This window comes from Strongylocentrotus purpuratus, unplaced genomic scaffold, assembly GCF_000002235.5.
Source record: "Strongylocentrotus purpuratus isolate Spur 01 unplaced genomic scaffold, Spur_5.0 spur5_scaffold_8, whole genome shotgun sequence".
Taxonomy (NCBI): Eukaryota; Metazoa; Echinodermata; class Echinoidea; order Camarodonta; family Strongylocentrotidae; genus Strongylocentrotus; species Strongylocentrotus purpuratus.
In genome coordinates, this window is record NW_022145614.1 from 10378330 (window position 1) to 10430387 (window position 52058).

Here is a 52058-nt window from a genome sequence, read left to right on the forward strand (position 1 = left end):
CAGTAGTGGGATAGAGTTGTTAACATTTTAAACCGTCACTATTCAATATTGATTTACATTTCAACAGAGGGCAGACATGAAGTGAAAATAGTGCAACCTCTCCAGGTTGCAGCCGCCCCCTCCCCAATAAAAAAAAAGGAAAAAGTAAGGAAAGAAAACTCGTAACAAAAGGCACAGAAAGGGTTTCACGTTTGTTAGAGTGTTTTTGTAGCGTTGGGGTCCCAAATAAGGTTATGGACTATGGAGACAGCATCTGTTGTACCAATAATCCCTAAATGATAGAAAAGAAGGCTTAAACGGGCATAAGTGTGCCAACACCTGCAGAAGAGATACTCTAAACAGACATTAAGACGCATGTTGCCCTAAATACCACAGGTGACTGACATGACATGGAAACGTGTTTAAATTAGGCCGAGAACACGGTGCAGAACAGGAAGAGAGAGAAAGAGAGAGGGGGAGGGAGAGAGAGAGAGCCTTAGAAGATGAGAGGGGGAGAGGGAGAGGGAGAGGAAGAGAGAGAGAGAGAGAGAGAGAGAGAGAGAGAGAGAGAGAGAAAGGGAGAGGGGAGGGAGGCGTAATGAGAGAAAGAACGAGAGAGAGAAACCCTGGCCAAATGAGAGAAAGGGAGAGACAGAGATAGTAAGGGGAAAGAGGGACGGTAGGAGTATGGAAATGCATGTGTGAGAAAGTGAGTGAGAGAGAGGGGGCGAGAGAGAGGAAGATAGAGAGGAGGAGAGATTGCGATAGGGAAAGAGAGAGAGAGAGAGAGAGAGAGAGAGAGAGAGAGAGAGGGGAGAGAGAGACGGGTTGTATGCGAGGGACAGAGCAGGCTTTGTGGAATCGTGCCATTAACTGTTATTGAGGGACACACATAAAGTACAAAATTACATTTATCAAGATTATTGTTTAAAATGAAAAATGTGGACAAATGTGAATAACATAAACCAGTTCTCTGATTATCATTCTATGTTGGTAATATCAAAATGAAGCCACAAATAGTATATAGGAGTGCCAATGTGAGAGAATGAAAATTGGTAAAGGAAAATCGAATATTATGTTACCATCTAATGTAGATAACAAGGCGATAATATACACCAGGCAGAGAGCATTAAAAATACAATACTAACATCATCGAAACTCATGAGGAAAAAAAAGAAAGTATTTTTGCAAAGATTGAGATAGAAAAGAAGATGAAAGTAAGAAGATGAAGAAGTAGTGGTAATTGGATTGATAGATAGAAAGATTAAAAAAAAGAACCATACGTTGATTAATGATGCAAGATATTTACGGAAACATTCTATTGACACAGATGGAAGGAAGGGGGAGATTGAGAAGAGAAGGAGAGAGAGAGAGAGAGAGAGAGAGAGAGAGAGAGGGAGTGTGTGTGTGTGTGTGTGCATGTGTGTGTGTGTGTGTTTGAAAGAGATTATATAATAGAGAGCGAGAGAGAGACATAGAGGGGAAAGTGAGCTTGTGAGCTTGTGAGCTAGAAAGAAAGGAGAGAGAGAGAGAGAGAGAGAGAGAAAGGGGAAGAGAGAGGGGAGGAGAGAGAGATAGAGAGAGAGAGAGAGAGAGAGAGTGTGTGTTTGTGTGTGTCTGTGTGTGTGTGTGTTTGAAATAGATTATAATAGAGAGAGAGAGAGACATAGAGGGGAAAGTGAGCTTGTGAGCTTGTGAGCTAGAAAGAGAGAACATTATTATGTGCAACCGTAAAACAAAAGAGACAAAATAATGGAGAGAGTGAGACGAAAACAAACTTACAGAAAGACACGGATAGACATCAATATTTAGACAGATGGGGATGGATTTGGAAACTCGAAATTGAAAAGGGGAAAATGAGACGGGGAAGGATTACAGCTGTTCCTGTGTTTTCGTTTCGGCTGTGTAAAGAGAAAATACCTTTTATTCCTCCAAATTGGTGAAACGCGAGAGGGGAATATCGATATCAGTTTATTTCGGACAGGTGCAGAAAAATAGAGAGCACCAACTTGTTGAAACAGGTATATTTTCGCCCCGTTCATTATTTATTTCCAAAGATGTCACTTGGGAGAACTGTAGATTATGAGACAGTACAGATATGATTATAATAATAGAATAATTATGACGACGATGATGAAAATGATATTAACAATAATATCAATGCTAACAATAATAGCAATAATGTTAAGAGAGGAAGAGAGAAAGAAAGAGAGAGAGAGAGAGAGTAAGAGAGAGAGAGATAGAGAGAGAGAGAGTGAGAGAGCGTCAAGGAACCTCACATTTTGAGGTAAACAGCTTTTTAAGCAAAATCAAAGAGAAGTCTCTTGAAAACCAATAAACTAATGAAAAGCCATGGGGAAAACAATCTGAAATAGGAATCTTTTTTATTTTGTATCTGTCTCTCTTGTGAAAATGAAGAGGCTACTCTATATTCGTTCAGCCCCCTCAGACCCAAATTCAGAAATCATCGTCAATGCAGGCTGAAGTGTTATCAGGAATTGTTTTCATCCCACGACCCATTTAATGTGCATAATATATCAGGGGTCATAATGAACAGAAAAGGGCTTTCAAGTATGTCGCCAGCCATTCTGGAATCGAGAAATGCTATTATATATTCAGTTTAGCCGCGAATGATTGCATAACTTAGTTTCATCCTATTTCAAAATGTAGACTTCATTTCCGTCACGTTCTGCATTAAAATAAAAACACACGACCAAATGCCACAAGGATGACATGAAATGTAATCCATCTCAACTCAATTTTCTAACAAAATTCAACAGACAAGGAAAGGTTGCCAAAGAATAATAATATTGGAAATGAAGGATGAAAATGATCCGAAGCCCCAAGCACATTGCGCCATGGTTTTGACAACATAATCAAAATAATGGGTTTGTTTACTTGATGAAACGTCATACCATAAAAGACGACGATGTGTTCACATAAAATGCGTTGTATTAGAATGTCGATTAATCGTCGAGATGTAGGAGGGGCGAGGGGGGGGGGGGGGGGGGGGGAGGGGGAGGCAAGGCATTGAGCGCAAATTCATGGGATAGCAGTTCATTCCGAAATAATGGGGATGGGGTGCAGCCACCAATACGCACTGAAGCACCAATATTGGTTCTGTTTGGATGGGCTAAAATATTGAATAGATTTCGTTTTTTTTAATTCTTTTATTTCTTTGTTTTAATCAGATAATGATTATGACATCGAATCGGTGCCACATCAAGCCTGCAAAGTAATTGGTGCAGTGACGTCCGTGGCACAGGTTATTAATTTGAACATGCTGTTCAGTTAACCAAATTTACGTACGAATGATGTAATACTTTTTCCCTTTTTATAATTTTTTATGCAATTTTCCTTAAACAAACTGAAATATAGAAGAAGAAAAAACGAGAAAAAAAAACGAGAATCTTTGGGTTTTTCGAAAATTAAATCTAAATATCGTAAAAATCTTTGGAATTTAATTAAATCTGTATTTCCCCTTTAATCGTTTTTCCCTGAAAACAATGAATAAACTACCATGTGTTATTCCAACTAGCTTTGCCGCGTTAACTTTCAAAACGCCATGACAAACAACTATCTCAAGTTCCAAAAATGATCAGAATATGACAGAACTAGGTTAGTATTCCTATATTTCCCAATTGTTTAAACCTTTTCTACGGATACAACGATCAGGATGCTTAAATCAATACAGATTTTGAGGATCCACGTTTGACGTGAACTCTTCTACAAAATGGGTAGTCAAAGGCAAAGCTACCTGTACAAAGTCAGTGGTAGACTCCCCCACTGTACCACCCCCCCCCCCCCCACACACACTCCCCACTTTTCTACACGGTCAATTTGAGAGTCTTATTTGATTGTAACACTTTTTTTTAGGGAGGCTTGTTTACTTGTCAAATTTTGGACACATACTTGTGCCCCCACAATGATAATTATAATGAAAACTGGGTCCGCCATTTTCGCCACCATACTTCTCTTCCATTTTCAGACTTGATGGCTATTTTTTTAACGTCAATGTTTGCCGCCGCAAAGTACTTTTTCTTCGAGTCCTCTTTCCCCGATTCTATTTCATTTTGACCGAGCAATTTATTGTGTGCAATCACGACATCCGAGAACCGCTTCGATCCTTTAGTTTTCAATCAGGCTATATGGATTGGGGTACGTACGAGATCTAGTTCATAATGTGGCGTTACTCGTGTAGCGATAACGATCACCGCGACCTGAGCAGCCCGACCGAAAGGAAATCGATACGAATAAAGGACGTCGGCCGATTGCTCGGCGTTAGGGTTCTGAAGGAGGGTGAAGTGAAGGAAAACTGGGGCCGTTTCTCGAAACTGTCGAATAAGTCTAACATCTTGGACATCCCATTGAAATGTGTGTTATATACACCCTAAAAACTGAAATGTTAAATCACCATTTAAAAGGGCTGAGGAGTGACCACTCTTTCAAAATGGTAGATTAACACTTTGAACATGCTGGATCTAACATTATAAAGGTTGAATCTAGCAGGTTAAAAGAAACAATCTGACATTTTGAAAGAGTGGTCACTCCTCGGCCCTTTTAAATTGACATTTAACATTTCAGTTTTTAGAGTGTAGAATTAACCGCGTTTTTGTGGGATGTCCACGAACTTAGACATAATTTATGGAGGTTTCGAGAAACTGGGCCCAGGAAGATAGGAAGGGAGGGGTAGATAGTTAAAATGAGGAACTTTATTTTCATTAACTGTAGCACACCCTGATGATCATCAATTTATGAGTTATCAATTTATGATATGGATTGTTATGGTGGCCCTGAAGGGACATCGCGAATAGACTAAATCGTGAAAAATATGCGATAAAATTCACGATATCGTCAATTTTATCGCATATTTTTCACGAAGAAATTCACGAAATTGACGATATCGTGAACTTTATCGTGAACTTTTCACGATGAAATTGACGATATCGTGAATTTTATCGTGAAAAGTTCACGATATAAAGTTCACGATATCGTCAATTTTATCGTGTACTCTATCGTGTACTCTATCGTGTACTCTCCTGACGGGCGCTTCGTAAACAAAACCAGCCCTAGCTGGGGGAGACAGAGAGAAGGAAAAAAGGGAAAGGGAAAGAGAAGATAAAAGGAAAGAAAGAATAATAAGAAGAAAAGAGGGAAACGGGGGGGGGGGCGAAGGGCTCTTGCCTCCTCCTCACTCCCCCCCCCCCCCGCCAAAAAATAAATAAGGAGAGAGAGAAGGGAAAGGGAAAGGGAAAGAAAATATAAAAGGAAAGAAAGAAGAGGAAGAAGGAAAGAGGGAAACGGGGGAAGGGCGAAAGGCTCTTACCTCCCCCACCCCCCCGCCAAAAAAATAAATAAGAGAGAGAGAGAGAGAGAGAGAAGGGAAAGGGAAAGAAAGAAGAGGAATAAGAGGGAAACAGGGGAAGGGCGAAGGGCTCTTGCCTCCTCCCCCCCCCCCCGCCAAAAATAAATAAGAGAGAGAAGGGAAAGGGAAAGAAATTATAAAAGGAAAGAAAGAAGAGGAAGAAGAAGAAAAGAGGGAAACGGGGGCGAAGGGCTCTTGCATCCCCCCGCCCAAAAAATAAATAAGAGAGAGAGAGAGAGAGAAGGGAAAGGGAAAGAGAATAAAAAAGGAAAGGAAGAAGAATAAGAAGAAAAGAGGGGCTCTTGCCTCCTCCCCCTATCCCGCGCCAACAAATAAATAGGAGAGAGAGAGAGAGATAGAGAGAAGGGAAAGGGAAAGGGAAAGAAAATATAAAAGGAAAAAAAGAAGAAGAAGACGGAAAGAGGGAAACGGGGGAAGGGCGAAAGGCTCTTACCTCCCCCTCCCCCTCCCGCCATAAAGGGAAAGAGAAGGGAGAGGGAAAGAAAATATAAAAGGAAAGAAAGAAGAGGAAAAAGAATAAGAAAAGAGGGAAACAGGGGCGAAGGGCTCTTGCCTCCTTTCTTTTCTTTCTTTTCCTTTCTTTCCTATTCTCCCTCTTTTTCGTTTTTCTCTTTCTTTCTTCTCTTTCCCTTTCCTTCTCTCTCTCTCTCTCTTATTTATTTTTTGGCGGGGGGCGGGGGGACGAGGCAAAAGCCCTTTGCCCCCGTTTCCCTCTTTTCTTCTTCTCTTCTTTCTTTCCTTTTATCTTCTCTTTCCCTTTCCCTTTCCCTTCTCTCTCTCTCTCTCTCTCTGATTTATTTTTTGGCGGGGGGAGGGGGGGGGCAAGAGTCCTTCGCCCTTCCCCCGTTTTCCTCTTTTCTTCTTCTTCCTCTTCTTTCTTTCCTTTTATCTTCTCTTTCCCTTTCCCTTTCCCTTCTCTCTCTCTCTCTGATTTATTTTTTGGCGGGGAGGGGGGGGGGGGGTGAGGAGGAGGCAAGAGCCCTTCGCCCCCCCCCCCCGTTTCCCTCTTTTCTTCTTATTATTCTTTCTTTCCTTTTATCTTCTCTTTCCCTTTCCCTTTTTTCCTTCTCTCTGTCTCCCCCAGCTAGGGCTGGTTTTGTTTACGAAGCGCCCGTCAGGAGAGTACACGATAGAGTACACGATAGAGTACACGATAAAATTGACGATATCGTGAACTTTATATCGTGAACTTTTCACGATAAAATTCACGATATCGTCAATTTCATCGTGAAAAGTTCACGATAAAGTTCACGATATCGTCAATTTCGTGAATTTCTTCGTGAAAAATATGCGATAAAATTGACGATATCGTGAATTTTATCGCATATTTTTCACGATTTAGTCTATTCGCGATGTCCCTTCAGGGCCACCATAGATTGTGCTATAGAATCAGGCATGGCGTACGTCCATATATTGAGGGGGGGGGGTGGTGCACTAATTTTACTTAAAAGGCTGGATGAATTGCGAGAGGGGGGGGGGTGAAGAAGTGGTCATAATCTCCCCTCCTCCTTGAATCGACGCAACTGGCCTAGATCTTTACCCCACTACCCTCTTTTCCTCATCGTTCTATTCATCTTAATGTATAAGTGGTGTTTCCGTTTGAAAGAAGGGTAAAAAAAATGACAGAGAGAGAGAGAGAGAGAGAGAGGGAGAGATATTAATGTTGCAAACATCCGATCTTATTAATATTATCCGATCTTTAATGTTGTCAATCATGAAGTTCTATTCTTCTCTCGAGCAGATGTTATATAGAAGAAGACAGATGCCATAAAGATTGCTAAAGGCTACAAATGACGTCATTCATCGGTTGCCAGAAGTGTGGATGACCCTTATTAGTTCTCATCTTTCTAATATTATAGAGGAACATTTCTCATAGTATAATTATCATGTATATGGCATTCATGCTGAATGTTTAAAGACATATTTTCGAGCAAGAAAATTATAATGAGACAACTGTCCGACATTGGGATACTTGGTAGTCCATTGGCAGATTCAAGGTTTAACTATTGGGGCCCCTGGGAAAGAAAAAAACAATTCGTTGAGCTAATTTCAGAAGAGGCAGGTGAATCAAAATCGTGTTTATAGCATAACTATTCACAAAAATGTGTCGGGTATTTTTAAAATGCTATTTTGGGCTTTCTCCTCCTGACAATACTGGATCAACTCCTGAAAATAATAAAATAATGTCAAGCATTCTAGTATTTCTTGTTAAGACTATGTATCTTTATTTTCTCAAAGCTAGCTGCAGATTTAAAAGAAAAACTTAAATGAGATCATTGCTTGGGATTGGCGCTCTTTGAGACTGTAGAACCGAACTTAAAGGATGAAACCTTCACCAGTTAAGATGAGCATGTTTGTTTTTCTTTATGTGGCTGCAGTGGGTGCATTTGCGACGGGGTCAGCCAAAGCAACAAGAACAAAAAGAGACAAGAAAGGATTGGAATAGGTGTAATTACAGACTTTACAGAATTACAAACTGTCAAAGACAAACTGTCAAAATGAATGTCTAAAAGAATAAACATAAAGTCGGGTTTGTGTATGCGGGCGGGGGGGGGGCACTTCTTGCATGGCATAGCCTGTCCTTTCACAGAATCTTTTAATGCCAGAGGTTACCGCTAAAGGAAAAACATAATATGAACAATATGAAAAAAGTAAACATACACCAGGAGCAAGGCAGAATTGAGGGTGAAATTGCGTAAAGACTTGATTTGATTACAGGTAAAAGTAGAGCTACCCCAGTTTTCGGTTCATTGCTCGGGAAAGGCACCTGCAGTATTGTTGTTGCCATAGTGAGAGCTTTGAAATGCAGCTGGAAAATGATTCGTGTAGGTTTATTACAGGACAGACGGCTTTACAAGCACTCTGTCAACAGATTAAAGCTATTTAATGGCTATCAGACTATAAAATATTTACAATCATAAAAAAACTACATCAGCAAACAACTTTAGGAGACATAAAATTGAATAGAAAAGTAGTTCCAGTAAAAATGATTTTCATAAATAGATAAGTACTGTTGTGAGCAAGTATCACATTTATTTTAAACATTTATTTTCAAGTTTGCAAATCGTCCTTTTAAATAAATATTACATGACAAATGGATAACGAGAAGTAACATAATAATGTACATGCTTTTTATTTTCTCAATATGCCACGATCGTACCATGGACATACTATGTAGTATGTTCATGGTCCTACCTGATGGTACTAGTTGTGAAATTTTGATTTTTCTTTTCAGAGAAAAGATGGAGGGAAAATAAAGGGGTAAGATTGGTGAGCAGAGATCGAGGAAGAGGAGGGAGAGAAACAGAGAGAGAGAGAGAGAGAGAGAGAGACAGAGGCAGAGAGAGGGATACAGAGAGATATAGACAGACAGAGACAGAAATAACTATATTAAAAACATAATTATGAAGACGCGATATTACGATTCCTTTATTGCCGAGATCATCATTGTGCAACAAATTAACGTTCTTGTTTCCACAAAACCAGATGAGTTATTATGTAATATTGTCACGATATGTTTCTTAAAATTCAGCTTTTAACCTTCTACCCTACTAGAAAAATATATAGCACATTTCTTTGTTGAATTCCCTTTACAGCAGCCAATATGACATACAATTATATGATCCTATATACTTTTAACAGCTCGGGAAGTGCGCGTTGCCATCTCACGAGGCCCATTAACATATTATTAATTAAGTTGAAGTGAACAATTATCTTACCATTTGCAAAGATAACAGTTGGTTGCCATGGCAAATACAAAGACGACTCTTAAATGAGCGTAATCAAGTATCGACTATAATGCATCCACACAACTGTACTCTTTTGCTCTACTGATCGTCATTGAGAGATAATTTTGTCTCACAAATAAGAAGAGAAGAGAGGGTCGGAGAAGGGGAGAGGGATAGGGAGGGATGGAGAGAGAGAGAGAGAGAGAGAGAGAGAGAGAGAGAGAGCGCGCGCATGGGGTTGGGATTGTTCGCATAGATGGGAGACAGAGACTGAGAGTGGGGTGAGAAAGACTAAATAAATGGGGGCAGGGTGAGACTATAGAGAGAGGGGGGGGGGGTGGGATGTCTTTTAAAAAGCATCTGCGTATAACCTGGAGAATGGTGAAAATAAAGATGTTTGGATCAATAGGCATGTGCATGTGAAAATTGGCAATACATGATAAAGTTAGACCGATGAGCATTGTGAGAAAGATAATTGCAGACAAAAGAAACCCCAGAGTGCTTTGTAGCCGTATAGTTTAAGGCCTGACTAAGTTGTTGAAACTTTAACCACCATCTCCTATGTAGCATCTTGAAGTTCTTATCTCAATCGCAGTGGGATTATTCTATAGGTTTACTCTCAAGATGGCGCTCTCCAGGTTCATTTTCTAGGTAGGATTGAAAGTTGACCATCCCCAAGAAAAATAATAATAATAATTTTTTTTTAAATGGCCTTACTCCATAGGTCTTGGCAAGGTCCATTGTAGGCCGTCATGTCGAGGAAAAGTCATACATACATGTAGAGGTATCGTGGTCGAGTGGATACGTCGCCGGAATGTCGATCGCAAGGTCCGCGGTTCGAGTCCCGCCGCGGCACTAATGTCCTTTGGCAAGACATTGATCTACATTTGCCACACTCAACCCAGGTGATGTAAATGGGTACCGGGCAGGAATTAATTCCTTGAAATGAAATGCTGGAGCGCTGTATAAACGGCAGCTAGGCTAAAGCCGGGGAAATAATAAATGTGCCTCGGAATAGAATTATCTAGATAGACGGCGCTATAGAAATGCCTATTATTGTTATTATTATTATTATTATACAGATACGAATCCTCAAGCAGTCCTGTCCTCAAGTGAACTGATATGCATCTTATAACCAAAATTACACGAGATGATAAAAAGAAAAACTAGACGGGAGTAGAATCTACAAATGTTCCTACCAGTTTGGTTATCTAATAACCACTTGAACAAGTAAAGGCATCGTCTCCACTTTAATATATCTTCAACACGCCACCCCCTAAAACAGCAAGACTTGACGACTTGAAATCTATTCCGAATTAAACAAAAAAATGAAAGCATATAGGGTCTATATTCAAATGTATACTTATATTTTATTTAAAAACAATTGAAAGTTACAAAAGCACCAAAGCCTATACGTGTCCTAGTCAGTGGCGGATCCAGGGGGGTAAAAAGGGGGCACGTGCCCCCCGGCCAAAAAAAAAATGTGTTAAAATCAGCCCTAAATTCGCCCAAAATTTACTGAAAAACAGGGGCGTGCCCCCCTGCCAATCTCTTTCCCACCGTGTGCCCCCCCGGCAAGAAATTCCTGGATCCGCCCCTGCTAGTAACACCACCCCTGACCCCTCCCCTGACCACTCCACTCTGTCCTCTTTCCTGAGATGAGTAAAGAAGAATCCCTGATTTTCTACTTTGGAGGGGTGGGGCCGGGTGACACACTGACGCTTTCCTTTTTGCTCTTTTTCCGATTCGTTTGTAGATCTATATGGCTAATTTTTTTAGTTAGTCCTTCTTCCTTCTTCAAATCTATATTACGCTTTCTTTTGTTACTCGTCTATATACCTACCAAACTTCCATAATTCTTCAACCATCGTGTTTTTTTTTTTTTTTTTTTTGTGGGGGGTCGGGGGGGGGGGGGGTGGTCAGATCGAGTTTCGAGGTATGATGAGATGTAGTGCCCTCCATATTCATTCTAATTCCAAGTTTATTGTTAGTATATTAGTAGATCTGGGTGTGAGGAAGTATCATAATCACACTAACAAACACTTATAGATCTTAGGGAGGATAAGGATTTGAACGTGTTACTCATTCATTCAGCGGCCACGATTTTACCAGGGACGTCGACGTGCGGCGTTTGAGGGCGACTTGAATCACTTCCGTTCTTTTGTTTACCGCTGTGCAGTGTGCACTACATTTGTAAATGCTTTCAAGAAAGGTGAGAAATTTATCCATTTAACCGAGATTAAAGTCTAAAAAACACATTCATATGTTTTGTTTGTTGTACAATTATCATGTAAACAATATTCGATTTTCGAATTTCATTGTAAATATTGAGGAAATCGTCCGAATATATTCGAATTTACTGTTTTCAGTCCCACATGCTCCCAAATTTGTTGTGATTTTCAATACATCACAGCATTGCAATGATTTCGAGTCGAGTGCGTATTGGATTGCGGATGATAAGTTGTGAAAGCTTTGCTCAAATAAATTTGATATAGATCTAAGCATGCCTATATAAATCATTTGATTTGATCTGAATTTAAGTTCACGTAGAAAACTTAACTTAAAGTCTAGATTTAAATAAGTCTAACATTTATACCCATTTGAAATTCATTTTGTTGCAAAATTTTCAGTCCATTTTCCTGTTTTATTCAAACATGTAAGGGTAATCTCGGTATTTATTCACTTCTGGTTGTTTGCCTTTATAAATAGTGAGGCAAAGCAATACAAATAATCGAAGTCTAATTGTTTGTGACCTCTTTCCAAGCTGTTAATGACGTATATTAGCCAAGCTAGCTAGCTAGACTCTTTTGATTGGCGGCTCAAATGTGCAGGTATTCTGCAGTTCTGTTTTTGTCTAGATCCTATTTTCATTTCTCTAAAGTTAGAATTTAGAGTAAGTCATTTGTTACTGTTAGACTAGCGCTAGCCCGACCAGACTCGCTAAAGCACAACCAATGTCCATATTTATTCAGACAATCAAGGTCTTGATGCATTGATCTGTGATCGTACATGGACCATCCATAACTTTCCTAGGGATGGCTAATGTGATTAAATGGAATAAAGTGTTGTTTTTTGTAATTCATTGTCTTATGATTCCTCTTACATGCAGGTTTTACTGAAGATCTTTAGAAGGTGACAAAGCTTTGATGGTGGCATCTTAATACCCCTTTTTCAGCTGCCGTGATACAACGATCATCATTCTAAGATACCATGCCTCGACCAGTGAGGCAGAATGCCGGTTCCCCTGGCAAGAATGCTGTGACCTGTCCCATATGTGGACGGCACTGCAGCCCCTCGACCATCAATGCCCATCTAGACAAGTGCTTGTCATCCAAGGATGATTCTTCCCCGCCAAGGAAGAGATCGAAGCAGGACTCCTACGCGGAAAGTGAAAATGACGTTGAGACTGAACCGGTACACCAGCCGGGCCAGCTCAATGCAGAGTGGGCCGCGATTCTAAAGAATCAAACCAAGGAGGAGAAGAAAACCCCCAAATCTGAAAAGAAGAAGAAGGAGAAGAAAAAGTCAAAGAAGGATTCCACTCAATCGAGTAGTGGAGATGGACTGAGCACTCCCAAAAAGACCAAGTCTGAAAAGGGGGCCAAATCAGAGAAAAGTAGTGCCAAGAAGGAGAAACGGGAGAAGTCGGTCAAAGGAGAGAAGAAAAAGAAACGCAAAAGGAAACACAAAGATAAGGGTGATGACGACGATGTGTTTGACTTTGATGCTGATGAGATGGAGGGGGCAAAAAAGAAAGTATCGTCGACGGACGGCACCCCTAACAAAGCAACAACTCCTTCCAAGAAAACAACTCTGAACGATAAAAACGCCACTCCTACTCATAAAAAATCCCCTGCTTCACATCAGTCACCTAAAAAGTCATCCATTAAGTCCCCCTTTGTCAGTTTATCGCCAAAACAAGCTAGCCAGTCTTTCTGGGCACGGCAGAATGCACAATCAATGAGTCCAAACTATCAAGCAATGAAATTCAGTGCCCAAACGCCACCGGGCATTGGAAAAGCAACAATCCAGACGCCACCAACGGCAAAGACAAATGCCCAGTCACCGACACCGCAGAGCACAAAGCCCACATTTGGGGCGACGCCCTCTCAGCCACGCCCTGATTTTCGTCCCCTTGCTGAAAGAATGCGGCCTTATACTATGGACACTCTCATAGGTCAGAACAAGGCCCTTGGTGCTACAGGGACACTTCGTCGCCTCCTGGACGTTGGTAACATTCCTTCCATGATCTTCTGGGGACCGCCTGGGTGTGGAAAAGTAAGTGTGGATCTTACTCTAATATAAATTACGGGTAGTTGACATTTTCCTGGAATTAAAATTAGCTATCATGCCTTATGTGACATATATCTCAGCATTGTTGCAGAATTTTCAGTAATTATTCACACTTCTATTTCTATAAGAACTTTGCAATACATTTCATCTCTTGATTATTAAAGTTCCTGATTCTCTTTGGGCAATCTGGCACATTTTCTGGGAAAGACTTTAGGGTACAGGTTAGCATTGCAATTGGGTTTATGGTTAGGGAATTGGTCTAGTGTTAGGTCCAGGGTACTGAAAGGAATCTGGATGGTTTAGGAAATTGACCTTGGAGCAGTTGTTGCCGCAGCTTGTGTTTTAAAGCCCTCCCTCTTTTAAAATCAGTATCAAGACAGTTGTAGTTAATCTTAGTTTCTTAAATAATGATGATCCAATCAAGGCACATGTACAAATGTCCATCTTTCTTTTCATGTTGCAGACTTCACTGGCCAATGTCATAGCGAGACAGGCCAAGGTGAGAAACACTCATCGTTTCATCACGTTCTCGGCGACGACGAGCAACGTGTCGGACGTCAAATCTGCCGTGGAGATTGCACGGAATGAACAACGCATGTACAGGAGGAAGACAATTCTTTTCATCGATGAGATCCATCGATTCAATAAAACTCAACAGGTTAGATAACTTTCAAATTATCATTTTATGATTCCCATAAAACTGATCGTCTAAGAGTTCAGCTGGAGTTTTGGTAATGAAGTTGTATTTTGGTGAAAGATGTCCAATTTTGGACCAGCAAAATGGAATCAATGTAAATAATGCATACCGGTAATGTAGATTTCTGTTCTGACTGTTGAAAACGTTTGGTTCAGAAATAAATGATTTGCATATAAACAGGAATACAAATTTGAAAAAACATAATTTTTTGGGGAAAAAGCATAACTAGCATTGAGCATTAGCAGTTAACAGATACAGCCAATCATGTGTTCAATGTAAAATATAACTTTAATGTACATGATAGTGCTGTGATCTGACACATGTTTCCAGTGACATTATTTCTAGGGTTGAAGTTGAATAATATTTAATATTATTCAACTTCAACAAATTTTGTTGATTTTAGATATTCTTGGAGAAATTATCACAAGGCCATACATCATGATATCATTTTCATATATGTTTGTTGTGTATATTTGGCAGTATGAAACAACTGCAACTTTTTTTATCTTCCATGTTATCCAAAGAATATAATTTATCAACTAGATTTATTATGCTAAATATATTACTCATTGCGTTTGTCTCGCAAGGTGGTCAATAAGGAATCAAACGAATATCACTAGCGATATTATTTTCGATAGATTTATTATCATAACATGTTGAGCTTTGCATGACGGTATCTAAAGTGACCACTCTTCCTTACCCTCAATAGGACACATTTTTGCTGCACGTTGAAAACGGCACCATCATCCTGATCGGAGCAACGACCGAGAACCCCTCGTTCCGGGTGAACAGCGCCCTCCTGAGTCGATGTCGTGTAGTGGTGCTTGAGAAGCTCAGTCCCGAGAGCATCATGCTGATCTTAGAGAGGGCGCTAAAGGAAGGTCAGGTCGGCATTGTTGAGGATCCCCTGGTAGCAGACGCCATGCCAAACTCCGATAAGGAGTGAGTAGACGATGCATTTCTCCTCTTTATCAGTTAAAGCCCCACTGTACTACCTGTAGCTACTTGCTCCCTCTATATAGAAAACAATGCCTAATCGGTGATCATTGGTCCCCATGATCCTCTTTTTCTTATGTTAATTGAGAGCCGAGTCGATGAGATAACCACCTGCTAGTGACCACCCTGGGTGGTCTAATCCCTCCTAGCCAAACTAGTACAGACGGCTGTTAGTTTCAGTAGTTTCAGTTCAATTATCAATCAGCAAACTTTGGGACATTGATCATTATTACAGGTAATTACTAGAAATACATCTCTCGAAGAGTCTTCAGGTGAGGGAAATGTAAGATAATGACTTTTCTTTATGGGGCTATTTCTGGAAAATGCAGAGCATTTATCTAAGACCTGTTGGTCATAAAAGTGAAGCCCATCTCTTGTGATCGTTAACACCTGTTAATGGGTAAGTGCTTTGTCCACACACCATTACAGCACTTCATGACGCTCCTCGTATTTACTCGCCTCACCTACCATCCCAGTATAGCTTCCTGAGTGAGCTGCCAAAGGAATTACCCAACCAAGTACCAAATGCCTGAATGGTGCCAAATTTTCCTTGAGAGCCCACTACTATGCGTTAAATGTTTATTGTCACCCTTTAACCATTCTTTACTATGTATCTTGTAACACTGTTTCATAGGAGCACCACCATTTCTATTGAGAGAGAAGCGCTATGCCTTCTTGCCAACCTGTGCGACGGTGACGCACGCTCAGCACTCAACTCCCTTCAGATGGTCCTGGACGTGGCCAAGGGGTCAACAGGAGGTCAACAGGCTGATGCTTCCAAGGTTCTAAGGTCAAGTGTCATCACCATCGACCAGATCAGAGACAGCTTGCAGAGGTCACATATCAGTTATGACAAATCAGGTGAGTGGATTCTTTTGATATCGGAAAAGCCCTTACTACATACGTGAATAGAAAAGATTTGCACTTCCGCTAATCTGGTATTACTGGTTACTAATTACTGGTATCATTTGATCTTATGGGTAATCATGCAGGTATGAAAAGCACTCCATAGAAATTATTTATATATCTCCAATTATCTAAATACCTCTGAAACTAGTACTTAGCTTAGAAATAAACCATATGTATCTACTTGGACAATGTGTTAGAATTCTTATACAAAAATCAACCCCTCCATCCCATAAGCAGAAGACTATCTGATGGAAAGTAAGTTTTTAAAATTTACCACAGGTTACTTTGCCACCAGCCAGGATTAGTGACATAGTGTAACAAGGGTCTAGCTGTTGTGGGGGACACCAAGGTCATAGGGGGAAGGGGCAGTGCACCAATCTCCCTTGTTAAATAAAATAGGAATTAACGAGGCCACCGATTAGGGTGGGTTAAGAAGGTGTCCTATCACCATCTTTTCATGTACTTTTCCATATGTCCCTTTACTTTTCTCTCCTTTGTCTTTCTTTTCGCACCTTTTAATTAAGTAGGGGCACCCCCGCACCCCCACCCCATCCTTACTTGTTGCTATCCAACTGTTGTTAATCAATGTGATCACTAAATCTCTTTCTCCTATCTGTAGGTGAGGAACACTACAACTGTGCCTCTGCCCTTCAGAAGTCCATACGAGCCTCTGATGCCAACGCTGCGGTCTACTGGCTGGGGCGCATGCTTGTCGGAGGCGAAGACCCCCTCTACATTGCCAGGAGGCTCGTGGTCTGTGCCAGTGAAGATATTGGTAAGAAGTGATTCCTTTAGTTTTAAAAACAACATTGTCACTATTATGTGTGACAAGTTCACAAGCACATATTGGCCCCTTCAACTGCACCTTGCAGTCAAATAAATGTCCTACCCTGCGTGGGTCTTCGAACACGAACCTGGCTTGCTGCTCACGGGGTCGGCAAAAAAAAAACAAAAACAACATTGCAGCAGTGTACACGTGTTATCAGACTGTATGCCTGGACGTGTACACGACTACCTAATTGCATGCTTATGCGCGGACTTATATTCCATATTGCTAGTATCTGCTTAATTGATTTCCTGAGAAGGAGATTCTGTTCAGAAAAAAGTCAACCGTTTTTTTAAAAATCTGTTCAAGAACTTTGAATGTGCATGTAGCTGAAACTGATGAAGTCAATCTCTGCTTTTTCCAATTGATAAATGTACTTTACAGTACAAGTATCTGCCTTATCTCAGAGAGAAGTAGAAGTAATGTCTTCATTATGTAGATTCACTGTTTGTGCCACACACAGCACGATAGGGGTTAAAGATTTGGCTAACGGACGTACTTTCCATGGTATACTCTTCCTTTTTTCTTCCTGACAGGTATGGCTGATTCCCAAGCTCTCGTCCAGGCTACATCAACATATCAAGCCTGTCAAACTATTGGCATGCCAGAATGCGAGGTAAGAACATGTACCATCTGCACCTTTTACAAGCCCTTTGCTTTATTTCAAGGCAGCACTATAACACCAGCCAGCAAGTTGTCTATTAAAGGGATCAGGTAACTTTGCCTCAGATTCTGAAACAATATCCTGGATTTAGCTCATGCTGCAATAATAATTATAAACCTTTAGGTCAGTCAGGAAACCCATGAATGTTATACCGTATTTGCCGGCGTAAAGGCCGCACCCCCGCATAGGCCGCACCCCCAACTTTGACATTTTGTAGAGAAAAAAAAAAAAAAAAAAAAGGGGGAAAAAAAAAAAAAAAGGAAAAAAAAAAAAAACGGACCAAAGAAAATAATTTTAATTTTCCCGTAGAACTCTATTTTTCCTACAAACTAATACCAAAATTATCAATCATTTTATAAATTTACAGGAAGTTTACCTAAAAAATGATCGTAATTTAGCAAATCTTCATCGATTTTAAGGCAGATTAGCACATTCATGGGACACTAGAGGGCGCTTCGCATGCATACAGAAACCTCAATGGCCAACCTATCGCAGGGTGGAAGCATGGTGTAAGGATTTTTTTTTTTTTTTTATGTTATCCGGTCTTCCCCCCTATCGTACCGTCAAATGGAGAAAATAAACAAGCTTTTGTACTGTTATTAGAGATCTACCGAGGTTAGTTTGTCGCTTTAATTAATTAGATGGTCTCAATTATAATTCAGAATTATCTTACTGAAAAGTTAACAACACCGATGATTGCGCGCTGTGCATCTCCGAAGGTGCGTTGGATTTGTTAGCAACTCTCGGCCCCGTAGCTCCCCGACACAGAGTGTGTGAGTAAGGTATGATTTTGGTTATGTACTAACCAAAATCATACCTTACTCACACACTCTGTGGTGGGGAGCTACGGGGCTGAGAGTTGCTAACAAATCCAACGCACCTTCGGAGATTCACAGCGCGCAATCATCGGTGTTCTTAAGGACATTTTTACAACTTTACAAGTACGAGTTTCTGGTCAGTTTCCTTATTTCTTTGGTTGCACAACGATTAAAAAGATAACTTCTTCAAATTTGCTGCTGACGTGGTTCAGAAAAGATTTTGTCCGATGTGTTTCAAGTCAATTTTGTTAATACATTTTGTTGTATGAAGTTGCCTACAAATAATGGACGTGATGTTTTGACCGCTGAATTTTGTTGTTGTTGCGTATACGCCGCACCCCGACTTTTTGATTTTTTCTCACCCGAAAATACTGCGGCCTTTACGCCGGCAAATACGGTAAGCAGATCACCTGTCTGATTATCAAGATATTTATGATTGGAAACAGTCTATTGAGAATAATGAGTATAGTAAAACCAGTCACTCAAAGATTTTTATTTTTTTGAGGCACTTGATGATCATTTTGAGGAGCAATTTTTTTAGGGATCAAATGTTACACCATATCACAGACACTGATAACACGTAGGGCCATGCATCTCATATTTAACATTGTTAAACGATGCCTTGAAAGTTGGTAGAGCATTTGCCTGTGGCTGTCAGAACATAGATCATGGCTTTGGACATAGCCTGCAGATGCAGATGACTGGAACCTTTATTATATGTACCGGTACACATGAAAAAGGGTGAAACTCCAGTGAATTATAACACATCCACTTCCAAACACAGGGAAGAGAAACATTACATTGTTGCGATTATGTTTGTTTTCTTCCCTCCTCCAGGCAAAGTAGATGACAAATGAAACAAATACTGCCTAACATACCATCTGTCTGTAAATACCACACTTTCTGTGTCCCTCGAATAGTGTCTCTCATAGAAAAATGTACTGAAGGAACCTGTACATAAGGACCACCTGCGTATGAAGACCACTCTCATTTCTCCCTTGAGCAGTTTTTATTTACAAATCTCATTGTTATTGATAAAAGCTTCGTCATCATCATCATCATCATCATCATCAACATCATCGTAATCTACATTAGGATCTTTATCATTTTTCTTTTTTATTGTTCTCTAAATTTTCTCTTCTTTTTTGGTTTGTTATAGCTGAACCTTGCCCACTGTGCGATCTACCTTTCAAGGGCGCCCAAGTCGCGCCAGGTGGCCACCGTCTACGCCCGCGTCAAGGACTGCCTCAAGAACCACCAGGGCCCCACCCCTCCCATACCCCTCCACCTGCAGACCCCCGCCACCAAGTACCAGCTGGTTCGTAACACCCTGGGTGGGTGGGGCAAGGGGCGGGTCATGGCAGGGGGGTACGAGGGGCACATGCCAGAGAGCTTAGCAGGACTCGATTTCTTCTCCATGTCAACGTAGAAGCTACGGAGAAGTACTTTTTTAGCGGCGGACGCGCAGGGATGCCATTGACATGTGGTGCTAGAGTTGAGGGAGGTATATGATAGGGTTAAATAAGAGTAGGTTCAGGGCCCCAATTCACAAAACTTGTCATCAGTGACAAATGACAGTTTTTGTTATAAGCTACTGAAATTCTTGCTTCTGATTGGTTTATCAGCAGATTTGTCACTGATTTTTGTCATTTGTCATTGAAAAAAGGCTTTGTGAAACCGGTCCCAGGACATGTTCTATGGAAATTAAGCATGACTACAAGCTTCTTCAAGTTTCTGATTGGAATGTATTTTTGACAATTTTTTTTTTTAAAGGATAGGTGATAATGAATTTTGGCCATTAAGTCATCTACTGAGAGCCAGGAGGGCAGTGACTAATATCTTTTCGCACAGGGTCGATACTCATCTGGCTTTCAGCAGAAGATAATAATTCTTTGCTTTAGATTAGGGGTGTACCAAGCAAGTATTGATAAGAAATAATAATCTGGCTCTTTTAATACTGCATCAAACGGCATGCAAATACTTGTGCTTCAGCATGAGCGTCTGCTCAAGGCAAATAAATCATGTCTTTTTGTGCTTTCCTATTTTAGGAATTGGATTAAAAACTTGTTGACTTCCAAACATGTTGCTTCTCATCCAAAATATCGCACAGCTAGAGATTAAAAAAACAAAAACATGACTGAAATGGTATGTTTGAGTTGGACTTGTGGGCCCTACCCATTAATGTAGAAAGGTCACATATCCATGGATACATTCTGTTATATTGGTAAAAGGGAGGGAGATAATTAATGCTATTCTGGTTATCGGTAGCTGATGTAAAATACCTGAATGGCCTGGTTATAAACCAGGGAATAGTAGGTATAATAGTATCTGTTTGGAGCCAGAAGGATACTCTCTCTCTCTCTCTCTCTCTCTGTTAAGTATATGAGTTAATGCCCGTATGGCTCCAAACAAAAAGATACACACAAAGCCATTCAATTTAAGAAAGGAGACATTGGATAAAAGTGATCCTGGTGGAATTATCCTTGGCATTTCAGGACAAAATTGTCAATAAAACAAAGTGAATTGTTTATACTTTGTTGACTCTAGAAAAAAATGGATATTGAATTATTGGATGAAATACAGCTACACAATTGTCATGAATATTGAGAGAAATATTAATGTTCATTGTGTTCTGGAAAAACAAGTGATCTGGGGGATAAATTATTCACGTTATTTTAGTGCAGAATTTCAGAAATATATGTAATGAATATTGTAATGAGGGGAAAATGATATTCAGGTCACTGAACTTACACCAATATGACGAAAATACAGAGTGAAATTATTAATATCATCATTACTGTTATACCAGTATATATTTTTTGTTGTTGAAGATTGGGCATTGGATTAATTTGAAGTCATCTTAGAGAAAATGTTCTGATTATTTCATGGCAGAACTGATGAGAATAGAGTGTAATGTTGTTTATATTTTGTACATGATGTAGATATATACGATAGCTAGCTTCCCGAAACCTTCCATGCATTTTTCCACCAATCAGTAACCGGCTTTATAGCAAGTATGTCTTCGTGCCAAATATAGCCATATTTTTTGTTGTCTTCTGCTGAACATAGGCTCCGAGTTTTTTAGAAGTATTTGAAAATGTGTAGATGAATTATAATCAATTATAGTGCCAATTTTACTTGTTCCGAATGAACTTTCCCATTTTTGTCTCAAAATGTGAGGCTTTTTTATGATTTTCGCAGCTGAAGAGCTTTCTTTTTAAATGTACATGTTTGTTGATGTCATTGATGAAAGATTGAAGTTTTTTGGTACAGGATAAAGGACCATTGTTGTAATAATTAGAAATATGCTAATTTCCTACCTTTGTATCAAAATATAGTGATGTGCTTTCCTCCTTAGTTATTTATTTCCACCTCAAAGATTATACCGTAAGTCAGTAAATTTTGTTAAACTTTTCCAAACATTGATTGAAAATCCTGATTCGCGCAAAAGGTACCGTTGTGTCAGCTAACTCATATACAGTTTGTAAACCGAAGAGACTGATCATAAAGTATTTCACCCAATAACTGCCTACAAGCACTTTTTTAATACTCAGAACTGCCATTGTTGAGTTGTACGGACTACGGAACAACATTGTGCTTTCGGCTTTGTTCTTTCTCGAAATAGGTCGTCGGGCTATCCAAAGAATTATGAAAAAGGAATCTCAATCCTGTAGTAAATTGATAGCTGTAGTGTATTTTGATAGCATTTGTATCAATTTATACTAAGATTCAATATGTATCAATGCTGGAATATCTCTTTCGAAACCAGTGTTATGTCTGAAAACTTTCATGAGTAAATTGACTTGGATGTAGGAAGTGGGATCTGGTATTGTGGTACATGTATATACAGTTAACAACAGGAATATTCTTACCCCTTGTAAATTTGATGTTTTTTTGTTGTAATACTGCTATGGTGGGTCTGCTTTTCTGACCAACTGGAACCAGTCTGGCCAAACTCTTTGTAAAGATAGCTCTGGTTATGCTGTATAACTTATTCAATTACAAGAGATATGATAATGGGTCAGATAATAATAATAATAACATAATAAAATAGTGGGATTGAAATTTTTGTAATGATGAATGAAAGTAAGTTTATAACAATAACAAAAAGAAATGAAGCTCGAGTACATCAAAAATCAGTTTATTTATACAACATAATTTCACTTAATTTGATATATATTTGAAATTTCAAGGTGATTATTACATCAAGGCATGACAATTGAAGGAAAGCATACTTTGCAATATATGTGACTAATAAACAATCCTGATAGCTGTGCTTTTAATGTAAAAGAAGACAGCATTTTTTAGAAAAGAGAATGAAATATTTCATTCTAAGTTAAAAGCTTACAAGTAAAGTGAATTTTTTTATTATAGATGTGACAGCAATGCAGCATAATATTCTGTACCATTTTAAACATCATTCCTTTTTAAAATGTTCTTTCATCGAAACGGGCGAACCTAAACGAAAACGAGATTTGCCCCTGATAAATATGTCATAACGTGTACATAATAACCCATGCAAGTGAAAAAGCTCTCGATTGCCAACCGCAGTGCTTCATTATTGTAGAATTGTTGCATATTACATAGAGAAATACCACTTACCTGCATGAACAGACATAAATCTTGTTTTCTGAATGTATTTTTACATGCTATGTATAGTGACTCAACTGTAATCTTTTCTATGTGATAGGATAGCTCATGGAATTAAAATACGATGAATCCATATTTGTAAGATGTTTGTTCTTGTGTTGTCTTATGTAGAAGTCTGCAGACATTTATAAATATCGATAGGCTTTAAAACATTCATTTCTGTAAAGAAAATGTCCATGACACATTTTGTTTTCTTCTATCATTTAACCTAACCATGCTTCTATGTCTAAAAGCATTTTCCTATTCAAGGATATTTCATAACGTGACCATGCTCCCCCCCCCCCCAAGCAAAAAGAGCCCTATTCTATTCTAGTTTTGGTCTTGGGGGGGGGGGGGGGTTCCTTCACAAACTATAACTTCAGTTTACACCTTAGGGTAATAATCATGAATAAATTACAATAAATGGTATTTCGCTTTCATTCATTATATTTAGGATATCAAAAATATTTAAAAATTGTACAGAATTGGACCAAATTTTGTAATTATTCAGAAATATACAAGCTAAAGTACTGAAAATGTATACAAATTCACACAGATAATATCAAGGAGTACATGAAGTTGCAATATGCGCAACATGAATGGACGGTAATGAAAAAAAAAGATTTAAGTGCACAAATCAGTGAATAATCACACAATTGAATACGTTCGTGAATACACCTAAACAGTTAGGGTACAGTATATATCGTTTCATATTTTTATGAGCCTTACGAGTGCCTACCAGCAATGGATAAGAAACACAAGCATATGTTTCAAATGTAAATCAAATGGATCGCAACGCTCCAGTGTACTTTATACATATCATAGAATACACAACTTAGTTTAGAATACCTCTTAATCTTTTATCTCTATGTCCTTGCCACCTTGCCACATGAGAAGAACAAAGCTTTTGTGGTACTACATGTATAATTGCTACACTGTAATTATTAGAACACTAAAACAGGTGCGACTTGTGAGAAACAAGAACAATTGTCACATACAACCTATCCATTTACACCAAGTACTGCTCAATGCTTTCATGTCCCACGCGTGGCATTCAACATACAAAAAATCTAGTGCTCCAAAGTACAAACATAGTGTTTGGCTCCAAGACGATGGTACCCATATGTGAAAGGTTCTGAAGGGTAGTGCTGCATATATACAGGTGCAACTTCTTGGTTTTCACAATCTACCATCATCTACATTTCTATTTCCAAACTTTGATTTTAAATAGATACCACCATCTGCAAACTAAAACTAAAACCCCTTAACCGTTGGCATCCATGAGTTTTTCAAACACTGGTCTAAAAATGAGCTGTCTACTTGCTTTCATCCAAATTGAATTTCCATGATTTAACTTTGATTACAACAATAAAATTCATGAGGTAATAAGAAGTGAATTGAATTCTGAAGAAGTAGCCTGGTACACATGTTCCCTTTGGCGATTAACACATCCAAATTTGAAAAAAAAGTTTATCAATACACGTATGCAGTAGCTACCCAAATCCTAACACTTTCATGTGTGCATAAGTTATATATCTTATTATTCCTACACTAAATACAAGTACTTATAAAGCATTATATAGTGGTTAAAAAAGCATTGCATATTAAATAACCCCACACACGTGAAAACACTGCACTACAGTTCAAACTAGAGCAAGCTAAACCCTTTCCATAATAATTAATTATCGATCACACGCACATTATATGAAAATAGATGATTTCTGCATAAGTTTCTGAACACCACAAACATTATATGTGACAAATTATTGCATGAGTACATACATGTATTATAATTTACAAGCTTTCTGTCAAATAGATGTATATAAAACAAAATTTGACACATGATTCTATCAAGCATAATAAATACTCATAAATTCTTGACAAATGTTATCCTGGAAAACATGTATATATCACATGAAAATGACTTTTTGAATAATCCCCTCAAAATCGAACTAAGAAGTGCCAGAACTTTTCATCAGACACATACTGAAGCTTTGCAATAATTCTAAAGTTCGAAACAGTCCAGTCAAGTTCTTCCTGCTTCTGGTAACCATGTAAACCAGTACTACTTGTTGATGGTCGAGTGGTCGGCGACTAAACAGGCTCACCCCCCCCCCCCAGGCAACTCGGGTGAGAAGGGTGCGTAGACCCCCAGCAGGATTAAACAATAAGACCTGTCAATGCAGGGATCCGTTCATGGAGGAACCAACAACAGACATCCATCCATTCCCCTAGGGTAATGGTTGGTGGTATGTCAGGGCAGGCTTGCCGTAACAAAAAAACATTACACTAGCGAAATTATGGTATCCAATCCAATCCAAATATATTTGATATAGCCCCTTTTCCTTGCAGTTACAACGCGCTGCACACACGCTCCACAATCTTTGGGCCACTTAAAAACAAAAGTTAGACATTTCTCAGAGATCAGTCAAGTGGGGGACTAAAAGAAAGCTCTAAGATTGGTCTAAATAAGGCGGCTAAAGACAAGAAGAAGTGGAGGGAGGAATTGTCATCACAACGGGAAAGTCGACCCAGCGGAAGAGGGAAAATGCTGACTTTCATTAATGACGATGATGATGATGAAGACTAGATCCACACACTTCAGAAGGACGACATCAAACTCATAAAAAAATAATATAAAACTCCTTGCTTATGATATTTTTAAAACCACAGTCTATGATGATCTATAAATCTTTGGCATAAAATTTAACAAATGAAGGAATGACACAACACATGAAGCACACATTTTCCATCCACTAAAATGCTACATGCTCTTATCTTAGGGTATATATCTGAAGGTTGATAGGAGGTGGCATAAAAATAAGGACTCTCCCACGTACATGCCTAACGTTCATATACAGAACTCTACGATTGGCAGTTGCTCAGTGTACTAAGAACAAGACTATACTAGAATGCTACATTTCAGAGAAGGAGTGGGTCCATGTATCTCTTGGAGGGAAAACACAGCGAACTAATGTAAAATACACAAAAGGAATGCTCTGACATTGATAAATATACAGTGAAAATGTGATTAATTTCATAATACTGAAATCAAAATGAGAATAATCATATGAATGATGTTGATAAACCTGATGCGTGATGCTAAATAATGGAATGCTAATTAGAGGAATCATGGCAAGTGTGTGTATTCTCTTGCTTAATTTTCTAAATCACAATATAACGATAGAAATTTGAATTATTAGGTGTTTTTTGTTTGTTTTTTTGCAACAGATGCCCACATCCCTACTTTCAGATTATCATCAAAGACCTGCAAGAGAAGAATATGAAAGTGACTTAGATGGTACAGAACCCATAAGACAAAACAGCTACATCGATCATTACATGTCCATATCGATGCCTGAGTACCATGACTCTGAGACAGTTGATAAAACTATGAGAGAATACTTCCCATTTGTCCGTCATATGATTCTCCTAGGTTTGGCTATAGGGAATATTCCGTTCACCAATCAACAAAATAAGACAAGCATTCAGAAGAGTCTTTGGCCAGCCCTTCTAGGAACCATATCTAGCCTGTGAGAAAGCAATTCAATGAAGTTCCTGACAAAATTTGGCCAACTGGTTTAGTACTATTCGCAAGCAGACATGATCTGCTTGCATGCACTGCTGGGACCAGGATCTGATGTTTGAGAAAGTATCCACTGACGGTCCTGCAGTAATACTTAGTTCAGTCCTCACCAGGCCAACATCTGTACGCAGAGGAGACCAGCCTGTTGATCTAGGTGACATTCTTGACTAAATCCAGCACTTTGTTGGTTCATTCACGTTGACACGAGTATGAGAACGGTGGCTGGGCTACGAAGGAGCAGTCACTGACATTCCCACAGCTTAATGGTGTGACAATCAACAGGCCGAGAGAAGATGCAGAGATGACTATAGCCTGTTGTTATCTAGCGACAAAGTTGGCATACTCCAGCAGTTTATTGGTTCACTTATCATGTTAATAAGTGGACGATACCTTCGCTGACTATAGCCTGTTTTTTATCCAGCAACATTCTTGACTTACTCCAGCAGTTTATTGGTTCACTTATCGTGTTAATAAGTGGACAATACCTTCGCTGACTATAGCCTGTTTTTTATCCAGCAACATTCTTGACTTACTCCAGCAGTTTATTGGTTCACTTAATCATGTTAATAAGCTGAGGATACCTTCGCTTGCTCTTCTAAGAAGAGTAGCTGGTCTATGAGGAAGCAATCGCTGACGTTCTTGACGTAATCCCGTAGCTTGCGCATGATCATGGTGTCATCCATGGTCTCCTTCATGTCACCAAACCTGGCTTCCTTCAAGAAGGCATAAGCGGTTTTGAAAGACTCCTTCCCAAACTTCTTCTCGCATTCACTGTAAGATGTCGGGTTTAAGGAAACTTGCTTGGAGAAATAAATCATTATAATAGTAGTAGTAAAAATTTGGACATTTTCTTCAATTAAAAAAAAAAATTCAAGTTCTATCAGGATAAGGCTTTGGAAATACCTCCAGAAATCATTAATTTGGAAATGCAACATACACACGTTCATGATTGGTCAATAAATAATGTGAGCACACAGCTTTTGTAGTTGTGCTACATTTTAAAAGCTGTGCAAATGGTTATCGGGACCTGGGCCCTGTCTTACAAAAAGTTGATATCAATCGTAACTAATTTGTGATTGATATCAATCACAACTATCTACATAAGAGAAGGGAGACTGCAAACTTGCGATTGATTGGAGGACATGCAATTGATTTGGATCAATCGCAACACTTTGTAAGGCAGGGCCAAGGAGTTCATACATTACCAATAATTTGGAGTTGTGAATGTAAGGTGCTATATCAAATATCTTTTGGATTGGATTGGATTGAATGTAATGTGACATTAAATGTGTCATTTTCCCCTTCATATTTGGCCTGATATAAGCTCACGCATGGCTGTTCCATTTGGACAATGATCAGAAACACTAAAATCTTAGATGTGGTCAGTAACAGATGGGCAAAATAGCTTGGACTTGGCCATATAGGAGTTTGATCTGGAGGGCGTTTCACAAAGCCTTTTTCAATGACAAATGACAAAAATCAGTGACAAATCTGCTGGTAACCAATCAGAAGCAAGGATTTCAGTAGCTTATAACAAAATCTTTCATATGTCACTGATGACAAGTTTTGGGAAACGCCCCCTGGTGATAAGTTTTGTCAAGGATACGCTCTGAGATTCTGTATCTTCTTGGCTCTGACGGAAGGTGAGAAGAAGCCCACTGTGTCGTCTGTGATGGTTGCATTTTGATCTGTTATGCATACAAAAATGGTAGTTAGTTTTGTATATACACACAATTTTGTATATTGTTTTTTGGTTCTCTGAGCATCTACTTTCAATCATTACAAGAACTCAAGATTGCTATCAGGGTAATGGGAATATAAGAGAGCGAAAAAAGAGACAATATACAGACAAAGAGGAGAAGAGAGAGAAAGGAAAAAAGAGAGGTGAGAAAAAAATTAGAGGAGAGAAAAAGAGGGGGGGGGGGAATGAGGAGAGAGGGAGGAGAGAGAGAGAGAGAGAGAGAGAGAGAGAGAGAGAGAGATATATATAGACAGAGAGAAAGAAAGACAGAAAGAGAGAGAGAGACAAAGACAAGAGATATATTTCCAATGCTTACCTGATGTTGTTTTTTCCAGCGCATCTTCCATGCAATCCATCAATGCTGAGAAGTCATCTTGACCATCCTGAAATAAGAGTAAAAGAAAGAAAGAAATAATAGAGTGAACCAAGCCTAGTCTGACAAATCTTGTAAGTAGGTGATGTATTTCAGTGGGAAAGAAGTTCAGAGAGTCAACTTAGTACAGTCATCAGGTATATACTCACTCAAATTTTTGATGTAGTCAGTGACATATTGGACAACACAAGTTGATTTGAAAGAATCATTAAGTACTTCCCTGCAATAAATGATTGGATTTCCTTGAATATGATAAAACATTCAACATTCATCCTACCTCTGGTTCTGAGCCTGAATCCGACTCAAAGTCCTCGTGCTGCGAGTAGAACGTCTCTGCTGCATCTGCATCGTCCGGTATCTCGGCTGCGATCTGCTCCAGCTGATTCCTCATCTCGTCCATCGACGTCATCCTCTCCATCTTCTTGATGGAGGGTGTCCTCCGCTCCTCTTCCGCTGGAGGAAGCGGGGACCGCACCACCGCTGCCGACTTGGTGGTGGTCCTCTTTGGAGGCGCGGCGGAGGGCGTGGCCGTCTTCTTAGGGCTGGCACTCTTTGGTTTTCCGTTGGTGGCTGCTTTCGATGATGGAGTTGTCCCGGCCTTGGGGTTAGAGTTCTGTTTGCTGACTGGCTGCTTCTTGACCGGTTGTTTCTTGACCGGTTGTTTCTTGACAGGGGCCTTCTTGTTTGAGGAGGATGGTGGGATACCGGGTGGGGTTGCATTGGCTATGTCGGGGTCATCCAGGTTGATGATTTTCTTCATAGGGGTAATGGGGCGGTCTGCTGATTTCGTCGGTGTTAGTGTGTTGTTGCCAGCTGTATAATCAATAGATAGAGACACATAGGATACATGTGAATGTATTCAATCTTTAAGTCGTTACGCATAATTCACATTGTGATATAACGTCTCTATGTGCTTCCAACGAGCTTTGGATATTATTATCCTGGTTTTAGCTCCAGCAACCATTACAAGCACACAGTGCATTTCAAGGAATAATAGTTGGTAACCCTACCTCTCCTGGGTGGAGGGTGGCAAATGTAGATTAATGTCTTGCTGCACCAGGAATCCAAACCCGTGCCATGTGATTCACTAAATAAAAACACCTCTCCGTCTGTTCATTGGGTGTAAACAAAAAAATATTGTATTGCCCTTTGCGACCGACCCCAAAATCTTGAAAAATGTTAAAAAATTCAAAAATATGTATTAAAGCATTCAAAACTGAGAAAGATCAGCCCAAAGAGGGAGAAGAAAAAAAAAGTATTAAAAAAAAAGATTTCTGACCGACCTACCCATGTTTTGGCACCTAAAGGGCAATACAACATCTTTTTTTGTAGACCTTGTAATATGAACCTACAATGACTCTGCATTGAATATCTATCAACGATGCACTTCCTTATGACCAAGGATATAGCACACTGAAGCATCTACTCAGTGCATAAAGACAGTCTTACAGAACATGAAAAACTGCATGATGAAATGGTTGAACATGACAAAAATGAAGGATGAAATGTTTGAAACAAACAGTCTTGCCATATATGTGCAGTACGTGTACTCTTCATCATGATTGAGTCAATTTCTCATCCATTTAATGATTCCAAAACCTCTCAGTATATACCAACCTCCAACTTACTACATAATCAACCTGTTCCAAAAAGCAGACAGTTTCATTCTCAATCTCCTCGCATGACCAGAATTCAACTGTATCTTTAAAAATAATTGAAAGAATTCTAGATTCAGTTCTTACCTTCTGCATATTGATTTGGCGATGACGCTGGTTTGATCGGCCTGTCGTCACTCGATGCATATCTCGGTGATGGTGTCCTAGCAGGAGCTATAGAATAAGAAAATAATAATAATAATAATAATTTTTGTTTTATGCTGAAATTTATACTAATCAAATTGAATTTGAGTACAAGGGATTATTTATCATTACTCAAAAATGACAGAATGATAGAATTTGAAAGGGAAAGAACAAGAAAAACAATTTGTTTCCTTTTTTTCCCGAAGAATTCTCTTATCTTTACATCATGGCTATTCAGATTTCTTTTCGCACAGTTTTTCATACTGTATCTTAGCGTAGCCTTTTCTATGCTTAGAAAGCCAATTCATTATTAAGAAAGGAGAATTTATATCATGACACCATGACTGCTTGATAATAATATTTAGAGGAAACTTGAATCGACAAGCTGCACTTCCTCACAAAAGCATCAAGTATCCAAAACCTTTCCTAAAGACCCGTTCACACAGAGGGGACGCATGGGGGACGCACGGCCGGTGCATTGAAAATCAGGAAAAGTAGTGAGCCCAACTTTTTTCAAGATTTGGGAGAAGCTAGCGAGCTGACACCGAATGCATAGCGTGTTGCTAGTGCGCTGCGCGTATACAGGTTGTGTGCTCCACGTATGTCTGGCGTTGGTCCAGCGCACTTGACGAACGAGTAACGAATGATGACGCACTGGCCAAAATTGCAAATTTCCAATGTGCTGGCCGTGCGTCCCTCATGCATCCCCTATGTGTGACTGGGCCTTAATCTAGGAATATAAAATCATTGGCCAGAAAAGATTGATGGAAACCCGGCATGGTATTAGTACAAAGTATGCTTTACAGTCATCTTAAGTGGGACTGCACTACTTGTAGCTACTTGCACCCTCTATACAGCCAACAACGCCTAAGCGGTACCCGTTGGTCCCCCATTGTCCCTTTTTTCTTATGTTAATTGAGAGCTGATCTGATGAGATAACCACCTGCCAGTGACCATGCAGGGAGGTCTAATCCAAACTAGAGAAGATAGGCTTTAAGATATCCTTAAAAAGAAAAACCGCATACATGTGCATACCTTCTCTGACTGTACCGAGATCCTCCCTCTCCCAATACCCGTCTTCACCCTGGTAGGCTGGGGTGCCGTCCTCGTAGTACACACTGATGTTGGGGGCCTGAGGGGGCATTGAACCTTTGAATGCTGGATCCATGTACACCTGAGGGTTGTCACGCACCCATGGAGGCATAGGCTGTGATGACATACAAACATGGAGGATGATACAGTCAAATATGCTTTAGTGACAACCTATCTTCAAAGACCACCTGTCTTCAAAGACCACCTGTCTTCAAAGACCACCTGTCTACAAAGACCACTTTTTGTGTATCCCTTGGGCGGTCGCTATAGACAGATTTGACTGTACATGTATTCAAAACTATGTTAGTAACCATAAAAGGGCTGGTTTGCCAGGACACATTCTTATAGATTTATTTGATTCCATCCTCAGCTTTTGTGGCTTTATGTTCTCTAGTTTTCAAAAATGTTATGATACCAAATAATACCAGTAATTACAGTAGCCAGGCTGAAGCCAGGTGTAGGAATACGATTGCTAGGCCCTCGGGAAGAAAAGCATTAATAATGATAAGGCTACCAACAGTAACTATGACCACATTATCAACATCATTATTATACATGGCCAGAACAAATAATTCCCATGCATATATTTTACATGTTGTCGCTATGAAGCCCAGATCTCCGCCTCCTCGGAATTTGATTCTTCAAATGCAAACAATGGAAGCAATTAAACAGTAGGCATTTTTTGTTTAAATCTTTTTTTTTTTTAATAATAAAAAAATAACAAGCACATGTTCACGCAATATTTAACATATCAACAAAGAATAGAAGTTTTTCTTAAAAATAGGAAGATGTTTTCCTTGAAAAGGAAACTGCAGTCTCACCTCTCCCCTTCCTCCTTGCCAAGCTGGTCTTTTCTGTGTACCCAACGTCTCTCTTATTATGTCTTTGCGTATCAGGTTCTGATGTAAGTTATTCCTTGCATGCATGCTGAAGAAAAGAAGAGTTCCAATGGTTAAAGTAAGAATGAACAAAGATGCTTGCAGGAATTTAGCAGTGAAAATTTTTTTAGTAAAACATTATGCCTCCGCCATAGGGTGATTTTACAAACCAAAACAAAAGCAATTTTTAGAAATCAAGTTTGATTTTAATCCATGAATAGGTTCTCAGAATATAGTGATTATGTTTACATACATAATGAGCCCTGTGACCTTTGAACTTGGATCTTGTGACCCCCAAATCTATCAGTTCATTAACTCTGCAACATACATACATGTTTTGAGTTTGATAGTAATGTTTAATGATAACGTGATCACAAGCTATATTTTTGCACAACATTGACCTTTGATGCCAAAATCTAATCAGTTCATTGGCTCTGCAAGATTCAGAAATGACCCAAGTTTGGCGGGAATCCATAGATTGGTTCTTGAGATAATGCGATCACGAAAACGGGACGGACAACCCCAAAAAATAATGCCTCCAGCTACTTTGTTGCGGAGGAATAAAAATGCTGCAATGGTAGTGACAAGAATTAGCAAATCCACTTTTCATTAATTACCTTAATTTCATTGCTTCTTGATCAGCTTTCTGCTGCTTCCTACGAAGCATCTTCTCTTTGGGGGTCAATCCCTGATAAGGATCTTTCTGCCCTTGCTGGGGCAACGGATAAGTCATCTCTGCTTCTCCTCCATACTCCTCCTCCTCCCCCTGCTTCTGCTCCTGCTCCTTCATCCGTAGTGACTCGTTCTGGAGGTCCTCATAGTGCGTCTTCTCCCGGTACATCTGGGCTATCTCCTGTGTGTCTTGGCTTAGCTTCTTGGAGTCCTCCTCCTGTTGGTCGCGGTACTCGGCCAACCTGTTCTTCATTTTCTGTTATTTAAAATAGAGATAAGGGACACAAAAAAGGAGAACTTTGCTTTATTCAAGCACAATTTTTCCAAGTATAATACTTAAAGCCCATCTGTACTAGTTTGGCCAGGGGGAATAAGGCCTCCCTGGAAGGTCACTGACAGGTGGTTATCTCATCATATAAGCTCTCAACACAGGAAAAAGAGGGTCATCGGGGACCAACAGGCACCGATTAGGCATTGTTTGCTACATAGGGGGCGCAAGTAGCTATAAGTTTTACAGTTGGGCTTTAAAACAATAATCTAATCAATACCTGGTCTGGTAGAGCAATATAAAACTTTATTTCTATGTACATGTATACATTAAAGTACAGGATATCTATCAAAAACCATTGCACTCTTGACCAACATTTCAAAATATATCATATACTGCATAGTAAAGCAAATGAATAACACATTGAAATAATAACATTAAACAGATACTTACCTCTATATGTCTTGTAACAAATGCAATCTTGGTAACTTCAGCTGCTGATGGTCTTTTGGAAGGATCTCTGTTAAGCATTCTAAAATGACAAAAACAAAGACACAACATCATTAAGTATCAAATTAATCATCATCTGACACATGGAACTAAAGGAGAAACATTGAAATATGACAATGGTTGCATTATTATTTAGCAGTGTGTTTGATCAAGATTATTGATCACGCTTGGTGCTGCTGCCCATTGATAGAGTCAAGATAGATGTATCTCTTCGCCAGTACAGAATTAGACTAATTAACAAGTCAAACATCATCCATTGTCTTGCCTGCACCCTACAATTTGCATTTTGGAATGAATACCACCGAACTGAATGTCTATGCCAAGTTTGATAGCACTCTGCCAATTAGGACTGGTCATTTCTCCATACAGGCCAAGCAACTGGCCACAGTACATCAGGCATCTGCACCAAAACGCTATACTCTTAAACCCTCCTTTTCAGCATACTCAAATCAATACTGAATAACTATCTATTTATAGCACAAGTATCAAAATGTCAAAATGTGATATTCTTGAGACAAAACCTTTGCAATACATGTTTGAACACATTAATCTTAAAAGCCATGTACTTACACACTAAGTATTTCTTGGATGTTCTTGTCATATTGGTTAGGTATTTCAGGGGTTTTCCCTTCCACAATCTTGTACATAACCCCCATCAAGGACTGCCCTTCAAAGGCGTGTTGTAAGGCACACAATTCATATAAAATACATGCAATTGACCTGTATGAAAAAAAGGAAAACAGAGAAAACACACAGAACACAATAAGCATTTGTCTAATAAAATAATTAACAATGGAAATTTATAGTGTTCATTAAACCAAAACATTTACATTTTCTGTGCTTGAAATGAAGGCTGAGAAAGTTAATACTGTAGTTAATAATAATAATGAACTGGTTCATTGGTTGTAGTGTATGAAAATGAAGGCCCCTTCATATAGACCGCGGGCCGAGGTGCATTTTCTTTTCATCTCGTGCCTCAAATTTGTATCTAGCTGTATTTTGGTCAACATGTTTAAAATATTTATTACAGTCACATCTGAAACTCGTCAGTAACAAAACTTGCACATTTTCTGAAAATATCAAAAAACAAAAAACAAATTTGAGACAATTTTTCACTTTCTACGGTAAGAATGACCAATCACAATACGTTGCTGATAGCATGATGTGTGGAGTGACTGGCTTTTGGCCAATCATATTCTTTGTTTTATGCGCACGCCTATGCGACTTTTACTGTGCACTGCGACTTTCACTGTGTACTATGGCGACTTCTGAGTCGTTTGATGCCAGTGAGACGGACAATTCTGAGGCTGGTGAATCCGCTTTCTGTTCCATACATGTCATCGATACTCAGAGCAAGATTATACCATTTAGTGATAAAAGCTATCAAAAGTGTAAGGAGTGTGCAGCTAAGTGGGTAATCGTGGAAGAGAGTTTAGAAAGTGAAGTTGCAGAGAAGTTGCAAGAACACGTACACGAAAGTGAAGGTGTGGGACAAGTCGGTCTTCAGTCATCGACAACAAGCAGGTAAGTTATCACCTAATATATTGGTATAGATCTAGATATCTAGGCCTGCATGAAATGAAAAGTGTTCACATTTTCCCCGAAATAAAAATTGCACTTGAAAAAAGAGCAGAAATTACAAATTTGGTCTAGAGTAGTAGAGAACAGACTAGATCTAGACCTCTCATCTACTATGTCTATGGTCCTGGATTACAGGATAGATTTTCTAGGTCTAGATCTACTACTACTAGACCCTGTCCCTACTACTACTGTCTAGACCCTCTACTTTTTTTCGTCTACAGATAAATTATAAAATAGTCTAATTCTTGACTCTTGCTTGTGTCAAGAAATTAAGCCATTTACATAGGCCTAACTACTTAAACTAGGTCCAGCAGTTCTTGTATTTTAGCAGATTGAACTTTAATAGAAATTATTTATTAGTCTACATCTCTCACATTTTCTTTTACTAGGGAGCACCATACTCGGCTTCGAGGATATCATGCTGAATGTTACCGACACTTTTGCAACGTAACGACAATCAGTAGAGCATTGACAAGACTTCAGAAGAAGAGAGGTAATAAACAATGATTAAATGCTGCTAAAATAATTTAAACAGTACAGTACAAAGACAAAGAAGAGAAGGAGAGTGTTTGATCTGTGCGTGTGTGAGGCAGTGCAAAAGAAGACACCGGTAGGTGCAATTGTGCAATAATTGTTCTGCATCTACACATTTAGATCTACTGGCGATTTCAAGTTCAGTGTCAAAAGCCACAACACTGAACTTGAAATGCGGCTGGTGTTGGAATTGACCTCGGAAAATATGTTGTTGAATGTTGTCTGCTGAACCGAGTATCATGGTTCGCTTTGACGATTTATTTGTTATTTCCCTATTCCCCAACACAAATCGCCTAGAGATTGGGAAATTTGTGATTTGAAGTTCGGTGTTGGTGTTGGTGATCTTAAGATCATGAACCAAATGATAACGTCACAGCAAAGTTAAGCGAAATCCAATTTACAGTCAAAATGTTTTACAAATCATCAGAGCTATATATGTGTCTATTTTCTAAAGATTAATAACATTTTCTCTTTTGATTTGAAAATACGATTTTAGATTTTACATCCTGTTTGATGAAATTTGAATGCCATTTCTCACTGATTTCACTTTCGTTGTATAGCCTTTTCGCTTGAAATCGTGAGTGGATCACATAAAAGGCGTGACATCACTCATAGACCGCGGGCCGAGGTGCATTTTCTTTTCATCTCGTGCCTCAAATTTGTATCTAGCTGTATTTTGGTCAACATGTTTAAAAATATTTATTACAGTCACATCTGAAACTCGTCAGTAACAAAACTTGCACATTTTCTGAAAATATCAAAAAACAAAAAACAAATTTGAGACAATTTTTCACTTTCTACGGTAAGAATGACCAATCACAATACGTTGCTGATAGCATGATGTGTGGAGTGACTGGCTTTTGGCCAATCATATTCTTTGTTTTATGCGCACGCCTATGCGACTTTTACTGTGCACTGCGACTTTCACTGTGTACTATGGCGACTTCTGAGTCGTTTGATGCCAGTGAGACGGACAATTCTGAGGCTGGTGAATCCGCTTTCTGTTCCATACATGTCATCGATACTCAGAGCAAGATTATACCATTTAGTGATAAAAGCTATCAAAAGTGTAAGGAGTGTGCAGCTAAGTGGGTAATCGTGGAAGAGAGTTTAGAAAGTGAAGTTGCAGAGAAGTTGCAAGAACACGTACACGAAAGTGAAGGTGTGGGACAAGTCGGTCTTCAGTCATCGACAACAAGCAGGTAAGTTATCACCTAATATATTGGTATAGATCTAGATATCTAGGCCTGCATGAAATGAAAAGTGTTCACATTTTCCCCGAAATAAAAATTGCACTTGAAAAAAGAGCAGAAATTACAAATTTGGTCTAGAGTAGTAGAGAACAGACTAGATCTAGACCTCTCATCTACTATGTCTATGGTCCTGGATTACAGGATAGATTTTCTAGGTCTAGATCTACTACTACTAGACCCTGTCCCTACTACTACTGTCTAGACCCTCTACTTTTTTTCGTCTACAGATAAATTATAAAATAGTCTAATTCTTGACTCTTGCTTGTGTCAAGAAATTAAGCCATTTACATAGGCCTAACTACTTAAACTAGGTCCAGCAGTTCTTGTATTTTAGCAGATTGAACTTTAATAGAAATTATTTATTAGTCTACATCTCTCACATTTTCTTTTACTAGGGAGCACCATACTCGGCTTCGAGGATATCATGCTGAATGTTACCGACACTTTTGCAACGTAACGACAATCAGTAGAGCATTGACAAGACTTCAGAAGAAGAGAGGTAATAAACAATGATTAAATGCTGCTAAAATAATTTAAACAGTACAGTACAAAGACAAAGAAGAGAAGGAGAGTGTTTGATCTGTGCGTGTGTGAGGCAGTGCAAAAGAAGACACCGGTAGGTGCAATTGTGCAATAATTGTTCTGCATCTACACATTTAGATCTACTGGCGATTTCAAGTTCAGTGTCAAAAGCCACAACACTGAACTTGAAATGCGGCTGGTGTTGGAATTGACCTCGGAAAATATGTTGTTGAATGTTGTCTGCTGAACCGAGTATCATGGTTCGCTTTGACGATTTATTTGTTATTTCCCTATTCCCCAACACAAATCGCCTAGAGATTGGGAAATTTGTGATTTGAAGTTCGGTGTTGGTGTTGGTGATCTTAAGATCATGAACCAAATGATAACGTCACAGCAAAGTTAAGCGAAATCCAATTTACAGTCAAAATGTTTTACAAATCATCAGAGCTATATATGTGTCTATTTTCTAAAGATTAATAACATTTTCTCTTTTGATTTGAAAATACGATTTTAGATTTTACATCCTGTTTGATGAAATTTGAATGCCATTTCTCACTGATTTCACTTTCGTTGTATAGCCTTTTCGCTTGAAATCGTGAGTGGATCACATAAAAGGCGTGACATCACTCAGTATTGAGCTATTTCTCAAGTACAGTCAGTGTTGGAGCTTGGTTCAGCAGCTTGATCCACACTTTCAACACCAACACCACATTGAGTTATATATTCAGAAAATCAGAATGATTTTGATAAAATTGGTTTTAATCAGTATTTTTTCCCCTGTCTGTTCCTTTCTTCCTTCTCTTTTTCTTGTTAAACCCACAGATGCTGAGAAGACATCTACAGAAGATCCAGAGGAAGTGTCAGCAAGTGAGGATGCCCCTGCACCCAAGAGACTGCTGCGGTCGAGAGTATCCCATGAAAATCAACCCTCTACCAGCCATGACTTTGATAAGCCGCATGTATTGCCAGTCCATTGCATTATCTGCAAAGGAGCTAAGTATATCCGCGAACAGTCTTCTGGTAAACGGAAGGTAGAAAAATTAATTCTTTGTGAAAGAAAAGATGGGGGGCATCTGTTAGAGGCCGCTTTATTAAAGCAAGATGAACAATTGCTTTTACACATACGTGGGAAAGATCTTGTTGCAATAGAAGTAAGGTACCATAAATCGTGCTATTACAGGTATACAAAAGTTGTGAAGAGATGTAATACTTATAAACAGGATACTCAGCAAACAGTAATATATGATAAGTCATACTCTAGTTTCTGCAAAAAGGTAATTGAGGAAAGGATAATGAAAAATAAGGAGATCCTTAGGCTGACTAAGCTAAGAAATTCAAATTTTCCTATTGTCAGAAATCTGTAGGTTTATTATTCCTGATTTGCTAATTTGAAGAAAACCTGTTGTCTCACTTCTCCATTGCAGTAAAATATACATGCACATGTATATTGTGATGACAAGAGTTTGTAGCATTGTAACATCAATACGCCAATACCTATATGATAGTTATCCTTCCATGCAAAAACAGGGTAAAGATATGAATATACCAATTTCTGTTCAAACACAGTTGTTTGGGACAACTAAGGTCACACTTGTATGATGTTGTATTTTACTGTTCATGTGATTTATATGAAAACTTTAGAGATTGATGAGGCTTAAAAATTTATAACCACTTTGAATATATAGTCATTTACAGTATTTGTGAGGTAAATGTATATACTTCCAGCAAAATGTTTTTGATGCCCAAGTCTAGTAGTGGTTTATTGACTGCACTGCACATTCAATTGTTTATGGTACATAGTCATTTAGACAAACATAACATGAATCCATTGTTACCATGTTTCACTCAGGTGTACATGTACATGTAAATGGGTACCCATCTAACCAGAGCAGTACATATTTTGTTGCTAGGTATTACTACATGCAGGTAAAGAGAAGTGTCATAAAGCATAACAAGTGCTCTATAAACAGGAACCAATATTTTATTTTGAAAATTCCTGATACATGTTGAGTAATGGTCATTCCCTTTGTCATTCTGGAAAGTATTTGTTCTTCATGTATTTTTTTTTCATCATGACTTGACACTGAAAGTTGTTTCTCAATATGTTAATGTAAGGGAAGAAAATACTTGTAGATGTCGGGAGATAAATGTGTTTTTTGCCTCTATTCACTGCTAAATAAATACATTGTACCATTGTAGGTATAGATTTGAACTGGACATGTAAGTATTTTGTTCCATTGTGAAAAAATATTCTAATTGTGCACTATCGGAGGATTGAGATTAAGTAGTTCACAATTTTGTAAATACCATGATTAGTAATTGAAATGTATTCACGTTTAAGTTTATGTTTTATGCTGTACAAATGTGGGTATCTGGCAATTCTTGTTTTTGTCATCAACGTAATGGAGGGAAAATATTGTTAAAAATATAATTAAATCATCAAATCATCAAAGGCAAGTAGCAAGGAAGTTGATTTATGTCTGGTTTCCATGCCTTGTATGAATCAATGATGGATTTTCTCCCTCTAACAGTACACAATGATATTGAACATTTGAAAGTCATTGTATGAATTAATTCTCTGTATTGCTAGTACAGTAGACTTATACTTGTTCAAAATCTGTTGGGGCAGTTTAATAGATTTGGTATTAAGGAATGAGTTTGATCATTGTTATGAAAAAAACAAAAACAAAACTGCCTGGAAATTTCCTTTAAGAGCCAGAAAAGTGTACCTCATCATGAATACAATTTATTTTTCTTACAATGAATCTACTTCATACTATGCATTACGTCTACTGCCCCCCCCCCACCCCATTGTCAAAACTTCCTGTGATTTTGCAATGTATTTGAGATACATGTAGTTAAAAGATGATTAAAAATATTGATTGAATATGGAAATTTTGGCTTATCTATCTTGACACCTGTTCAAATTGTGTTTTAATGTAAATTAATTTATTGGATTGTTTGTGTGTGTGTGTATGCACTGTATATATATATATATATAGAGAGAGAGAGAGAGAGAGAGAGAGAGAGAGAGGGGGGGGCAGACATACAGCCAGAGAGAGAGAGAGGGTGAAGTTTTCAGTATAAGTGTGGGGGGTGCTATATTTGTGATGGGATACCGAAGGATGGTTCAAGTTGTGTAGTAAGTGATGAATACTGGTAGTCAAAATGCATTGAAACCATGATTATACTCATTAAAAGATGTGCATCCTCATGTGCACACATTGATATCCCCCCAAACAAATAAAAACAAAAATGAATAAATACATAAATAAAAGTACCACAGTCTACCAAAGTCCCCATTATCTCCTGACCCCCCCCCCCCCCTCTTTTCCACTTCTCTCCCCTCTCTATTAATCTCTCTCTTTATGTATCTCTATTTATTTTCAAGATTGTTTTTGTTTGTTGTTTAACCAAAGGGGGAAGTCCATCCTGAATAGAAGCAGAAAAAAGTTACATTGTGGAGTTGTCGAGTTGTGTTTCATTAATCACACCTTCAAAAATTGATAACTTGCTTACTTTCAAAACTTGCTGAAAACTTTCACTGTCGTCTTCCTTTCATTTTTCTGACTTTATTTAAACTAAAATATTTGTTAGGATGGACTTAACCTTTAAATAAAGAAAAATATAACACCAACCATTCCAAGACAGACTTGGGTGTTATTCCCTGGGTGAAACAAAACCTCCAAGTCCAATAAAATCCTGTGGAACCCATTAGCACAACACAGATCTCAAGATTTGAACACAAGAGGGCGCTGTAACTTTTTTAAATTAGCATAATTAATTAATGTGCAACTTATTGCACTGACGAGTTATCAATTGTTATTCAATGATTTTTGTTCTATTGAGTAACAAAAATTTAGGTATATACAAGAGTTGAGGCACGAAAATGAAAAATAAGCCACATATTTGATCTATGGCCCGCGGTCTATCAGTATTGAGCTATTTCTCAAGTACAGTCAGTGTTGGAGCTTGGTTCAGCAGCTTGATCCACACTTTCAACACCAACACCACATTGAGTTATATATTCAGAAAATCAGAATGATTTTGATAAAATTGGTTTTAATCAGTATTTTTTCCCCTGTCTGTTCCTTTCTTCCTTCTCTTTTTCTTGTTAAACCCACAGATGCTGAGAAGACATCTACAGAAGATCCAGAGGAAGTGTCAGCAAGTGAGGATGCCCCTGCACCCAAGAGACTGCTGCGGTCGAGAGTATCCCATGAAAATCAACCCTCTACCAGCCATGACTTTGATAAGCCGCATGTATTGCCAGTCCATTGCATTATCTGCAAAGGAGCTAAGTATATCCGCGAACAGTCTTCTGGTAAACGGAAGGTAGAAAAATTAATTCTTTGTGAAAGAAAAGATGGGGGGCATCTGTTAGAGGCCGCTTTATTAAAGCAAGATGAACAATTGCTTTTACACATACGTGGGAAAGATCTTGTTGCAATAGAAGTAAGGTACCATAAATCGTGCTATTACAGGTATACAAAAGTTGTGAAGAGATGTAATACTTATAAACAGGATACTCAGCAAACAGTAATATATGATAAGTCATACTCTAGTTTCTGCAAAAAGGTAATTGAGGAAAGGATAATGAAAAATAAGGAGATCCTTAGGCTGACTAAGCTAAGAAATTCAAATTTTCCTATTGTCAGAAATCTGTAGGTTTATTATTCCTGATTTGCTAATTTGAAGAAAACCTGTTGTCTCACTTCTCCATTGCAGTAAAATATACATGCACATGTATATTGTGATGACAAGAGTTTGTAGCATTGTAACATCAATACGCCAATACCTATATGATAGTTATCCTTCCATGCAAAAACAGGGTAAAGATATGAATATACCAATTTCTGTTCAAACACAGTTGTTTGGGACAACTAAGGTCACACTTGTATGATGTTGTATTTTACTGTTCATGTGATTTATATGAAAACTTTAGAGATTGATGAGGCTTAAAAATTTATAACCACTTTGAATATATAGTCATTTACAGTATTTGTGAGGTAAATGTATATACTTCCAGCAAAATGTTTTTGATGCCCAAGTCTAGTAGTGGTTTATTGACTGCACTGCACATTCAATTGTTTATGGTACATAGTCATTTAGACAAACATAACATGAATCCATTGTTACCATGTTTCACTCAGGTGTACATGTACATGTAAATGGGTACCCATCTAACCAGAGCAGTACATATTTTGTTGCTAGGTATTACTACATGCAGGTAAAGAGAAGTGTCATAAAGCATAACAAGTGCTCTATAAACAGGAACCAATATTTTATTTTGAAAATTCCTGATACATGTTGAGTAATGGTCATTCCCTTTGTCATTCTGGAAAGTATTTGTTCTTCATGTATTTTTTTTTCATCATGACTTGACACTGAAAGTTGTTTCTCAATATGTTAATGTAAGGGAAGAAAATACTTGTAGATGTCGGGAGATAAATGTGTTTTTTGCCTCTATTCACTGCTAAATAAATACATTGTACCATTGTAGGTATAGATTTGAACTGGACATGTAAGTATTTTGTTCCATTGTGAAAAAATATTCTAATTGTGCACTATCGGAGGATTGAGATTAAGTAGTTCACAATTTTGTAAATACCATGATTAGTAATTGAAATGTATTCACGTTTAAGTTTATGTTTTATGCTGTACAAATGTGGGTATCTGGCAATTCTTGTTTTTGTCATCAACGTAATGGAGGGAAAATATTGTTAAAAATATAATTAAATCATCAAATCATCAAAGGCAAGTAGCAAGGAAGTTGATTTATGTCTGGTTTCCATGCCTTGTATGAATCAATGATGGATTTTCTCCCTCTAACAGTACACAATGATATTGAACATTTGAAAGTCATTGTATGAATTAATTCTCTGTATTGCTAGTACAGTAGACTTATACTTGTTCAAAATCTGTTGGGGCAGTTTAATAGATTTGGTATTAAGGAATGAGTTTGATCATTGTTATGAAAAAAACAAAAACAAAACTGCCTGGAAATTTCCTTTAAGAGCCAGAAAAGTGTACCTCATCATGAATACAATTTATTTTTCTTACAATGAATCTACTTCATACTATGCATTACGTCTACTGCCCCCCCCCCCCACCCCATTGTCAAAACTTCCTGTGATTTTGCAATGTATTTGAGATACATGTAGTTAAAAGATGATTAAAAATATTGATTGAATATGGAAATTTTGGCTTATCTATCTTGACACCTGTTCAAATTGTGTTTTAATGTAAATTAATTTATTGGATTGTTTGTGTGTGTGTGTATGCACTGTATATATATATATATAGAGAGAGAGAGAGAGAGAGAGAGAGAGAGAGAGGGGGGGGCAGACATACAGCCAGAGAGAGAGAGAGGGTGAAGTTTTCAGTATAAGTGTGGGGGGTGCTATATTTGTGATGGGATACCGAAGGATGGTTCAAGTTGTGTAGTAAGTGATGAATACTGGTAGTCAAAATGCATTGAAACCATGATTATACTCATTAAAAGATGTGCATCCTCATGTGCACACATTGATATCCCCCCAAACAAATAAAAACAAAAATGAATAAATACATAAATAAAAGTACCACAGTCTACCAAAGTCCCCATTATCTCCTGACCCCCCCCCCCCCTCTTTTCCACTTCTCTCCCCTCTCTATTAATCTCTCTCTTTATGTATCTCTATTTATTTTCAAGATTGTTTTTGTTTGTTGTTTAACCAAAGGGGGAAGTCCATCCTGAATAGAAGCAGAAAAAAGTTACATTGTGGAGTTGTCGAGTTGTGTTTCATTAATCACACCTTCAAAAATTGATAACTTGCTTACTTTCAAAACTTGCTGAAAACTTTCACTGTCGTCTTCCTTTCATTTTTCTGACTTTATTTAAACTAAAATATTTGTTAGGATGGACTTAACCTTTAAATAAAGAAAAATATAACACCAACCATTCCAAGACAGACTTGGGTGTTATTCCCTGGGTGAAACAAAACCTCCAAGTCCAATAAAATCCTGTGGAACCCATTAGCACAACACAGATCTCAAGATTTGAACACAAGAGGGCGCTGTAACTTTTTTAAATTAGCATAATTAATTAATGTGCAACTTATTGCACTGACGAGTTATCAATTGTTATTCAATGATTTTTGTTCTATTGAGTAACAAAAATTTAGGTATATACAAGAGTTGAGGCACGAAAATGAAAAATAAGCCACATATTTGATCTATGGCCCGCGGTCTATCAGTATTGAGCTATTTCTCAAGTACAGTCAGTGTTGGAGCTTGGTTCAGCAGCTTGATCCACACTTTCAACACCAACACCACATTGAGTTATATATTCAGAAAATCAGAATGATTTTGATAAAATTGGTTTTAATCAGTATTTTTTCCCCTGTCTGTTCCTTTCTTCCTTCTCTTTTTCTTGTTAAACCCACAGATGCTGAGAAGACATCTACAGAAGATCCAGAGGAAGTGTCAGCAAGTGAGGATGCCCCTGCACCCAAGAGACTGCTGCGGTCGAGAGTATCCCATGAAAATCAACCCTCTACCAGCCATGACTTTGATAAGCCGCATGTATTGCCAGTCCATTGCATTATCTGCAAAGGAGCTAAGTATATCCGCGAACAGTCTTCTGGTAAACGGAAGGTAGAAAAATTAATTCTTTGTGAAAGAAAAGATGGGGGGCATCTGTTAGAGGCCGCTTTATTAAAGCAAGATGAACAATTGCTTTTACACATACGTGGGAAAGATCTTGTTGCAATAGAAGTAAGGTACCATAAATCGTGCTATTACAGGTATACAAAAGTTGTGAAGAGATGTAATACTTATAAACAGGATACTCAGCAAACAGTAATATATGATAAGTCATACTCTAGTTTCTGCAAAAAGGTAATTGAGGAAAGGATAATGAAAAATAAGGAGATCCTTAGGCTGACTAAGCTAAGAAATTCAAATTTTCCTATTGTCAGAAATCTGTAGGTTTATTATTCCTGATTTGCTAATTTGAAGAAAACCTGTTGTCTCACTTCTCCATTGCAGTAAAATATACATGCACATGTATATTGTGATGACAAGAGTTTGTAGCATTGTAACATCAATACGCCAATACCTATATGATAGTTATCCTTCCATGCAAAAACAGGGTAAAGATATGAATATACCAATTTCTGTTCAAACACAGTTGTTTGGGACAACTAAGGTCACACTTGTATGATGTTGTATTTTACTGTTCATGTGATTTATATGAAAACTTTAGAGATTGATGAGGCTTAAAAATTTATAACCACTTTGAATATATAGTCATTTACAGTATTTGTGAGGTAAATGTATATACTTCCAGCAAAATGTTTTTGATGCCCAAGTCTAGTAGTGGTTTATTGACTGCACTGCACATTCAATTGTTTATGGTACATAGTCATTTAGACAAACATAACATGAATCCATTGTTACCATGTTTCACTCAGGTGTACATGTACATGTAAATGGGTACCCATCTAACCAGAGCAGTACATATTTTGTTGCTAGGTATTACTACATGCAGGTAAAGAGAAGTGTCATAAAGCATAACAAGTGCTCTATAAACAGGAACCAATATTTTATTTTGAAAATTCCTGATACATGTTGAGTAATGGTCATTCCCTTTGTCATTCTGGAAAGTATTTGTTCTTCATGTATTTTTTTTTCATCATGACTTGACACTGAAAGTTGTTTCTCAATATGTTAATGTAAGGGAAGAAAATACTTGTAGATGTCGGGAGATAAATGTGTTTTTTGCCTCTATTCACTGCTAAATAAATACATTGTACCATTGTAGGTATAGATTTGAACTGGACATGTAAGTATTTTGTTCCATTGTGAAAAAATATTCTAATTGTGCACTATCGGAGGATTGAGATTAAGTAGTTCACAATTTTGTAAATACCATGATTAGTAATTGAAATGTATTCACGTTTAAGTTTATGTTTTATGCTGTACAAATGTGGGTATCTGGCAATTCTTGTTTTTGTCATCAACGTAATGGAGGGAAAATATTGTTAAAAATATAATTAAATCATCAAATCATCAAAGGCAAGTAGCAAGGAAGTTGATTTATGTCTGGTTTCCATGCCTTGTATGAATCAATGATGGATTTTCTCCCTCTAACAGTACACAATGATATTGAACATTTGAAAGTCATTGTATGAATTAATTCTCTGTATTGCTAGTACAGTAGACTTATACTTGTTCAAAATCTGTTGGGGCAGTTTAATAGATTTGGTATTAAGGAATGAGTTTGATCATTGTTATGAAAAAAACAAAAACAAAACTGCCTGGAAATTTCCTTTAAGAGCCAGAAAAGTGTACCTCATCATGAATACAATTTATTTTTCTTACAATGAATCTACTTCATACTATGCATTACGTCTACTGCCCCCCCCCCCCCCACCCCATTGTCAAAACTTCCTGTGATTTTGCAATGTATTTGAGATACATGTAGTTAAAAGATGATTAAAAATATTGATTGAATATGGAAATTTTGGCTTATCTATCTTGACACCTGTTCAAATTGTGTTTTAATGTAAATTAATTTATTGGATTGTTTGTGTGTGTGTGTATGCACTGTATATATATATATATAGAGAGAGAGAGAGAGAGAGAGAGAGAGAGAGAGGGGGGGGGGGCAGACATACAGCCAGAGAGAGAGAGAGGGTGAAGTTTTCAGTATAAGTGTGGGGGGTGCTATATTTGTGATGGGATACCGAAGGATGGTTCAAGTTGTGTAGTAAGTGATGAATACTGGTAGTCAAAATGCATTGAAACCATGATTATACTCATTAAAAGATGTGCATCCTCATGTGCACACATTGATATCCCCCCAAACAAATAAAAACAAAAATGAATAAATACATAAATAAAAGTACCACAGTCTACCAAAGTCCCCATTATCTCCTGACCCCCCCCCCCCTCTTTTCCACTTCTCTCCCCTCTCTATTAATCTCTCTCTTTATGTATCTCTATTTATTTTCAAGATTGTTTTTGTTTGTTGTTTAACCAAAGGGGGAAGTCCATCCTGAATAGAAGCAGAAAAAAGTTACATTGTGGAGTTGTCGAGTTGTGTTTCATTAATCACACCTTCAAAAATTGATAACTTGCTTACTTTCAAAACTTGCTGAAAACTTTCACTGTCGTCTTCCTTTCATTTTTCTGACTTTATTTAAACTAAAATATTTGTTAGGATGGACTTAACCTTTAAATAAAGAAAAATATAACACCAACCATTCCAAGACAGACTTGGGTGTTATTCCCTGGGTGAAACAAAACCTCCAAGTCCAATAAAATCCTGTGGAACCCATTAGCACAACACAGATCTCAAGATTTGAACACAAGAGGGCGCTGTAACTTTTTTAAATTAGCATAATTAATTAATGTGCAACTTATTGCACTGACGAGTTATCAATTGTTATTCAATGATTTTTGTTCTATTGAGTAACAAAAATTTAGGTATATACAAGAGTTGAGGCACGAAAATGAAAAATAAGCCACATATTTGATCTATGGCCCGCGGTCTAATAGTTGTTGCTCTTCAAACATCACATTTGGTTATTTAGCAACCAAAATTTCCATCCCATAAAAGGTGATTTTAATACCAATTTCATTAATCATTTACATCCCCCTACTATATAACAGAAGGTCTGGTAAAGCACAAACCTGAATACATCAATACAGGACATCCATTCTTACCAGGCGTCAGATTAAGTCTTGTATCACTCGTACTTCAAGAACTTCAAGCTCATGTAGACGGTATCCCAGTGAAGCAACACAAACACATCATTGCAATACACTGCCATTAAATAGGGAGCATAACACCAACACCTTCCCATCAACACATTATCAGACATGTTAACTCAATTAGTAAGATGGCTCAGTGAACCTTAACAAAAGCACTAACCCCCCATTGAATATGGAGCAGAACACCAACACCTTACCATCAACACATTATCAGACACCTTAACTCAAGTAGTAAAGTGGCACAGTGAACCTAGCACAAGCACTTACACCACCATTGAATATGGATCATAGCACCAACACCTTCACATCAACACATTATCGGACACGTTAACGCAAGTAGTAAGGTGGCACAGTGAACCTAACACAAACACCAACACTAACACTAATACTAACACTGACTGCTACAAATAAATCTTACCAGACGTCAGATTTGCTGTTGTATCCCTCGTGCTTGAGAACCTCTGGGCTCATGTAGTAAGGCGTCCCAGTGAATGTGCTGGCCATGTCGGTGGTCCCCATCAGCACCCTTGAGATTCCAAAGTCACCAATCTTGATCATGTTCTTCTTCAGGAAGATGTTTCTGGTCTTCAGATCTCTATGTAGTACTCTCCTACAGGTAAGAATAAGGATTTGATTTTTGTTTCTTACGCCATAATTTGTTCAAAGTGTTTGACATTTGGTAGCAAATGCCAACCTTGACATAAATTTACACATATAATCAACCAGGGGAAAGATATTTCTTTGTTGTTGGTGTTGTTGTTGTATATATTGGGCAAATGCAAATACGGTCAAACCTGTCTATAGCGACCGCCCAAGGGAAACACAAAAAGTGGTCTTTGTAGACAGCTTCATTTTCATTTAGTACATGTTTCAATGAATTCCGTTTTCGTCAGAAACAAAAATGTGGTCTTTGTAGACAGATGGTCATTAAAGCAGGTTTGACTGTATTAGCCACTTCAGGTATCACCAGATACCTGTTATCAGCAGTACCTGTATTACGAGAGTCATAAACAGACCAATTAAATTGGTTTGCTGCTGCTCAGATGATGTTAAATACCAGGTACCTCTGTTTAATTCAGAAGAAAAGTAACAAAGCACAGAAATACACACATGATTATTCAGATTTTATTCAGAAGCATAAAAAAAAGTAAGCAGTTTATTATTATTTTACAAAAGAGATAGATACAGCTCGATCAAGTGCACGTTCAATTTCGCCAATATGATTCTAAAATTTAAGCATTTTAAATAAAATATAAAAAGAAGAATTCATCCTACCTTTTATGCATGTGTTGTACAGCTAAAGCTAGCTGAACAAACCAATCCATGATGACATTCTGATCAAATTTCTTCCCTGCTTTCTTCCATGCTGTAATCTTATCATCCAAGTCTCCTCCCTAAATAACAAACAAATTGAAATTATTTTTCTGAAAATAATTAACACATTCTAACGTCAATAATAATGTTGTTTTTTCTTAAAAGCACTATTTCAAGTCAATGGACAAAATGGTAAATGTACATTTGTAGAACTTTTGAAAAGAGCCAATTTACTTTTAACAAAAAAGACGTAAAAAATTAAAGTTTTAATAGATCCGTTCCATCTGCTTGTAAACTTAACTACTTTGTGAATAAAGATGACGAGCATGTTACATCATGTATTTTTCAGCAAAACCAACATAAAAGGCAATTTATTGATATATATGATAACTTCAAAATAATTCTATCCTTGTCATCTTTTTCAAACATTGCTTGAAAATAGTGTGTTCCTGCTGCCCTACTCGTACAAAAGAACTCTATCCAAAATGCAGAAATAATTGTCATTTCCTGTGACAAAGATGAACATGACTATGAGATGGTTTAATTGCTACCAATGATGATTTCAAGCGGATCACAGGCTCCGAAATCTTCTTTGGCAAAACCACGTCCTTCATTTTAAAGCCTATCTGCACTAGTTTGGCCAGGAGGGATTAGACCTCCCTACACGGTCACTGACAGGTGGTTATCTCATCAACTCAGCTCTCAATTAACATTAGAAAAAGGGGATCATGGGGGACCAACAGGCACCAATTAGGCATTGTTTGTTATATAGAGGGTGCAAGTAGCTATAAGTAGTGCAGTCCCGCTTTAATTATAAAGAATTTGAAATGAAACCTTACCTCACAGTATTCTGTGATAATACAGAAGAACTCTCCATCAAGGAAGCTATCGTAGAATTTGACAATGTTTGGATGATGGAGCTTGGAGAGGAGCTTGGCTTCGTGCATGGCGTCTACCGTTTCATCTGGTGCCAAGTCTCCACAGGAGATCTCTTTTAATACTTTCCTGAAGATTGAAAGGAACGGGACGGAAAAGGAGAGTAGAGATTGAAAGAAGCATAGACATATAAAATGAGAGAGAAACACAGAGAAAGAGAAATACAGACAAGAGACGGATGGAGACCAATGAACATAAATTGAGAGACAGGTAGAAAGAGAAAAAAGAAATAAAGAGAGAGAGAGAGAGAGAGAAAAAAAAATGGGTGATTATTCATGATATCACCTCAATCTTTTTTAATTACATGAACTATGATTTTCTATCAAACATTTTAACGGATATATTGTATAGATTCTATTATTTAAGATTCCATATGAATTTGGTTGCAGTCTGTTTCATCATCCAAAATGTGCAGCTCAAGATTATGCATACCTTGAGGTTGAAATCATTTGCTACTTCTGGCCTTTCTTATTGACCTAACCAGGGTACTGCACTAACTGTCCTTTGGCAAGACATCAATCTACATTTGCCTCACTCATCCCAGGATGGTGACGTAAATGGGGACCTGGTAGGAATTAATTCCTTGAAACGCTAGAGCACCGCAATGGTAGCCATGCTAAAGCCGGAGTAGTAATTTAAGAGCGCCATGATGAGTGTCAAGTTTTACAGACATGAACACTATACAAGAACCCACTATTTATTATGAAAAAGGTACATGTATAGCCCTAAATGTTCATTTTGTGAATAGAAAATGTCCACTTACCATTCTTCTTCGCCTTTGTCAGGATTGGCCTTCATGTCAAACACCAGGAACGCTGTGCCAAAGTTACCACTACCAAGTTTCTTCTCTACTCGATAGCGATTGGCAAGGATCCTATGGTCACTCTTGTCCTCCTTCGGTTTCTTGACCCCTCTTGCTGGCGGCATGATGAAGGCTGGTTACTACTGGTCAAGTGATACCTACAGGTATCATAAAGGTACCTGTTAGGGTTAGTGAAATAAAATTTAAAATGTTAAATCTACATTGACATTGTTGGGCATTTCAAGTGCATAATTCGAATTTTATTGCATATTGGTGACTTTTTATTTTCAATTTGTTTTCATATTTTAAAATGTTGAAATTATCCTCTTTCATGAACATTATCATAAAGACAACTTATATTGTCATACATATGGCAGATTTTTTTTCAAGACAAATGCACACAATACATTATTACAGGGAATGAAGAAGAATTACACACAAAACTCGCGCATACGCAATGCGCTCTTCTGTTCGCTCAAGCCCGACTGATGTCATTTTTCATTCATAAAAG

The 52058-nt window shown here is 38.1% G+C and overlaps 4 protein-coding genes and 1 long non-coding RNA gene across 7 annotated transcripts in view; 2 read left to right on the forward strand and 3 right to left on the reverse strand.

Annotated features, from left to right (window-relative positions):
* Window positions 1-11203: 11203 nt before the first annotated feature.
* Window positions 11204-20063, forward strand: LOC591120 (ATPase WRNIP1). Its single transcript, XM_030975714.1, has 8 exons — window positions 11204-11305; window positions 12203-13371; window positions 13850-14044; window positions 14793-15025; window positions 15714-15940; window positions 16608-16763; window positions 17351-17430; window positions 19456-20063. Exons 2-8 carry the CDS (start codon window positions 12304-12306, stop codon window positions 19723-19725), a joined length of 2229 nt encoding a protein of 742 aa, XP_030831574.1. The 5' UTR covers window positions 11204-11305; window positions 12203-12303; the 3' UTR covers window positions 19726-20063.
* On the reverse strand, window positions 17455-26119 carry LOC115920275. Its single transcript, XR_004062277.1, has 3 exons — window positions 23655-26119; window positions 19314-19317; window positions 17455-17465 (listed from the first exon to the last, which is right to left on the reverse strand). It is a non-coding gene; the product is annotated as an uncharacterized LOC115920275 (long non-coding RNA).
* A 30-nt stretch (window positions 26120-26149) lies between these two features.
* Window positions 26150-34614, reverse strand: LOC588047 (serine/threonine-protein kinase Nek11). Its single transcript, XM_030975609.1, has 10 exons — window positions 34415-34614; window positions 33788-33866; window positions 33012-33322; window positions 32338-32443; window positions 31460-31631; window positions 30368-30454; window positions 28903-29438; window positions 28569-28635; window positions 28118-28199; window positions 26150-27282 (listed from the first exon to the last, which is right to left on the reverse strand). The coding sequence occupies exons 1-10, from the start codon at window positions 34612-34614 to the stop codon at window positions 27075-27077; spliced, it is 1848 nt and encodes a 615-aa protein (XP_030831469.1). The 3' UTR covers window positions 26150-27074.
* A 246-nt stretch (window positions 34615-34860) lies between these two features.
* LOC582083 lies at window positions 34861-40629 on the forward strand. Of its 2 annotated transcripts, none has more exons than XM_030975715.1 (3): window positions 34861-35368; window positions 35815-35918; window positions 38557-40629. In XM_030975715.1, the coding sequence occupies exons 1-3, from the start codon at window positions 35004-35006 to the stop codon at window positions 39096-39098; spliced, it is 1011 nt and encodes a 336-aa protein (XP_030831575.1). In that variant the 5' UTR covers window positions 34861-35003; the 3' UTR covers window positions 39099-40629. The 2 variants fall into 2 exon arrangements, with proteins under 2 accessions (XP_030831575.1, XP_011673646.2); XM_011675344.2 differs by lacking the exons at window positions 34861-35368; window positions 35815-35918 and adding exons at window positions 36570-37161; window positions 37608-37711.
* An 8280-nt stretch (window positions 40630-48909) lies between these two features.
* The window catches only part of LOC115920276 (serine/threonine-protein kinase Nek11-like), a 4631-nt gene continuing 1482 nt past the window's right edge, over window positions 48910-52058 (reverse strand). The window contains exons 2-5 of one of the 2 annotated variants that reach the window (XM_030975720.1): window positions 51509-51705; window positions 50649-50814; window positions 49771-49889; window positions 48910-49105 (exon numbers count right to left, since the gene is read on the reverse strand). In XM_030975720.1, coding sequence (XP_030831580.1) covers window positions 48910-49105; window positions 49771-49889; window positions 50649-50814; window positions 51509-51672 — 645 coding nt within the window. In that variant the 5' untranslated portion in view covers window positions 51673-51705. Of the gene's footprint in view, window positions 49106-49770; window positions 49890-50648; window positions 50815-51508; window positions 51727-52058 lie in introns of both variants that reach the window. The other variant, XM_030975719.1, reaches the window with a different exon arrangement.

What these genes read in the sequence shown, in the direction of transcription:
- LOC591120 (XM_030975714.1), top strand. Translation starts at nt 12,304, where the DNA reads ATGCCTCGACCAGTGAGGCAGAATGCCGGTTCCCCTGGCAAGAATGCT. An exon ending in TATCAGTTATGACAAATCAG is followed by an intron (nt 15,941 to 16,607) that starts GTGAGTGGATTC and finishes TCCTATCTGTAG; the next exon opens with GTGAGGAACACTACAACTGT. An exon ending in TTGGCATGCCAGAATGCGAG is followed by an intron (nt 17,431 to 19,455) that starts GTAAGAACATGT and finishes GGTTTGTTATAG; the next exon opens with CTGAACCTTGCCCACTGTGC.
- LOC582083 (XM_030975715.1), top strand. Translation starts at nt 35,004, where the DNA reads ATGATGTGTGGAGTGACTGGCTTTTGGCCAATCATATTCTTTGTTTTA. An exon ending in CAGTCATCGACAACAAGCAG is followed by an intron (nt 35,369 to 35,814) that starts GTAAGTTATCAC and finishes TTCTTTTACTAG; the next exon opens with GGAGCACCATACTCGGCTTC. An exon ending in AAGACTTCAGAAGAAGAGAG is followed by an intron (nt 35,919 to 38,556) that starts GTAATAAACAAT and finishes TTAAACCCACAG; the next exon opens with ATGCTGAGAAGACATCTACA.
- LOC588047 (XM_030975609.1), bottom strand. Translation starts at nt 34,614, where the DNA reads ATGCTTATTGTGTTCTGTGTGTTTTCTCTGTTTTCCTTTTTTTCATAC. An exon ending in CAAGAAGCAATGAAATTAAG is followed by an intron (nt 32,444 to 33,011) that starts GTAATTAATGAA and finishes TCTTTTCTTCAG; the next exon opens with CATGCATGCAAGGAATAACT. An exon ending in ATTCAGGCTCAGAACCAGAG is followed by an intron (nt 28,636 to 28,902) that starts GTAGGATGAATG and finishes CTCTTATTTCAG; the next exon opens with GATGGTCAAGATGACTTCTC.